General features: G+C 40.4%; 3 protein-coding genes across 13 annotated transcripts; 1 reads left to right on the forward strand and 2 right to left on the reverse strand.

Annotated features, from left to right (window-relative positions):
- Positions 1–1,968: 1,968 nt before the first annotated feature.
- On the reverse strand, positions 1,969–28,495 carry LOC119481362 (protein mono-ADP-ribosyltransferase PARP6). 6 transcript variants are annotated; one of them, XM_037758215.1, is made up of 24 exons: positions 28,364–28,495; positions 25,045–25,142; positions 23,354–23,511; positions 22,763–22,840; positions 19,068–19,162; positions 17,947–18,007; positions 17,648–17,738; positions 17,406–17,472; positions 16,993–17,142; positions 14,581–14,731; positions 14,061–14,192; positions 13,757–13,852; positions 13,365–13,457; positions 12,933–13,058; positions 12,491–12,556; positions 12,039–12,106; positions 10,835–10,883; positions 10,560–10,672; positions 9,077–9,149; positions 7,253–7,322; positions 6,268–6,347; positions 5,868–5,931; positions 5,202–5,286; positions 1,969–3,914 (listed from the first exon to the last, which is right to left on the reverse strand). In XM_037758215.1, the coding sequence occupies exons 3-24, from the start codon at positions 23,354–23,356 to the stop codon at positions 3,812–3,814; spliced, it is 1,914 nt and encodes a 637-aa protein (XP_037614143.1). In that variant the 5' UTR covers positions 23,357–23,511; positions 25,045–25,142; positions 28,364–28,495; the 3' UTR covers positions 1,969–3,811. The 6 variants fall into 6 exon arrangements, 5 of the variants coding, with proteins under 5 accessions (XP_037614143.1, XP_037614161.1, XP_037614169.1 ...); XM_037758233.1 differs by lacking the exon at positions 28,364–28,495 and having other exon boundaries at positions 17,648–17,663; positions 25,045–25,408; XM_037758241.1 differs by lacking the exon at positions 28,364–28,495 and having other exon boundaries at positions 14,061–14,114; positions 25,045–25,408.
- pkma (pyruvate kinase M1/2a) lies at positions 27,204–49,271 on the forward strand. 5 transcript variants are annotated; one of them, XM_037758276.1, is made up of 11 exons: positions 27,204–27,324; positions 37,693–37,877; positions 38,008–38,099; positions 42,454–42,585; positions 42,702–42,888; positions 43,002–43,272; positions 43,503–43,653; positions 43,900–44,052; positions 45,738–45,904; positions 47,650–47,831; positions 47,969–49,271. In XM_037758276.1, exons 1-11 carry the CDS (start codon positions 27,284–27,286, stop codon positions 48,073–48,075), a joined length of 1,668 nt encoding a protein of 555 aa, XP_037614204.1. In that variant the 5' UTR covers positions 27,204–27,283; the 3' UTR covers positions 48,076–49,271. The 5 variants fall into 5 exon arrangements, with proteins under 5 accessions (XP_037614204.1, XP_037614195.1, XP_037614212.1 ...); XM_037758267.1 differs by lacking the exon at positions 27,204–27,324 and adding an exon at positions 27,344–27,411; XM_037758284.1 differs by lacking the exon at positions 27,204–27,324 and adding an exon at positions 30,647–30,799.
- A 116-nt stretch (positions 49,272–49,387) lies between these two features.
- On the reverse strand, positions 49,388–53,646 carry dhdh.2 (dihydrodiol dehydrogenase, tandem duplicate 2). Of its 2 annotated transcripts, XM_037758304.1 has the most exons (8): positions 53,515–53,646; positions 52,462–52,573; positions 52,029–52,192; positions 51,247–51,499; positions 50,471–50,595; positions 50,047–50,197; positions 49,625–49,780; positions 49,388–49,499 (listed from the first exon to the last, which is right to left on the reverse strand). In XM_037758304.1, exons 1-7 carry the CDS (start codon positions 53,641–53,643, stop codon positions 49,671–49,673), a joined length of 1,044 nt encoding a protein of 347 aa, XP_037614232.1. In that variant the 5' UTR covers positions 53,644–53,646; the 3' UTR covers positions 49,388–49,499; positions 49,625–49,670. The 2 variants fall into 2 exon arrangements, with proteins under 2 accessions (XP_037614232.1, XP_037614224.1); XM_037758296.1 differs by having other exon boundaries at positions 49,388–49,780.
- Between the last annotated feature and the right edge of the window lie 294 nt (positions 53,647–53,940).

Here is a 53,940-nt window from a genome sequence, read left to right on the forward strand (position 1 = left end):
GATTAAACAACTCCCTGTAATTGCTCCTTTTGTGCCGAAATCAAACGGTCACACTTATTACGGAGGCAGGAGAGAGGGAGGCTGGGAGCAGCCGCTTCCGCCGAGGGCCAGACACCCTCCGTGACCTTCTGCCCTCCCGTCACTACTCCTTTATCTGACCAAACAACCACTGTGTAGCCTGTGTGTGTTTACCGGCATGTGTGTCCTAATGCCCAGTGTGTGCACCATGTGTGTTAAGTATGCAAAGAAAGCCGTTGAAACCAGGCAAAGTAGAATAACACCAGAGCTCCCCTCAGTGGCGGATGAGTGAACTACACGAGAAGGATCTAAGCGATGTGCAGTTGTGTGCCACCAGCCAGCTGGCTTTGGGTAATGGGGGACAAAGCCAAACCAGGGGACCGTGTCCAACATGAAGGCCGGGTTTCAGAGATCATAGCAACACGTGAACCATACACATCATCTGCTAGTCACACACACACACACACACATACACAGATATCGGTACACGAGCCCAGCCACAGGGCCCTGTCAAATGGGTCAGCTTACAAAGGGAGGGGCCCAATTACCGAAGCCACAAATACACACATAAAGTGCCTTTCAAGGGCCTGTGAGTGCTTCAGCTTCCCCATGATTATGCCCGCTCTCTACACACCCAGCACTTGTCGTACACATACAGGGCCTCCTTTGCCAAAACAGCCATCAGACTTGACTTTTTTTGCAGCGGAGTGGCGATGAGATGGTTTGAAAGAGGAGAGCTTTCTGTGGTCAGAGAGAGAGACAGAGAGAGGGGGGACAGAGTGAGCAATTGGCTGGTCAACAGCTATTAGTGATCTGCTCTCTCTGAGGTGAAAGCACACCCTGCCATATTTAACCAGGAGAGATTAGATTGGAGGAAATCAATGGAAACTTGAATGAATTTGTGACGCATGTGGTTTTAGCAAGCCTGTAGGTACTGCAGTATATAATGTCGGTGTATTGGTCTGGCCTGCTGCACTTCCTCCAGAACTAAATCGATGACTTTTAAAAAGAAAATCTGTTTGATTGGGGAAGTCATGCCTAAGGACTGTGGTGTTATGGTTCTTCCATTTACTTTTATTCTCTTTTTTAAGTTTAATGTGACATGTTGTATGAACAATATAGTTCAGTTATCACTATACCCCTCCTTAAAATTCCCATAGACATATTTTGTTTATTATTCTTTCAAATATTTCTATTAGGAAGAATGTGCATATCAGTAATACAGACTTTTGTGAAATGGATAGCCTCATTTCAGATATTTAACAACAAAAGACAAACAATACCAGGAAATAAAGGCAAAACGAGACAAAAAAAGAGAATAGCAAACACATGCAAAAATAATTAATAAAAATAAAAGAAATAAACCCACATACAATGCCCAGGTATACTTTATAAAATAAATTTAAAAAAAAAGCTTTTGGATGCTCCTAGTATAACCAAAATTGGATCTGGTCTTATTTGGACTTTAAAAATCTTCAAAAATAATCAAAAATTCCTGTATTTTAGGGCCATTTCGTTTATTATTCATCCCATTTCCTTTCTCCAGGGGTAGCATTGAGGTATAGCATTTCCACACGGGAATCACTATAGGAGCAATTTTCTTAAATGCAGGACATAATGGCTCTATGAATAGAAGTGCTGATTGCAGATAATTGATTTACGTCACCACATGAACTTGAGAAGAAAATTTGATTTAAATGGAAAAGGTCCAGAAACTCAGATTATACAGAACATCATACTTCACCTGTTATTGCGTCAAACTTTTCAATTAATTATAAGTGTGAAAGTGTGGTTTGAGTTTCAGACTAGACTCCAAATAGAATAGAGAAGTCAGGTGCTCTGCCAGTGGAGTAATGGTGCCCCCTTGTGCCCGAAACGCTTCAGCCAAGATAGACACATTTAATGGTTGCACTCATCTTCCACAGAGACATCAAAGAAAAGGAGACTGTATGTAAAACTGTGCAAAATCAGGCTTTATTCTTTTTTTTTTTCTCCTGCATCGTCGCCTTTCATCATCATAATCACCATCATTGTCGTCAACATTATCTTTGAAAACATTACTCACCAGAGACAGACAGCCGGAGAATAGATTCTCAAAGAGACTCGCTGCTCAAGTCTCTTTGGCAAAGAAAAAAAAAAACAGCCGTCAGCTATTAGCACAGTCCCCCGCAACACAATGAGTAAGCTGTACATGTCCACTTCTTTCAGGGCAATACATTTCAACGAGGTCTCCAATTGTCCTTATTTACAATTCGCTCTCTTTCGGTAACTCAAAGTCCATTCAGTAGTCCGAATTTTTAAGTTCCAGGAGACACTGAAAGCCCGTCTCAGTACAGACATGGTTAAGATGTTGGATATTATAGTCTTGCTGACTCCATAAATACTTTCTGCAGGTCCAAGGACAGTCCCATTTTCTCCAGTTTAGGCAAACGTTGAATAAGTGCAATGTCTAGTATAATGTCAAGAAAATACAAACCCACACGTACATACATACATACATACAGTACATGACTAACTGATAATCTTGATTAGCTATACAAGGTTGCCATTCTCCAAGGTGAAACCGTAGAGTTAATGCCGATCGATAGCATCCAGTGTCCATCAGGTAGGGGCTAGGAGGATGTGAGCTCACCCGGACTGGATACTGTCAGTAGATAAGTTTGGTAAAGTTGTCCATGATTTTTCTGTACAGTGGATTTTGTAAATTGTGACTCCAATGAGAAGTGTACTTCATACACAAAGAGATTCATTTTGAAATGAGATATCCACCACTGAAAGAAAAAGTGAACAATATAATGGCGCGCTACAGATTATGGTAGTTTTTTGAAAACATAGAACATAGGCGACAGATATAACATGTCCACAGATTAAATCCACTGTTTGTTTTTTTATATTATTTTATGACCCTTGTTGTCACTTCCATCCAGTCAGATATTTTTTTTCTTTTTTAAATTCCCGTTTGTTTGACATTTGGGGGGCTGTGAGGTTTTGGAAGTGCATCGTCGATGACATCTGTCTTGATTCTGCAGTGAAAAATCACTGTTCTGTTAATGGCTGGATTTGTACATTTGATGATGTTATCAAAAACAAAGTGCCTACAGTGTATGTAGCGTGAGTTCAAGCCACACCTCGCTTATTGGATTCTGGGAGCGAACAAGGACAAAATGACAGAGCAGTGCTCGCCCCTCAGATAACCATGTCACAGACCTTAATTCATGTCATTAGTCAAAGAATATTAAATAAACGGATCGGAGATAATGCCTTTGCAAACACAATAAGAGAACAAACTTCTATGTGCGTGTAAATCCATCACTTATTTGCCACAAAGGAATGTAATTATCGTTTGGAATGATTCTTTTTTTTCTTTTTTTTACTAGATATTCACAAAGAGAAATGATAAATAGAGATAATTAGTCCAAAAGATCAGTGAAAGTGCTGCAAGAAATAAGAAATCCCAGTCGACCCAGGGGTTTGAAAGTGTGTGCATGTGTGGAGAGCCATACCAGTGGCTACTTTCTTTTTTTTTTCTTTAGCGGTGTGTTAACTGAGACTGACTTTAACCAGGTCAAACCTGAACTGAAGGTTAAATGAACATGTAATGTGTAACCACTCGGAGAAGAGGAACAAAGAAGGGAGAGGAAAATGAGAGGACCAGAACAAAACGACTTTTAGAAATAATGTGCTCAAGAGCTCCCTCGGCCTTCAGTTATCAGGCCTGAGGTCGGCTCGCCCAAACATTCGCTGTCTGCCTGCCTGTGTGCCTCCGCCAGAGAGAACGTATGGAGAACCGCCATTAGCTGGAGTAGATCTGGGTCCCAATCACACGCATGATCTCCTTTTGCACCTTAGGCTCCTGGGTGTTGATGTTGGCGTCTCCTACTTGGCCATCCTCATACCTGCACATATACAGTAGATGATTTGACATGTGGTTTCAACTTTTCATCAATAGCTGCTTAAGGGTGCTTTCACAAGCCAACATTCAGTCTGTTTATAACAAACTCTGGTGCGGTTCGTTTGGGCAGTTGTGAACACAGTAATCGTTCTCTGGTGCAGACCAAAACAAACGGTACGAGACCACTTGGGAGAGGTGGTCTCGGACCGTTTCCAAGCAACTGGTCCGGATGGACGTATGGACGGACGGATAACCCGAAAACATAATGCCTCAGGCCACGGCTCTCACCAGCGCATAGGCATAAAAACTTTGACAGCAATATATCAAAGTCTGCGATTCCCAGCATAGAAGTGGCAGGTCACGAAACAAAAAAGATAAATTTGTCCCTCAGCAAATACATGTTTTTATTTGGTCCGCTTTAATTTGTGCACTGTGAAACCGAACCAGACTAAATAGAAAACAAACGAGACTAGACAAATGGACTAGGCTTGTGTAAGCCCTCTTGCTCACTCCCTCAATTTTTCTGCTACTTAGTGGTATAATGGCCCCGGTAAAGATAAACCGCTTTAGTTTATTGTAATCTCTTCAGCAAGACATAACACTGATGATAAAAAGGTAATATTTCCATAAACAAACAAGCCTCTGTGAGTTGCTGTTGTCTGGGAAAGCAAGCGAATCACAGCAATTTTAGAAGAGGCATTGTTAGGTCTGACACAACAGATCTTCCTGTTTTTATTCTAATCTCATCAACATTTCTTCAAGCTGAAAAAACACAACCATACGCCGAGCACAAGGTCAGAATTGAATTATATTTAGCTGTGATTTAAATTTGATTGCAGGCCATCTCAAATCTAATTTCCGACTCAGAAGACAGCAGTGGACACGATAATAGACTTTGCCATCTGGTGAATGCCCGTGTCCAAAGCCCTAACACCGGCAGCCAGCGTGGATGCCATGTGTTATTTGCTGAGCGACAAAACACAGTTTTAAACATCATATTGAAAGGCTATGATCTGAGAGGAACCCAGTTGAGTGGAGCGGTAACACCACTCAGCCATCACTTATTCACTGCTTATTTAAAATGATGATGAAGGAAAGCTGCAGCATATACCATATTCTTCATTAAATCACCTTCATCATGTGCGGTTTAGCAGGAAAAAAAACAAGCAACCGGGGTGATGAACTTTGCCTTTTAAGTGTGATGATTATTTTTAATATTTGCTACCTGGCTGCTATGCCTACTATTTTGGTAATTATGCATTAATTCGGTAAAAGTGTTAATAATACTTACACAAAAAAGAAGCGAGTACAGACGTGGTCGGATACTGGACACACCCAGATGTTACCATGTTTCTGCAGATCCTTAGATGTGATAACTGTTGAAGAGAGAGAGAAGCAGGTTTCACCACAAAATGAGTGCTTATTCTATCATTATTATTATTATTGGTTGTAGTACTGTAGTGGTGTTGCTGTTACACAAGATGCACAACAGATTAAGGGCTTTAACTCCGTTATTATCTGAACCGATGCACATTATTTCTTTTGTTTATCTTTAATTATTTTCTCCTATTATGATGATGATGATGATGATCATATTATGATAATTGCTATGACTTCTTTTTTTGAACGGCACATTAATACAGTAGTCACATTACCCGGTTTTATTTAGATTTTAATGATCTAACTTAATGGCATTCTCTTCCCGTTTTGCTTTTCTTCTGTAAATGGTTTACGAGTTTGATAAAGGATTCACTACAAAGTGTGCATTAGGTCATTACTGTAATAATAACTTAATTAATATAATAATATCATTCTTTATATTTTTGTTTTCTTATTTAAATGTGTATTCATTTAGAGACAGAAACACATCAAAGTGTATTAATCGAATATACTAATGTAACATATTCACACATTATCTCAGCTTTAACACATATGATACCTTTTGCTTTGTGATTACCTTCGCACAGAGCGATGCAGTTCAGATTTCGACTCTGAAGAAACCTTGATTGTATTGGACGGCTCTATTGAAAAAAGAGATGACAGTTAAGTCCCGCCAAGCTGCGACAGTAAACACCATGACCTCACTGAGCTGATGACGGTATCCATGGTAACACTGAGAATGACAAACACTGAAACTGCACAGAGTAATAGTGATGTAGTAAGTAGATGATAGTAATGTAATAGTCACAACTAAGGCACGGTGAATGCAGGAAACAATTGAACTCGGTATACAAAACATTCTAAAGTATGTTATTTTTATTTGCATACTTTGTGCAGGATTCACAGTGGCCAACTATCTTTTAAAAAAAAAGATAAAGAAGATAAATCATTATATGTAATATGTCCCGTTCCCTCACCTGTGGTATGGTGTTCATGCGGTTGTAACGCTGCACCAGTTCATCTTTGGTGGGCATGCGGTGCTGTCCTTTCCCCATTCCTGCAAGAAGCAGCACAAAGAGAGCAAACAACCCTGAGTCAGAACGACCTTACATCGAGTCACTCAAGCTGTGAAATCACCTTCCTCTAGTGGTCTTGAGCTGCTTGTACAGAGAAATTATTACCCACAGTGCTAACCTTCATATGAAGGTTGGTCCAAAATACTACTGAATATTATCGACACAACAAAGTGATACAGCAAGTACTGCCATTATCAAAACTGCATGCTTTAGATTTTACCATTAGTTCTGATAAGTATTTATTGGTTTTGATTGAGCAAGACTTACAGAGTAAGCCAAATGGATATAATGCCAGCAGCTATTTGTTTGCAGTTTTTAGCTTAGAATAATTAATTCCACACCCATCCATAAAACTGGAAAACCATTGCTTAGGGGCTTGTTAATAATCCAAACCGGTGGGCCCCTTCGGCAATCTGCTGACCTCTTGTCCACGTGATCAGCACCAAATCCACAGTGGAACCTCAAAACCAACCTATGAATATGTGTTTCAGTGAAAATACACAAGGGAAAGTAAGGTAAGGACTTAAATGCCTCTTCACCCCCACCCCATGAAAAGAAAATAATATAAAAAAAGCCAACAAAGTACAAAATATCACACACAGATCCACTGACAGCTCCATTTCACACAGCCACAACGTAATGTATGGTATGGTAGGCGGCACACAAGCTCAGAGAAAAAAAGGCCCAAGGCCCAGCACCCCAATACGGACACACAACACAGAGCAGCACAATAGGATAGCATGGAAAGCTCCCGCAATGTGAAAATGAAGTGTTCCAGGATGATAATCAGGCCATGTTACACACATAGAGCAGTCAACATGGTGGAATAAAAGGGAGAAAGGGGGGCCGGAGGAGGGCTGAGTGGGGAGGAATGAGCCGTTCCTACCTGAGTATCCAAAAGATATGCTGGAGATGGGGCTCAGATAGATGCCCTTTCCATACGCTGCCCCATGCAGCTTGGGTTTGAAAAGAGCAGGAAGGAAGGAAGGGTCACTGAGCAGTTGCACAGGACAACCTCACACCCACACAAATGTACTCACACATACAGTGCAATACATACTAGTCCTAGTGTAGTTAAATCAAAGGAAAGCACGTATAAGTCAGTGTATTATATGTTTCTGTGACAGTTTATCTGGCAAACAACACCAACCAAGCAGACTAAACACACACACACATGTGAAAATCCAAAGACAGCGGATCGCAAAGAGCCAAAGACAAAAAAAAGAGATAGTTTTATTATTCCAGTGATCTGAAACAACACCTAGAACCCACACAATCACACCTTTAAACTGCCAACGCATTTTTCTCCTCACAACATAACGTAGTCTGGAGAAGATCACGTGATGCTCTTGAGTTTTGTGAATGAAATCTGTGTGTGAAATATTCAGGTATTCAAGCAATGCTGACATGAGCAATGAGGCCATGTATGCTGGCTTGAAGGTAAAGATGGTATGAGGTATGAGGATGACTGATAATGATGTTGAGCCTCCACACAAGAATGTCCGGAATGAGGGAAACGGAAAGGACCGACAGGTGTAAGATGGACAAGTGTTCATACGCCACAGTGGAACCAGAGGAAGAACAAAGAGCAACTTGATAGTTTGGGAATGAAATGTGAGGGAGATGGAGGTCAGGACGTTGGAACGTCTGGAAGAAATCAAAAGGAACGATAGACGAGAGGTTTTGTGTGATGGTTGGAGCTGGAGGCAGACATACTCAGTCCTCCTGTGAAACACAGTGACAGAGGAAGGCGGGGTGTCAATGCTCAAGGTGAGACGGAGAGGAGAAAGAGGAGGCGGATGAGCACTGAGGCGAGATCAAAGATGTAAAGTTCAAAAAAGTTGGAGAACAAAAGAAGGCATAAATGAAACGCATCAGCATGATAGAGCAATCACGGCCGACGTGAACGTCTCAAAGATCCTTGAGATTTCACATTTAATTGTTTTTCATCTATTCTCAAGACGTGCCGGTGTATCTCCGAGCAGTCATTATCTGCCGTATTGTGCAAATTAGACAATCCTGCGTTCTCTAGTGCTCGCTTCTTGATCTTTTTTTCTTTTTTTTATTATTATACAACAAACTTGGCATAACAATATAAAGATCCAGATGGATGCAGACCTGAGTAAAAACCGGAATACACTTATGGAAGAAAAGTATGGTTTTGCCTTGAAACTTTATGGTCCTGATTTGGTCACTTGTACCCATTTGGTATCAACTAAGTTTAAATGAGGCTACTATTTGACCCATAATGAGTGGTGCCAGTTACTGACCTTTTATGGAAGCCCTCCTCATTCACCCACAGGAAGTCTATACTCACTACCATGGAGCTTGTCCTTCGTATCCTTCAGCTTCAGACCTAGTCTACTCTGTGCTCTATGTGGTTAACCCCAACAAGGCACACAGGCAGCCTCCTGACATCACAGCCGACACCACGGCCTCCTCCCTTTGTCCCACAAAGGGAAGAGACGTGCTGTCCGCTGCTGTCGGCGGCGGCAGCAGAAAAAGCCGCCGACATCGGCCGGGAGAATCTCCCAGTGTGCCCCGCTCGCTAAAATGCCAAATCGCAAAGCCAACGTAAGGGAAGCTGGCATCCATTAACTGCAAAAATGAATCAGCCGGACAGCGAGCCTGCTCTGTCAGAGAGCAGGTTCACTGTCCGAGAGGAGATGCATCGTAAATTCCAGCCAACTGCCAGGTTTACAGTACGTACCTGCAGTTTGGTATAAGAGGCATTGACTAGTCCATTTCTCAGAACAGAGTGCCAGTTCTCTATATGGGAACCACTAGAGCAAGTGTAGAGAGAGGGAGAGATGAGAAAGAAGAGATGACACAAAGTGCTGCGTGACTATAAACAGCGTGCGCAACCACTGATGTGTAGTGGGCCAGATCCATGCTGTTCAAAATAACACTGTGGCGCATTTTGTCTGAGGAAAGGATTATTTCATTTATTATTATATTACTTACTGTATTTGAAAATGTCATGACTTATTACTGTAAAGAAAATCAATGAAAGTTGTTACATTACCTTTACAGCTTTTTACTTTCTATTATTACATAAGTATTTTGTAAAACCTACAATTAGAAATCCATGAAGAGAGAAGATTGAAGCTCTCTCCTGCCCACCACAAAGAGCTTCTGTAGTCGTCTATTTATACAATTTGTGCAAGGACATTTAGGGACATTCTGTTACATCATCATAGTACTCCAAATTTATATAATTTAATCCTAAAAAAAAAAGTATTAACAGATGAAGATCAAAGATGACAACCCATCACTGCAGCACAGGATGGGTTTTTTGTCTCCCAGTGCAGGTATCTGGTCTGTCTTAAAATAAAATACAACAGGAACAGAGAGCGGTGTCATGGGTGCTGTTATTTTTAACTAGTGTTGAAGCAGTATCAAGTTCTTGTTCCAACAGTCCAATAAATATAACAGGGAAAAGTTATTTATTTCACGTATCAGCCGTTGAAGGATTCCCTCCTAAATCCTGCCGTTTGTCATTAAATTGACTCCGAACATGTATTTATATTTTCTATGTTTCTATTTATATCAATATAAAATGATGGCAGCCAAGCTCACATACAAATTTGGCATTTCCTGCTCAGAATGATCAAATCTGTAGTATTAACCAGCATAAAGAGAGACTGTTAGCACTGCTCATGTGCCCAGATGGGCCGTGTGTATCTAAAATATTCAGCAAAGCCCCATCTGCTACAGTACAAATCTCGATCTCACAGATAGTGCTTGGCTCCATGTGCTGGCTTAGCGAGGTGGTTTCTCCGTCCAAGAGAACGGTCGCCGCTCTGTGCTGTTGTTTGTTACGGTTCCATAAAAATCTGCTATAGAGTGGCTCCTCCATCCGCAACAAAATGACCAGGTGTTACACACGAGACGTGTTCATGTTTGACAGTGTGCCCTGCTGTAATGCTAAATTATGCATGCATTTTAGTGACTATGCTTGATTTGAGATCAATTATTTACAGCAAGTGATTTCTCACATTATATTTGCCCAACAGCCAGAAGCTTAACAGTATAATAACTACAAATTATTCTCTGATATTTTATAATGATTTTAACTCTGTAACTGTAGCTTTACAAGCTATAAGCTCCGAAGTAGTCATTCGATGAAAACATAAGGAGTTTCGACTGTATGAATGCTGTGTCAGCTAATGAAAGGAGCAAGGTGGACTCACTGGAAGGCGAAGGTGCTGCCATAAAGCTTCTTGGCAGTGCGAAAACGAGCCTCCTTGGCCGGGGGGCTGCTGAGCAGCAGGAACTGGTGGGAGGTGTGCATGAATTTCAGTTGCTATCACAATGAGATCATAAGGGACGAGTGAGAGCAAGAGAGAGAGAGAGACAAACAGACAGATAGAGAGTGAGTATGAACCATTTATATGACATAATGTAGCAGTAATAAGAAACTAATTTGATATAGGACACTTGAGGCAATGTCATTCTGCTTCCCTACCCTACTCAGAGGCAGCTTGACGATATGAGACCTGTTACTGGAAATAATCCTGCGAAATAGACAGAGAGAAGATCGAAACATGAATGAAATAAGGTGAGACAGAATTGAATGGAGACATATCATGCTCATTTCCAGGTTCATACTCGTATTTTAGGTTTCTACTAGAACATGTTGACATGCTTTAATGTTCAAAAACGCATTATTTTTCTCATACTGTCTGTCTGAATATACCTGTATTCACCCTCTGTCTGAAATATTTAGATGTTTTAGTGCCTGTCTCTTTAAGACCCTCTCCCGAAAAAGCCCAGTCTGCTCTGATTGGCTTGCGAGAAAAATAAGGTGCACCTTTACAAAGGTAGTTCTCAAGCCGTGGGCGTGTATTCTAATGAGCCTGCATGTGACATAGGAAGGGGAGTCAAATCTGAATAGCTTGTTGAATCACATGTTTTCTGATCTAGGCAGCCCACAAAAAAACTGACTGGGTGGTCTTATTTCACAGTTTGTGGGTTGGTTGACACTCCAGATACCTAAATGCATGAGCACAAGCACTGAAAAGCAAGCATTTTGACTTGTCAAAATAGGAAAAGCACTACTAATAACATTAAAAATGGCTCCAGTCTATTCAAGTGTCCCAGTAAGCCATGACAGTGTGACAATTAATTTAACCATCATTATTTACAGCTGTGCTTTTCCTGCTGTGAAATGTCAAAATGTCTTCCATGAAAAAGGCATATTGGCATAAGCCCATCAGCATTATTGTGTTGTCCATGATCATTTATCTAATATGGCAAGTTTATTTCTGTTGTCATGATACTTGTCATGATAGAAATTTCTAACTTTGATACAACACTAAAATATTGATATTTGATAGCATTGTCGATACAACAGGGAAAAATTGACAACATTGAGGGCATCAAATTTTCATTTTTTTTAAAAGACAAATAGCGTTGTTTGTGTTTACTCGTTGTCGGGGAGAAAAGAGAGCAGAAAGCACAGCTGATATCCATGTATCTATACTGTCGAAAATGAGTATTGAAACCTTTTCAAATCTTCAGTATCCATATGTATCGATACTTCGATATTTTTGACAACACTATTTGATACGCTCTCTACTGATACGTTGTGCTGGATATTATTTTCTGAAATGAAGTCAACATGCAAAGCAGAGTGAAAGACATTTTCCGAACAGATCCTCTCTACTCACCACTGTAGCAGGGGGTGGGCCAAAGGGTCAAGTTTGTCCATCTGTTTCTTGATCTCTAGATATGAGCCCTGAAAAAAATAAAACACACAAGCATGTGTTGTTTTCAGTTTTTTTTTTTTTTTTCCAAAGCCAAATGAGCCAGTGTTTGGATCTAGACGTATTATGTGTTTTATACATAGTACAGATGCCGCAGTGGGTAAACAAACAATAGAAACCAGAGCGATAGAGAAGATAAGCTAAGCAGTAACAACTGTCACTCTGATAAACAAAGACCCCACCCATGCTGCTCAAGGACTGTGCAAATGGACATTTTCAGTCATGGGGTGGACATAGAGTGATGATCTAATATAAACTAAAAAACCTTAGATTATATCTATGTCTATCTTAAACATTATACATCAAGACTAACTGTAGCCTAGATCCCTTCTTTCCCTCCCATCTCTTCCTTGTACCTGGGTCATTTCCCGAATGGACATGACGCTGTCCAATGCTTTCTGCAGTCTCTCATAATTCTTCTTCTGTGTTCATCGGTTGAGCCAAACATCCATTGTATGCAATGAGAGAGGGAACAACATACAGACATCTAAAATCACTTGTAGAGGTGAAAGTTGGCTATTCTAAATTCTTCCTATACATTTTATAAAAAAGAAAATTGCACTCATTGCACTATACAAAGATGCAACTAATAATATATAATAATAGAGCATCACAGTTACATAACATCATGCAATTATTTTGTGGATAACTACAATAATATTTTCTAGTTTTGTTCCGACAGCAGAAGTGGTTTTAATAGAGTAGGCGTTGTGTTTCACAAATGGATATGTCATCTCGGAATGAGATTTGTGTATTGATTTAGTTGGTAATCATGATTTTAGTAGTGAGGATGCTGACCTTTGGGTTGAAGGCCAGAGTCTTGGGGTCATTGGGGTCAACGACTGATGGGTAGGGCTCAAAGATGATGCTCTTACGGGGAGACTCGAGAGCAGCTCGACACATAGCCACAAGTAGGTCCACCACCTGTGGAGAGAGGGATTTTACATTTACATTTTCTTCCTTTGTGTGAAGCTGTTATCGACTGATTCTAATGCTTTATCGACTAGTGCGTTACAACAGAAAAACCTGCTTCAGTTCCAAAAACACATATAAACTACAACTAATCAGAAATCATTATTATAGTCAAACACGTGCCAGTGTTTTATGCTTGTGTTTTGTTTGTCTTACATATATGTTACGCTTTTATTCATTAATCTAAAATAAGAAATAAGGAAAACAAATACAAATAATCTGAATTATATCATATACTATCTGTTGTGTTGTTGTCACCTCTGCTCCGGTGGCCACTTCCTCTGCAGCTCCGGACATCACACCCAGAGTGTAGAAGGAGAACACACACAGCTCCCTGGTGCACACAGCCGGCTAGGTAAAAACACACACACACACACAGACAAAGAGGGATGAGAATACACTCGTTTCAATGTGCACTACATATCTACACAAAAACAAGTACACTCATGCACACACATACGGACACACACACTCTTGTTATCACTCTTTATCTTGCTCCCTCACTACTACAATTGTGGAAAATCCATTAACAGGATCACATTACTAATAGAGAGAGAAAACATCACGAACATGCCATTCATGACTTTTCTTTTTAACTGTTATGTATTTCTAAATCTATACTGTATGTTTCTCTTTCTCATCTCCGATACCTTCAGCATGGATCCATTCTGAAAGACGTGCTGCTCGTCGCACACCACGCAGTACTCGTTGAGCGTAGGGATCCTCTGCTCTGAGTACTTCATTATCTGTTTGGAGAGAAGTTTTGTTCCCAGTTATCACTCCCACCTGAAGGACTGCCATATAAAAGGCTAGTTTGGCAGCAGAAATGTCACCAAACTCAAGTTGTGGACTGCAGTTACTAGTTAGACTGGCTCATCCTGTTATGAGACACAACAATGTAATGTGGTCACTGCCAGCTACCAGCAGATAGCTCATATCTCTGTGAGGTCTAACCTGCACTAAGAAGCCATACTCCAAGGTAGGGATGTTCTTGCAGTGGCCGCCCGCCTGGGATGAGAAAAACAATTCAATCAGCTGCCTCGTGGTAATCTGCGCAGGGGCCCTGGCCGCCGGGACAGCCACAGTCTGATGAGTCAAGTGAAGACAAAGCATTATGGGAAACGGCGCAGCAGCCATGTTACGGTAGGGGTAAGGAAAGGCTCAGGTGGGAACAGTGCAGGTGGCGGGTGACTGAGAAGAGGGTCAGAGTGGATCATCACAGTGGATTAAAACAGAAATATACATTACAGTATCATTAGTTTATACATCAGCAGTGTTACAAATGTAAGGAGTGTAAAGTTTAGAGCCTCAGAGTTGTGCCAAAAACACTACGACCACAACTTGACATGTGAGTGAGACACGGTAAAGACAAATAAGTGGGAGGACAGTGGCATTTTGTTAATTCAAACTGAAAGGTATCGGACTCCGAACCTAAGAGATGCATTGGTGCTGATTCGTTCAGACTGGCACTAACCTGGCTGTTTGGCGGATAGCTGAAGAGCTCCCCTTTGGGGTTCTTCATGGTACATGAGATAGAGCGGTTCATCAGGCGGGTCACTCTCAGCTCCGGGACGCTCAGCTTCCCTTTTAAAACTGTGTCTTGGATCAGAGGAAAACTCGGAGACCTAGAAAAAAAAGCAAGAAGCAATTCATGCGCATCACTTCATGATGCATTTTTCTAGGATGAGAAAATGATAATGTCATTGTTTGTAGAAATTACATAATGGAGAGTTTGGCTTCAAAGGCCAAATCAGAAATTTCAGAATTTATTTTTGTAATGTTGCTTTGAGTAAAATCTTAAAGAGGACCTATTATGCTTTTGTGCTTTTTCTCTTTCCTTTAGTGTGTCATATAGTTTTTTGTGCATGTAAAAGGTCTGCAAAGTTACAAAGCTCAAAGTTACGCCAAAGGGAGTTACTCTCCCCCCACAGAAACACTGCTCCTGAACTGTCTGAAACGCCTCGCTTGATGTCCCGCCTTTTCTTCGGTAACGTGGTGATGTCACCGAGTAAAACATTTGCATAATACCTGCCTAGCAGATAGTTTGGCACGCCCTCAAACAAAGCTAGTTACAGGGTAGCTGGAGCGGAGTCCGAAGAGTTTGGTTCGGTTGACCAATCACAACAGAGTGGGCCAGCTGACCAATCAGAGCAGACTGGGGTTTTCGAGAGGGCGAGTGTTTCAGACAAAGGGTGAAAAGAGGTGTTGCAGCACAGCCAGTATGAGAAAAATAAAGCGCTTTTTGAACATTAAAGCCTGTAAACATGTTCTAGTAGAAACCCAAAATATAAGTATGAACCTGAAAAAGAGCATAACAGGTCCTCTTTAATTATCAATGACATCATTTGCAACATCTCCTCAGCTGTAATCTTGCATGGTAAGACTGCAATGTGTTAACATAGTCAGTACCTGGGTAATTTTATAGCGACACGTGTTAAAGAAACTTACACTACTACTTCTACTAGCTCTGACAACTGAAATCAGTTTGGGCAGTAGCTCAAGTCACTACCTGTTAATATACGAGAACCAGTGTTCACTTCCACCATCACTCTCGCTACATTATCCATGTACACTCTTGACATGAGAACTCCTGTCACGTTGTGAGGATGTCAAGACAGCCTAGTAGTTAGCGAGGCTGACCTCCATCGAGTGGGCCGAGACTCAATCCCTGTGCACCCATAACTGTCAAAACATCGCGGAATAAGACAAGAGGCCAAGAAGGGTACTTCCTTTTCCCTTGGGAAATCAAATTTTGAGTCGAAGTCAATCTGAAACATGCAGTGTCAGAGATTCCTTTTCCCTGCTTGTCTTCTTTTGCTACAGTTCATCTTTCACAGACAAAACCTTGTCAAAGTATTTCCATCACTATCCTCCAATAGAAATATCCAGTCTTGGGAAAATAGCTCACGTGTATGTAAGTAAGTAAATGTGTCTACCATGGGAAAAAAATGAAAGAACATACTGCACATGTTGTGCCAAAACAACACCAAAATAGCCTGATTGTTTTCTGTACTTGACGTTAATTCATCTGTGCTTTTTCTACTTGACTGATTGCACTTGAAAACAGTGAAAATAGGACAATCAGGATGATAACTAATGTGTTTTGTAAATATCAGCATCCCAACCAAGCATCACAATCACAGTATAACTGAGCTCCATTGCTGTATTATCACTGGCCAAAATCTTTGTTTAAAAATGATTTGATTTATTGGAGTGCCAGTAGAGTGCTGCAGGAATGAGCCATAAAACCTGGAAATGAGTTAACACATTAGCACTTCCAGTTCCCTCGTCTTGAAGTCAATGGGTTTTTTTGAATGGGCTTTTGGTTAGAAGCCTGAAATAAGGTCTGTGGTTAACAGAAGCTGAAGAGATTTTAACATTTTGTTCTACGTCATAAAATACGTCAGCTGAAGCTTCTAGGTGTCTTAAAAAAGGCGGTTGCTAACAAGTGGCTAAATGAGACTACTAAACGTCCTCACGCCGAACACCAGTCCGCCTTCAGCTTAGTGGTGGTGACGTGAAGTCGTGCGACCGTGATGTAGTTCGTTTATAGCCTAGTGTTAGCTTTTTACTTCTGGCGATTGCAGATACGCTTCAAAAATCATAACAGTGGTGTTCATTTGTGAAGATTATCTTGCTGAACAAAACGTGTAAGTATCATAAACGTTTGTTTGCCACAGAGCTTATTTTCTGCAGTAATCCATAACCCAATGGAACAATCCAATTGGCTGTTTGTTGAGGGAACCAGGGCGATGCTAATTTCCTGCTTGGCCCATAAAAACACATCATCCCACTCTCACTCTATCACAAGCCTAAAATGTGTAGCATGCTGTATGTTACACAAAGGCATGGTTGAGTAGATGCACAGTGAGAGAGAGAGACTTACTTGGGTATGGGGGAGAAGATGCTGAGCCCGGCGCGGAACTTCTTGATGGTTCCTCCGGCTTTGAACCAGCTGTGCCTCTTCTCCTGCTGGGCCTTGAGGAACTCATTACTGAGGTGCTTCCACTGCTGCGAGGTGAACGTGCTCAGGATCCTGCCATGTTACAAATAAGGAGAGTCAAACAGGAAGATATGTGAGTGAACCTGGCAGATGGTGAATTATGCTTTAAATCTTGCTGTTGGTGTGCATTATTATTTGGTGTGAGTGGATTAGGCAACCAAAAAGCGAAAGATATATAATCTATGATTTGTTTTTCTGATGTTGCACATTTGGTTATGCAAAATCTGAGGTTAAAATAATGAAATCTACTATGTACAATTCCACTATAAAAGATTATAGGTGCTCAATCAACTTACTTTTTGAGCTGTAGGCCCAAGCTGAAGCCTTCTTTATTGGAGGGCTGGAACACTTCTACTGACGGCTCTGAGTAAAGATGACTAATATTATTACACAGTGCACAGATACACACAGCCTCTTTTCTTTCACTCTCCCTCTCGTGTAGCACATATTGTACTCACCTCCTACGCTCAGTGAGTGGCACAAATACCTAAAGTCCCTCCCAGAAAACCAAAATCCACACTGACTGATCTTTACTCACCAGGTCCATCGAGGTACTGAGAAAGAGAAAAGCGCAGTCTCAGAATAATGGGCTCTGTTCTGATAACTTTCCAAGCTGTTGCAACCTCCTCCTGAGTCAGACACACACACACATACACACATACACACAAATATACAGAGTTAGCATCCTAATTAGGGCCATTTCTCATTACATGAATAAATTATGAGCACACGATGCATTATAAATGATGTGTTACTTTGCAAAATGTCAACGTTGGAATAGTAATGGGCAAGGGAGGAGGAGGAGGTGTGTGCGGAGAGAGAAGAATGCTGACTCACATCTAAGAAACCGATGTTAATATGAAGATCGATGTCCACGTCATCAATGGTTCCATACTCCCTGTTCGGAGACACAACAACAGACACAGGTCATTTATCATAAGTAATGGGATGCATTACACTCCAACCCTTTCAACTGATTATCCCTTGAGGGAGAAAATAGGGGTTATTTTTTCCTATTTTACCAGACAGTGCCTAGTTAAAGATTCCCTATACCATATTCAGAGCATTAATATTGCATCAACTATTAGCTATGTAAAGATATAGAGGAGTAATGTCTACCTGAGCAGAGAACGAAGTCGCTCTCCCTCTGTGTGTGTTGTAATCCGAGCTTTGCCTTGCTTTGTTGATGTAGCCGGCCCAGCCGTGTGCCTTTTTAGTGCATGTGAGCGTGCCCCACTGGCTAGTTCATGCTGGCCGCTTTGCACTGCACTCATACAGCTGATAATGCCATCCCAACCAACGGCACTATTGTGGAAGTGTAGCGCCCACCCTCCAGTTTCCCCCCCCTAGGTTAACATTGTTAGCTCTGTCAGCACTGTTGCTGTTGTTTGCACCGTTAGCGCTATTAGTACCGTTAGCTGCAAGCCATCTGCTCAGCTGTCGCCATGTTGAGAGCTGTGTGAACGCGCTAGATACATGCTCTGAAGTTTGTATTGAGCACCTTTAAAATGAATACATAATATCTTTGAATTGTGCCTGTGTACATTTTTTTTTTCAAAATATGTCTCTAAAGCTGTGTTCACACTGTGAGCGACGCCGCAACATTCTACAAGTCATTTTCAATGGAAGCACAGAAAGCTACAAACTGACGGCCGACACTTGTAGCTACGTGACGCACTACACATAAACTTGAGCTGGTCTCAACTTTTTTCAGCGCTCCAATGATGCAGTGAAGCATCAACCAATTTTTGTTTCACCATGTTACGTTCCATCTAAAAAAAACAAAATGCCGTTAGCCAGTTCCCAGTGCTATTTAACGACACAACTACCCCAACGAACACTTCAACGCTGACTCGCCGACAATGTAGCTGGCCACGCTGGTCGTTTTGTCGCTTTTGTTGCTCGTAGTGTGAACATAGCACAACAGTTGTGTGTGTTTCTGTGTATCTGTGTTGTACCTAACAGAGACAGCACTGTCAGTGTAGATGTCTTTTACTGCCTCAATATCTGCATCCAGTTGAGGGTGGCGGTACAGGTCAGCAGCGCAGCTCCCCTGTAACAAGCATAACACTGGTCACAATTACAGCACAAGACACGCTACAGTGGTTTTGTCTGACGTAACCCCACAGCCCTCTCAGATGAACTCAAGCACCCTTACAGTGACACCACCCGTCATGTTAACATCACTGTAAAACAACAACAATTAACACAACATGTACAATTTGAACCGGAGAATCAAAACATGGACAGCTGAACAGGATAAAAAATTTGAGGAGTAAAGCAAGCATCATGCAAAGTAGGAAATGTAAAATGCAGGCAACTAATACAAAACAATGTTAACATAATACCATATTACATTACTAAGACAGGTAAAACCAGAAGGGACATAATCTGACAAACACAGACAAAAAGCCAAGCAAATGTGAGCAGACAATGCAAGGTCCAGCTGCTTTTTCTTTTTTAATATTATATGCAAAGAGTCTCTATGCCGTATATTTAATAGAGGGATGTTCCAAAACTATAAACAACAACTAGGTCTCCCTCTTATTCTAGATCTGGTTAATCTCTCCACAACATGTTTCTGGAAGATGAATGTGGTAAATGGAGGAGGTGCTAATCCATTAAGAATTTTGAATATTGAATACGCATTGTGAAATGTAATAAGATTCCCCTAGCAAAGGAGACCATTTTCATATCATCACCACAGGAAGTACATGTACATTACAGTAATAATGACAGCTTTTAGGTTTATTGTCCACGATCTAGAGAGCTTGTTTATATACAGATTGTACAGGCTTTAGTATTGTATCAATGGTAAGAGAACAAGTGGTTATACAGTATGTATACAGTATATGTGAGAGAATAACAGAACGGAAATAAATCTTAGTCGCTTCAAATTTGAATTTTAAGGTGATTTCAAATGGGATGTTATTTAAGACGATTTATTATATAAAAGTATATATTGTTAGAATATTGTGTAATGAATGTTTCTATTCCAACCATTTATCCATTATAATTACCTAACTATTTGAACTGTTTATTCATTATTTTTAGCTATCTATTTCAACCATCTATCCATTGCTTTTAGCTTTCTATTCAGGCCTCTCTGCTCACTTACTAACTATTTTTTTTAACCCACTCTTAATCGCAACACATACTGTAGCTTTTTTTTCAAATCAGCTCAGCTACTCAGTCTGTCACTTCTTCAACCACACTCCAGACCAGAGTCTCATGGCATTTGCACATCATGAAATGATGACATGACATGTTCCATTTAGTCATCCTTTCCTAGCTCTGATCCAACATCAAGCACATCTTACATGTGCAATAAAATTGGAGAGTTACATAATGTGACATTTGATAAAGAGGAAGAAACAAAGAATTGTATTCAGGAAATAATTTGTACATTTCTTAAAACTGTACGCATGTATTTTTTGGCATTTCACATCCTGTGATTTAGTACGTTCTGTGATTACATCAGCACCTGGTTCCTCCATGACTAGCATTTTCAAATTTTAATAACTATAGTTTACCTAAGTCTGTCATACGTGTTCCTAGCGTCTAGACTTGAAGTCAGACTCTCGTCTCCTCAGCTCTGAGTGTGTAGAACAGATCCTACACTTTCATCCTTATCTTCACTACGCTGCTTTCATGTTCTCTGACTGCATAGCAATGAGCTTTAAGTCCCAGACTGGATTTACATTTCAATCACTAGGCTTGGAAGATAGCAGTAAAAAAAGGATGGCGAACAGATTAAGATCTTATATGGAAGTGAAGCACTGAACTTTACAAGATGAGATGATACATTAAATGAGGGCCACGGAAATGAATTTGACAGTGTTGCTTGGGATTGATACTTAAAGTGGCAGTCTCAAAGATTTTCATTTAAATTAATGTGTGTTAAGTCACTATCTATCGCTGAAGGAGGTAACACAATGGTGATTGAGCCTATGGCCTACTGATGAAAGTATTGCAATATTTATATATTGGCAGTATTACAAACTGGGTGACTGTGATGACATCCTTAAAGGAACAGTGTGTAACATTTCTGGAGATCTATTAGCAGAAATGGAATATAATATTCAGAACTATGTTTTCATTAGTGAATAATCACCTGAAACCAAGAATCGGTGTGTTTTCGTTAGCTTAGAATGAGCCCTTCATATCTACATAGGAAGCAGGTCCTCTTTTGCGTTTTTACGTCTCCTGAAGGCCACCGTAGTTCTCCGACACGCTTGTGAAACTGCGGTAGTGTGAGCCGCCAGCTGCCGTCGGACTTCCATGCTCCTAAAATATTGTTATTATGGTAAAGATAACGGCGTTACCACGGTTTTGCACCCGCCGGCTCACGTTACCGCAGTCGTGGAAAGGGTATGAGTGAGCAGAGGGGTACTCAGTTGGTTGCAATCTGCAACCACACCACTAGATGAAGCCAAATCCTGCACACAATACTATTTGAGTGAAAAACAATGGACTAGTGCTCAGAGTTTAGCAGTCTGGAGTCTCTTTGTTGATACATAAGCTTCAAGTTTTCAGAATTGTGTGCATAGTTAAATTTTTTGTGTGCATACAATGGAGAAAAACTGTAATACAGCATTTTTTTCACCGGGAATGTCAACACAGACACCCAGTTTGTAATACTGCAAATATATAAATATTGCAATACTTTCATCAGTAGGCCCTTGGCTCAATCACCACTGTGTTACCTCCTTTGGTAATAGTGACTTAAAAGACATTTATTTAAATGAAAATCTTCAAGATTGCCACTTTAAGGTTGCATAGGGTGATAGTGTTAAACCTGTATTGTACTTTGGTGGTAAATGTTATTAAACCTGTATTGTACTTTGGTGGTAAATGTCATTTGCTATTTTGCTATTACCAGTTGGCAAAAAGTCTTACTTGAGACCAAGCCCAGAACGCTGTCAAACATTGACATATTCTTACACTTTCATTCTAACTGAATATTCTGCTTCAGATTAATTAAAGTGTTTGCCCTGCCAGCAGTGAGACATTAAAATGGAAATGTCAGTCAGCCAGTCCATCTGTTCTGCACTACTAGAGCAAAATATCTGAACAACTATTCACTCAATGCCGTGACATTTGGTCAGAATATTCATAATCCCCCACATGATTTTGGTGACCCCTGACTTATTATCTGGTGCCAACATCAGGTCAGAAATCCCCTTTGACCAACACCTAGGTCTATGACAATATCTCAAAAACTAGCAGCTGGTTTTCTGTGAAACTTGCAGTGGTTATTCATGATTAAATGGTCCAATTATTGGTTTTTTTTTTTGCTGCTAACATATTACAGCAGAAGTAGCACTTACTACTACTACTACTATTACTATTACTACTACTACTACTACTACTACTACTACTACTACTACTACTACTACTACTACACTTACTACAAGTTGTTAGTCAGTAAAACACATCCTTTCAAAGCTCTTTTACAGTTTGTTGGGAGCTAAAATAATAGTATTTGTAAAAAAAATAATAATAAACTAGTTTGAGGTTATTGTAATGTCAAATTAAAACGATAATAACAATGCTGTCAAGCATAATTATTGAAAACAAAATGACATTGTCCTGACAAACACCAGATTAAACACAGAGATGTAATGTAGGAAGTGTAATACAGTAGCTGTACCTGAATGCCATACAGGAATTGTTCCGACTCGTTCTCCCCGTCCGACTCCTCATCTGTCCAACACTGGCCTTTGATGTCCTGTGGGCCCACACATTGTGAAAAGGCCATTATAGTGGAGCGGAAAGAAATTGCAACCTCTCTCTATCATCCTTTCATCTCACATCCGTTCTCACATCTCCCTATTTAGCCTAGCGTTCAAAACAACCGGCTTCAAAACACTGCTTTTTATAGCATCTCAAAGAGAGAGACGAAAAGGCGCGATTTATTTCCCAAAGACAAGATATTCTCTGAATTCAGCCTTCAAAAGAATACTCAGTTTACAATCAGAGTTTAGTTGATAAAATATATATATTTGTTTTCGTTAGAAAAATAACCATGTCTCATTTCCAGCAAAACAAACCTACAGTATTTAACTTGTTTAATATACTTAGATTAAGCTAATACAATATCTAAATGTCTATGGAAAGTCTGCACTTCTGTCCACAGGAATGTAGTTTTATTTAATTATAAATCTTAAACAAACCATGAATGGATGACAGGGCTTAATCGTATGCAGTGATTATTACGCCAATAGAATCCAAGCTGTCTTACCATTGGGTCTGCTGTTCATAGGGCTCACTCAGACAGGTTTAGGCCTTTGAATACTGCCAACCATTGCAGCATATTTCCAGGTGGAAGGAACAAGAACAGAAAACCGGAGGGCTCTGGCTGACCACCTCTCTTTCTCGCACTCTTCAGAACAGCAAAACCTGGGAGAAATAGAAATTCAAATTCAGTAATGGAAGAAAACATGAAACAAAGAGGCCATTTCCAGTGATGCCATGCTTTGTAAACGGTGCCCTCCTCCTCTTTTCTTTAAATGGTCTGCACTTCACCTTGCCATGTATCCTAGCAACAGCCATCTCTGCCTCCTTTCAGAGTGGCATTAATCACCGTGGAGAGAATGTGTGGGAGATATGTGCTGTACGTTCAGTACCCAGGATGTCTCCATTTCATTGTTTTGTTTTGCTTTTTTTCCCAGGAACTTCATCTATTAATACCAAAGCACCAAAGGTTCACACACCTTTTATAGACGCACACTGAATGATGTCAGTGCATTGTTAGACTGACGTCTTTGATTTGCTTAGCAAATAAATGGAAGGAAATCATTGAAACGCCATCTAATTTCCTGGGTTAGCATACAAGAGAGTACATTGTGGGCACATGGGCACAATTTGACATATTAAAATAATGGTTGCCTATAAATGAATAGTTACAGCGGTCATGATGAGGGAAAAAAAGATCTTTTTTAATTTCTATACGGTCCAGATTTAGAAATAAATTGTGACAAGATCAGATGAAAAACTGCTTGGGTAAACAACATTGCTGATATAACAGAGGCAGCTACAGCACACTGCATTTCATGGCGGCCCATCACATTTTGTGTCAGACATGTAAACAATGAGCATGGTGTTCTTTCAACGAGACTCAAAGCTGCGGGATGCAGAGATGCATATTTCACACGGCAGCGTCAGAATACAAATTTACAATTTGCATAGTCTGCTGCATGTCAAACCTAAATAATAAAGGATTTTCTAATAGCACTGAATCCTGAGATGTGTGCAAACAAAGACTGGATGGCAATGGCTTGGCTACAAAACCAACCAGCATGAAGGCATCTATGCTACATATAGGTCAATATAATTAAATGAACACCAATTATTCATTTCCTCTTTGTTTGCTGGACTGACATAGGACACTAAGCCCATCTCTACCCTTAGACTGGGCCATTATCTATACGTCTACACACAAAATGTGTTTTTCTCTTCCTGATTGTGGATATCTGTCATTTTTCCTGTTAAGGTTTGGCTCCTTTCTTGTCTCCATCACCCTTCCAGACATCAACTGCATCCTATTAAACAAGGCTCCATCTTCCACTTCAGCTCCTCTCCTTGCATCTATACGTCTGCTGCCCTGCCATGTCCTCAGCCCTGCTTGCATCTAAACCCCCCACTCCCATCGCCCCCCACTGCTCGCCATTCTCATAGCCTCTGTCGTCTCACATACCAATAGAGTCGCCAGCAAACTGACCCCCCCAGACACACGCACATCCACCGCCATTGTCCCCATTCTGCTTTCTGATCATATTTAACACAAACACAGATGCAGTCAGGCGGATTTTCCCATCCCCCCATGCTCTGCACCCCATCCCCATCCCCATCCCTATCCCCATTCCCATCCCCATCCCTATCCCCATCCCCATCCCTATCCCCATCCCCATCCCCATCCCCATCCACACTTACCTCCACAGAGGATGGAGACTCAGATGCTGTCCTTGCCTCAGCTGCTCCCCCTCTTAAAGGGCACACCTGCCTCTCCCTCTCTTGGTGGCTGTTTTCCACTGAAATGATAGATGACAAGAAGCCCATTAAAATAGGATTTTAGAGAAACCAGAGCCACGGTTCCCCAATTCTACGGTGTCTGTCTCTCTGTGCTTTGTGGTGTGTGTGTCTGCGAGCAGCAATCCAGCTGGTGTGTGTGTGTGTGTGTGTGTGTGGGTCTGTGTGTTTATCTATTGCAGATCTCTGCTGCTGCTACTGCTGTCTTATATTTTGCCTGACAACACTGAGGGGTCTGAGCATGCTCAGTGAGCCCAGGCAAGCCAGTCATGTGATCTGCAGCTGACTGCACTGCTGCTGAGAAGAGGAAAAATGGAGGAAAAATGGCTCTGCTTGTGTATATGCGTCTGCCTGTGTGTTTGTGTGCGTGTGTGTGATTGCATAAGTCAGTGTCTGTTACTTTGCAATCAAGCTTTGAAGGCAGCTTCTGGTTGATATTCAAGAGCTTTCATGTTTTGTCTAAATGTATCTAAAGAAAATAAAGAAAGGAAGCATTAATATGCTTAATGCTACATTTGTGCTTTACACTTCAGCTGCACTGCATGCTGTATAGATGCAGAAGGGCATAGGCTTAATTGATCTAATATTCAAATTGCAAGAGTGATTATATTTCAGTAACACTTTAAAAAAATCAATATAACATTACAAAAATATATCCTGTATCTATGATACACTGTGTCATTGTGTGCACGTGAGAGACAATGGCCATCAGGCTTTTGAGATAATCAGTCTTTACCCTCATTATCTCAAGGTGTTAGGCCAAGTGTCTCATCAGTGTGTGGCCGTAGTCAGGAGAGGAAGAGAAAACTAAGATCTCTCCAAACATTTATTTGGCTCACAATAAGGCAAGATAAAGGACACTGACCCTGGTGGCACAATATAAATATGGGGAATCAGTAGTTTGACATCATGCCATAGTTGCTTCGTCCACCACGGTTATACTGCCTGGTACTTCTTGTATATGAATAGGTGTTCCAGGTTAATAAAGAGTTAACTGTAGTAGTAGCCCCAGAACAATCCCCCATCTTCCACCTATAGTGCAACTGTCCCTCGCTGTACATCAGCAGTCAATGCTTATTATTTCTGGAAGGAGGTGAAAATGCTGATTGCAACTTAAAGGGGAACTACGCCCATTTTCAAAATTCATAAATGTTATTCCTATGGTGTAAGACAGTCCAAAAAATATTAGTAAAGATGAACAACTTTCTCCCAAATCCAAAAACTAGAGTGCTAAAACTCAAACTTGTGATTTCATAGGGTATAAAGTCTGGAACTGCTCCATTGACTATGCATGGAGAGAGATGTTATAGAGGATACTGAGAGCACGATGATCTGAGTTTATGGGTACATTTTCTGTTTCACAACTGACAACACTACACTAGAATAAAGCTCATTTGGGTATAGAAAAGAAAACAAACATTATGTGGGTCCACAAAATCAGCCTCCCATTCATCATCTATGGAGCTCCAGACTTCATACCCTATGACATGGCAAGTTTGAGTTTTACTTCTCTGGTTTCTGGCTTTGAGAGAAAGTAAATCATATTCACAAACAGTGATTGAACTTTACTAGGGCATGGAAATAACATGTTGGAATTAGTAATTTAGGTGGTGTTCTCCCTTTAAATGTTTCAGTTTACTTTTTAGCAGGACAATTTCTTTGTTCCATTTCAGCACATAGTGTAATTTCACATCCATTGTGTCTTTCTGTTTTTCTCTGTGGTATTATGATCAATGTAATCAATATGTAATTGAGCTATTTTAGGTTTTCTATGTGTGCCCTACTGGAGTTGTGTTTATTTCACTGTTTTTGTTTGATCGTTTTCCCCTTTTAGTTAAATTGATTTATTCCCAGGTAGCAGTTGCTGTACTCATGCAGTAGTAAGACACACCGAAGCATTAGGACGTCCTATCCGCTCATCTCTGAGATTTATCTGAGCATATTCCCACAGTGTCTTACTGTACCTCGTGGCCCAGGGGTTAGCAGCCATTAATACTGACTGACAGCCAGAGGCTTGGCCAGTGCACAGGGGGACTGAACGGCAGATCAGTCCGCCCACCTGGACAGGTGTGTCCATTGGCCTCAGAAAAGTGGAGTTGAGTGGATCCAGGCAGAGGCTGCCAGCAGCCAGTGAGACAGCAACATGGGCAGTGGAGGCAGCAGCGCTAACACAGCTGTGAACAGGTGAGAGCAAAATGGGACACAGTGGGAGGAGACCATGAAGAGGGCACCTTACAATAGGCCACAGGACTCAAGAAAAAAAAAAAGAAGGTCAGCAATAGTGTTTTCTGTATGTTAAGTAAATAGTGATGAGTGTCTTTGCCTGATTGCTTTATCTAAGCTCTGTTGCAAAGTTTGAATGTTAAAATTTGAACCTGTTCGAGATATAGTAGGCAGTTGTGTCTGTGTCAAGGATTTAGTTTATGTCTGCCATCTCCTTGGCAGAGCTGATTAACACAACATCAGAGTTAATCATCCTGGGTAACACATTTGTGGCATAGCTGTCTAGAGTCAGCACTGGACAAACAACCATTATATCTGTGGTTACTGTCAGCCATTAATATACCACAGATGATTAGCTGGTCACTGCAAGCTGAAGTTGTTTCAATTAAATAGCAAACACATGACCAACATGCTGCATTGTTAATGCACTGTTTAATGATGTAATGTATTTTGTCGTACCTATTGTTGCTGTTGTGATTCAATGTTGTCTTTATTTGTTGGATGCTGCTATTTGACCCTGTCTTGGCTAGGTCTCACTTGTAAAAGAGGTTTTAATCTCAATGTGACTTCCTAGTTAAATAAAGGTTATATATGTATTAGCAAAGGGACGGCATAACACACACATACAAAAATGTGGCTCACGTTAACAAAATGACTTAGATGAATCCTTCTAGAGATTTAATCTCCTTGTTTTTAGAGAACAATGCAGGTCTGAGCCTTCGAGTCAAGTTAACCAAGTAGTTTACAACGGGGAGACCTGGATTTTTCTCTAATTTATTATGCCTTTCAAGTCACTTTGGTAAATGGACTATTGCATGTTAGCACTGAGTCTAATGCCATTATAGCCCTCCTGTTTCATATGATAAAACATAATTATCTCATCATCTTAAAAACACAAACTGATGTCTGTGTCCAGATTGAGAATTCTAGTCAGTCCTGATTATTTTCACATCAAGTTTTTAAAATAATGCAAAAAAAACGCTTAAATGTGTTTCCACACCTGAGCTGTTTGACATCTCTTGCTTCTCCAGCTCCAGCTGTTTGCAGGTCTTCATCCAAAGGGCCATCTTGCTCAGGGCAGAGTCCCTCTCTTTAGAAAGACGAGCGGCATGATGTTGTTGATGTTATAGCTCCGACACCTGAAATGTGAGGACAGAAAGATTTAGTCATGTGGAAATAAAATAAAACAAGACATCATTCTCATTTATAAGTGTCTTGTATGTAGGGTCATTTCAATTTTGATATATGCTGAGTGGTTGGCAATTTGGACAGTCGACAAGTCCACACAACTCCAGCTTAAAAGGATGCCAGTGTATGTTATCATGTAGTTAATCATGTCGAGAAAAAAAAGTATAGCAATGTACTGTGTACCTCTAACAAAGTTTTTATGTAATGTGAAAATCAAGTAGGTCTAATTGTTATTATTTGGTATTGAAAAAAGTGAATAGGCTAGTATTGGTAGGCTATAATACTAGTGGTAGATTTATTTGCATTTTGTGTAATGGTGTATTAATACAGAAATATTGGTTGTGTAAAAAAAAAAAAGTGTTTAGTAAATGATGTAAAAACTATACCTACTATTTATGAAAAGGCCCACTTAATATGAAGTCCCTAAACCTATATTGAAAATACATTATTATATACTGTATATATGCAGGTATAGTTCTTACATCATACACTTTTTTTACACAACCAATATTGCTGTATTAATACACCATTACACAAAATGCATATAAATCTACCACTAGTATTATAGCCTACCAATACTAGCCTATTCACTTTTTTCAATACCAAATAATAACAATTAGACCTCACCTATTTGATTTTCAAATTACATAAACACGTTGTTGGATGTACACAGTACATTGCTATACTTTTTTTTCAACATGATTAACTACATGATAAACTACACTGGCATCCTTTTAAGCTGGAGTGGTGTGGCCTTGTCGACTGTCCAAATGTTGTGTAATGGTATGGTATTAATATAGCAATATTGGCTGTGTGGAAAAAGTGTATATAAAGTAAATGATGTAAGAACTACTATTTATGAAAAAACATGTTTTTTTATTATAGGCCCACTTAACCCTCCTGTTGTCTTCCCGTTGACCATGCAACTTTTATTTTCCCGGGTCAAAATTGACCCAGTCTGGTTTGACTGTTTTTAAAGCATACATTATAAATTATCACCCAATTCTGTATTACACCTTTTTGGCCAAGTTCATTCCAACTCATTACCACAAGTTTTACACTTTTTTGGGTGAATTCATGGTCAATAAACCTAATTTAAATGAAATTAAACCTAATTTTTTTAGGAAAAAAATGCAGAAATTATGAACAATTTGGACTTTACTCAAAATTGGACTGGTATATGTCAAAGTTTAGTCGGAATAAAATAAATATTAAAATATAAACACATTGCACCACCACAGGTGCTATAATTTTGAATAAAATACCCATAATGCAACAAAAGTAGTGGTAATTTTTTTTTTGCAAAGACCATATAAGGGAACCATCCATGTCATTTTGGGGCAATTATGTGAAAGACATCCATATTTATGACATAATGAAGTTTGAAAAATGGGACAGTAGGGTTAATATGAAGTCCCTAAACCTACATTGAAAAGACATTATTATTTTTCATCACCAGATGGAGGTGTTGCCTCAAACACTGCACAGTAGCATCTATAGCGCCACGAGGGTCCTTAAGTTCATCACTCAACCACGTCTACTGATGCAATAACCAGTACAGTATATTTGGGTCTAATTATTGCATCAGTTTTTAAGAAAATAAACAGAAGGGAGTGAACAATATTTTGGGTATCTTACTATACAGTTACAGTATTATTGCACCACGTTTAATGATGCTTAATTCCCATGAACCATTTCTGCAGCCGATGATCTGCACATCCTTAGGATAATAATGGATCCAAAAACATATATGACAAATTACTCATTTGAATCTCTGAAAATGGACATAGGAAAGACAGTGAATATAGGAACTAAACCACTGCGTTTTTCAGGAAACTACAGCAGCACGCCATCATCTCCAGTCACATGCTCTTCTGATGCATTCATTGGCTCCCTAACTTTACCGAAGCACCTCCTCCACGTATCTGCGTATCAGTCCGCGTCGTTTCTAGTTTAATACCATTTTTTACCATTTCCTTATATTTCCAAAAAGAGTAATGGTAAAATAAAAACACATGTTTGCGTAGACTGCAGTGAGTGCGGTAGGTAGGTAGGTAAACACGTGTTAAAACGGTGTATTATTTTGTCATTTATCTTTATTCTCTCGGATGGATATGACTCAGCATCCCTAGAAAGTAGTTCCACTGCTGAGTGAGAGGGACTAGAGAGAGAGATCACCTTGAAGCAGGCTTCAGTTCAGTGTAACGGCAATTACAACAAGACCAAGCAGGCTGTCCAGCTAGATAAGGTTAGTATCCTCAACACGGGCTTTCAACCTATCATATGAAGTGACCTGATAACTCGTGGGGACACTTGCGCTGTCACATAATTGTCTTTTATTATAATATCTGTAGCTACATCCTGCGAGCTGGTAAGTCAGAGCATGCATGTGTCTTTGTGGCGTTGTTTCCACTCTTTCACTTTATAGAAATCATGTTTTTTTTAATGCCAATACACCCTGGATGTGTGTGATAATCTTTTAGTCCTGCTAAGCTGGTTTTTGTATTTGTTAGACAACCTTGTGATTTTTAAAATGCATCTAATACATGGATAAACTGAGATAATTCATCCGTGCACTAAGTAGGTATTTCTGTAACTATCTTTTCTAACACGTTGTAGTCTTGTTTCATCGCTAAACACGGTTATTATTATGTAAAATGATGATATTAAGTATGATGCGTGTGTGGTGTTGGAGAGTCGCTTCCTGTTGCCTCCTGCTGTGGGTGTGGCGGAGCGTGTCTTCTCGGCCTCCCATTGGTCAGTCTCTCTGTGACGTCTCCAGACCAGGAAAATGTGACGCAGGATGAGAACGTGACCTTTTTATTAGCGCATCATCGTCTGCAGGGTATTTATTGATTTATGTAACAGTTATATTATAACAAAATACAATTAATGCACCAGAGCTAAAACTATGTGCATTAAAGTTATTATGTGTCAGTAGATGAATTCATCATACTACCAATTATGGGTATCCCTTTGCCACTGCAGACACACTTGACTGCACTGACAAAACACGTTGTACACTTTGTATTTGATATAAGGTGCTTGGGTTAAAAAATGTAGTCAGATGATGTAGCATGTGTATTTGAAATGCTTTGAATATGAACTGCATTCTGTACCATTTATTAACTTAAACCCATGAGGTAGTCCATCTAAATCTATATTCTGTCACAGTTATATTATAACAAAATGCACCAGAGCTAAAACTACTTGCATTAAAGTTATGATGTGTCAGTAGATGAATTCATCATTTCCTTCCTTTTTTTATACATCAATACTTCCTGTCATATTTTCCTCAGAAACACAAAATAGGAAATAACTACCCTATGGTAATGTAGTAAATCTGTATTTGGCTTAGCAGCTTCACTGCAGTAGCTTGCTGCAGTGGTGCCACACATAACAGGCCTTGTTGTCACTTGATACATGATGGGGTGGAAATGCAGGTCTAACCCTCTCTGTCCTGGTTGTAAGTAGTTTTCAATTCAATTCAAATAACTTTATTTGTCCCCGAGGGGCAATTGTAGAGGCTCGTAGAGAAGTACAATTAACAACAATATACAGGAACATTTTAAACATCTTGAAAGTTAAAAATAATGATACTAATACTAGAAAAAAATATTTAAAATAGTGCAGTATACACAGTATACGGTACATATGGATATAAAAAACTGAATGAAAAAGCAGTCCAGGGCCGAAGTTTTGGCTTTTAGCTCTCTGTCTGATAGCTTTGTCATCTTTGGTATGTGAATACTAAGTTGTTTTGCAGCCTGTTCCCAAAACAGCAGAAAGAAGATGATTTGACAAAATTAAGGCAGAGCTTTGTCTAAAAGTGCATTTTGAAATTATAATGTCATATCCTACATCTACGATAACATTGGTGTACAGTAGGATATGCAAAGGGCCTTTCAATATAGCCCCCTTGTGTGGTGTTATGTTGTGAGGAATAATTGTTCTGGAGAACATTCTGGAGACACTGTCATTGCTATGTCCTTCCTGTCCCCTGTTACAAAATGGAGTCTTTTTCCCAGGAGACCCAGTCAGGTTATTATGTCAAGTCACGAGGAATTCTGTTTAAGTGATGAGCTCGACGAAGGGAAGTGCTCAGTGTCTGCCTATCGCTTAAATATCAGTTTTGACCTTTTAATATTTGTCCATGTGGGCTTAATTCTCAGTTGTCATAAATATATTTCCGCAAAATCACTGTTACTTAACAAATTTCATTGCTCTAGTGAGTCTATAAACTTCATCTAGAAGTCCAGACTCTGGAACTTATTCATCCACAGACATGAACTGCTGTTGAAAAAAAACAACAACATGTAATAAGTATACACTGTCAAATTGTAATTTTAGCTCTGGCTGATTTATGTTTTTCTACTTTAAGAAGCACTTTGGCAGGTAACCGGCCATTTGCAAGGATGACTAAGAATTGTGGAGTCCACCAGCAACTGCAGTTAGTGGATGGCAAAACTGTTGTTTTCTGTTTTGGATGGAAGTGTCCTTGACCTGCTGTTGTGGTAAGGTAGTTCAGTTGCAGCTGAGCTGGTGGTCCAGTGCAGCAGACACAGCCTTTTGCAGCTGGCGCTGCTCCCATGCAGTCCCTCCCCACCATAGCCGCATGTTTGCTGACTGATGTAGACTGCCAATTACAGGTATCCCTTTGCTACTGCAGACACACTTGACTGCACTGACAAAACACGTTGCACTTAATTTGATATAAGGTGCTTGGGTTAAAAATGTAGCCAGATGATTTAGCATGTGTATTTGAAATGCTTTGAATATGCACAGCATTCTGTACCATTCATGAACTTAAACCCATGAAGTAGTCCATCTAAGGTTTGTTTTGGAGTTTACAGACCTAGTTTACAGGCTCTACATGGTGTAAATACCATCGTACATTCTGAGTATTAGATTTCTACATACAGACATACTCTGCATGCTGTGCGTTATTATTAGCCAAGGCTCCAGCCTGGGGTTTTGACCTAGGTTGGTAGGAACATTGGTGTGACACGGCTCTGGTGTGTCGTGGTAGAAGTCGCATGTACATCTACTGTGTGCGTTCATGGCGATTGCCCGGTCACAGCAGGCACTCTCCATATCCTGCTTTATCCTCGTTGAAGGGATTTACTCTTGAGCACCTGAATGCGTCGTGTGTACGCACGTGCGCTGCGGCGGTCAGTTCTGCTTGGACTGCTGCAGCAGGGAGTGGTTCGCGCATTGGCATTGGAAGCTCCAACACAGTGGGGTTGTTGTGGAGGTCATTGGTTGCAACGTGCCTGTTTGTCCCCAGGAGGAACAGGAAGATCTACTCGGGGTATGTAGTGCAATCTGCAAGTGGTGCCCTGGTTGAGTGAGTGTGACTGATATAAACCATCTACTGTCTCCGTGGGCCAACTTGGATTAGCCCAGTGTTATGTCACATCAATAGTAAATGACTAAATGTCATGCCACCCTGACAGCAATGCAACAATGGCTGCAGATTGCACAGGCATGTTTCACAGATAAGTGATAGGGGAATTGTTTAGAACGATAGGGGAAGATAGTGACTGAGAGCATGTTACAACAAAAGAGTATTCAAATGTTTCAATGGTAGAAGTGTTGGGACGGGATTGGAGGGGATTATTAGCAGCCAGCTCTAAAGTTAGCCTTGCATCTGTGTCAGGGTTACTATGGCTGCTGTTGGCTTGTGGCGGCTGTCCTGTGGTCAGACACACTATCCATGTCTGTCAGACAGCCATTCATTCAATTATGTAATTTTGTCTTTCCATAGCAACCAGTAGTTGGTAAGCTGCAAACCCAAGACATTACTGCACTTGGTGAAGGATAGTCACTATTACCGGATTTTCAAAAGTTATCTGAAGCACATGTTTATTTTGCCAGTCATATTTCCTCTGATAGCTCCAAAAATAGCACCTCAGCTGAGGATACAGGCAGTATTCAACTTGAATTGCCTGAGGAGGAAATTTCATTAAAGTGACTAAGATACAGACTATGACTTGTTCTCTAATGAAATTTGACCCCATGACAGTAATGCAAAGGCGTTTAAGCAAATTTTCCAGGTTAGGCTAGCCAGGTTGCTTTAAAAACACGTTTACACAGTTGTCACTGTTCTGTTGCAACGGCATTTGAAGCCAGCCATGTTCTGTTGTATTAGGAATAAGATTTTGATTTATTACTATTACTACTGTTGGCCATAGCTATTTTTTTTCATGCATCTGATTTGTATTCCACGTATGTGGAAAAGTAGTAAAATGGCTTGTACAATGATCTGCCTAAAACTTGGTCTCAACCTTTCCCACACAGACAAATGTACATCCCCTTTCAGTTTTGCAATTGCAACTGTCAGTGTTGCGCTGTCTGTAGTATTACATTAAACTGTGAAGTTGTGATATCTATATTGGCCATGCTCCAATTGCAGACCAGTTTAGTAAGATATTGGCCTCCATCAGCATCTCTAGATAAATCATTGTCTATTGTTATTCTTGAAATGAAACTGTTTAGTCAAATGTTCTTCTTAAGTTACTATAACCCAAAATGCAATCTGATTTTTGTAATGGATAAACAATTAATTGAATATTGTCATCATCAGGTTTTTTCCCCCATCAGCAGTGTGCTAGATCTGGGAATGGTCCACCTCTGGTATTGTGCTATTTATATGAACATTTTGTGAAGAAATGCCAATGTAGCATACATTTTCTTTATTAAATTCTATTTCTTAAAAAAAAAGAAAATCCTCTTAAATGTATAAATGATGAATGAATAAACCAGGAAATTATTTTTTTAAACACAGCACTCTACAGTGACTGCCACTATTTCAGACTCTTTTCCCCCCTCTGCAGTCTTTCACAGTGGTTCAGCCCACTCGGATGTCTGCCCCCAGCCTTTTCGTGGATCTGTGTGTTGCAGTAGTGGGATGTGACTGTGCTCACGTACATCACTGGTCTGCCTCATTGCCTGTTACATAATCAGCCAGCCGCTCCAGTTGAAGGAGCCAGTTGGTATAGTGGCTCTGCCTGGAATCCCCCACCATGGTGCATTTGTTATAAGGATGTGATGAGTAAGAGGAGGTCAGACCACTAGTGTGTTACTATCGAGTGCACCATGAACATGTCTTTAGTTGCAGTTGCACCACCCACACTTGCAGCCATTGAAAATGTGCCATCCTTTGTATATGTTACAAATTGTTCTTTATTTCAGTAATTCAGGACAGACCTTGAGTCTGTGTAGACGTGATCAGAAAAGGATGAGAGGGTTTTCCCCTTAAAGACATATCAGTTTGTTATCCTGTTGCTCTGCCAAAGAAGCAACCAGTGAGAGTGTTCTTTGTTGAAGAGCACTTTGATGTATTATTCAAACAGAGGAAACTTAATCTCTTCACTGGGTGGTTTGGATTGTGGCCTGAGTTTGGACCTTGCAGGGAGTCATTATATTTTAAAAGTGATTGAGAAAAATGTTTTTTTTTGTAAAACAGTTTCTATCCTTGTTTGGAAAAGTGCCCTATAAGTTCAAAATGTATGATCATATACAGTATTATGCACAGTTTCCTCACGTTGTATTGAATTGATGGGAAATATCAATTGTGAAAAGTACAAAAGGTGGACAGTGTGCACATCTAACCCCACTTGGGTACAGATACATCATCAGTTTATTGCAGTGGAAAAATATAGGTAGTCAGCACACTGAAGTATTTATTATTGAAGCAACATTTTGTTCAGCAAGGTTTTCATCTTAAGTCATTAAATGACCTTTGGTAATGCTGTATACCTGCTTGTTTTAGATCCCAGTTTCTGTAGAGAATTAAAATTCAGCCAATTTCTGACCACTTCATGAGGACTTAGTACTTAAATCTAACACATTTCTACTTCCTATCATATCACCAGATTGACTGCTCAACCAAACATTTCAGCCTTAGTCAGCTGGGCTGTAGTCATGTAACTACAACAACTAGAGCCGTAGTATAAGCAACATTCCTCATATTTATAGCTTAGCCATGCTACACCCTGCTCAAATACACCTACCTTGTTGGCTGTTTGTTGAAACATGCCTTGATGTTAATGTGTTCATACAGGGTCGATGGGAAAAAAAAGGAAGTATCTCAGGCAAAGCACACATCCGTGCGTCCATGACAGTATTAAGCCATTTCCAAGTGTACAGGATTTCACATAACCTCCCTTCTGTGCTACCATGTGCAGTGTACAGTATGTTTCACCCTTTTCTGGTTAGAAAGTAGTGATGAAAGCTTGGCAGTTCCAGCCCGGTAGATGTGCCTCGTGATGGTGTCGTTGCCATGGGTGACTCAGGGAGAAGTGGGTGGGAACAGAATGTACAATATGGCGTTGCAGCTGCATAAACTATACTACTCTACTCTCAGTGTGGAGTATGGCAGCATTGCAGAGGTACAAGTCTTAACATGTTACTGAGCATTGCAGACATTTCAGCTTTCATTTATCTGTGGTCAAATTGTAAACAATTGGAAGCTTACTGAAACGGTGGGAGTGTTTGTTTTTCTCTCAGTTGTCATAAGCATTCATTTATTCACTGAATAAGCTGTTGGTTGTGCAACCTGAAAGGAAACTAGTAACTCAAGAAAAGACAGTCTTGTGCAACGTAAATCACGAATCCTCTTTTATTTGAAAAGAATTGCAGTGGTGACATTTCATAAGCCTAATCTTAGTCTTTATTGTCCTTAGTCTTGGTGGCTGAGGTTAGTCGAAAATAGATGTGCTGGAAGTGAAAAACAACCATTATCAGTCCCTGCACTGCATCAGCAATCATGAAGAATTGACTCCCACTGGGACATCCTCCTTTCCTTTGATTTCACTATCACAAGCTTAGCTACACAGCAGGATTAGGTACAGTTTGTTACTAAGGACACTCAGCAGGTCAGATACAGTGCCATTGCTTGCTGGCCAGTGTGACCACAGTGGGAAATAAAGCCTTCACCCTAGATCTCTGTCCATTGAGTTATACACAAATACAACCACAGTGTGAAATTCCGAGAGCGTGAGATTCAGTGAGAGTGTGACGGATAACTTTTGAAAAGAGTTCAGGAATCCTGGACCAAGTGTGGTAAAGCAAAGAAAGCTGCCAGTTGCCATTGCTGTGTCCTCTTATTAACTTGTTTTCTCCTATTTCTTTCTGCAGGACTTCTACAGTTACACCAGGGATTACCATGCCTCAGTCAACGTATCCAGACATGGGTTCTGCCTTCATCCAGACACAGCAGCTCAACGCTGCAATGGCCGACACCTTCCTGGAACACATGTGCCTGCTGGACATCGACTCCGAGCCCACCACCGCACGCAACACTGGCATCATCTGCACCATTGGTTTGTCAACATTTTAGCTGCTGAGATAAACGGTTGCTACTAGGGCTGCACCGTGACGGTTAAATAGATAAATGTGACATTTTAAAAGCTACGCTGTGTCTCATGCTTTCCTTTCAATAACTGTCTGCAGGGCCAGCCTCCCGTTCTGTGGATATGCTGAAGGAGATGATCAAGTCTGGAATGAACATTGCTCGCTTGAACTTTTCCCATGGCACACACGAGGTGGGTCTTTGCACAAACTGTGTAAATGAGTTGGGTCAGGTACAGCTAACCAGTCACATTGTTAAAAGTCACGTTTAAACAATGCTGATAATTTACACCAAACATGGTGCTGTGCTTTATCACAGAATGGTTGGTATGTTGATCTTTGTGGAAGTCGTTTTCTTGTCTAGCTTTTTTCAAGCAGTGTTGGTAACTCTTTGCATTGAATAACTATGGTGAAAGTATAGGGTCAACAGTGCTTACAGTGAAAAACCACGTAGTTCATTATGAACTACAATCAGCCTGGCACATTGAGCAAGACTAGGCCAGCCAGCATGAATGGAAAAAATAGTATTGCTGCTAACTTACTTAAGATTAGAGTCTGGGCTCGCTAACCAAGTTCAATTCAAAGTGATGCAGCCTGATTAAGTCTTTGTGTCACACTAGGGCACATACTCTGTGAAGGAGGACAGTGGCATGATGTACATGTAGCTTATATTAGCTGCAGATCTCATCTGAAAGCACCCAGCAAAAGTCAAATCCAACAGGTTTCACAAGTAAAACTTCTTCCTATTGACTATACCTACTTGATCTTAAAAACAAACAAACAAGATAATTGGCTAATGAATCTTGTTATCTGTTAGTACAAGTTCTCATCTAAAAAGCCTGATAAGTTATATAATGTCACTTTTTAATTGCTTGTCTTGTCTAATGAAAAAGTCAGATCTATGAATGAGTTCATTGATCAGGCAAACTTAAGAAAGCATGGTCAGGTGAGTTGCTTTTATGCCTCAACCCCAAGCAGCTCCAACAACCTAATCAAACAAACCCAAGAGGTGGAAGCCAGGAGAGAGAGAGACTGGCTGACAACCTGACTTTGTCCTCCTGGCTCCTGCAGGGAGAATTTAGAGAATGCTGTCTAGATGGTCATCATGTTTATCTACAGATTATCCACATGTGATGAGCGGGGCTTTTTGAATTAATTTAACTATTCGATTGTTTCAATTTAATTGGTTGTCATTTGTCATTATGACAATTTTCTATATGATGACCTTGTAGATTAAGAGTGTGCTCTTAATCTACATGATGCTCATAGAATTCTTTTTTTAGCTTTTACGACCTCCGCTCCACCATGTAATCTAAAAAGCGGACAGGCTACACAAACACACAAGAACCAATCTCAAGCATATCATTCACACAGATAGGAGACAAACATACAAAGCGAGAGACAATATTATCCTTGTTACATTCATGCCATAAAGCATATTGAATTGTAATTGAGAGTGACAAGAGGAGAGGCTGAATCTCTGTGAGGACAGAAATGTGGAATGAGGCACCGACAGCCAGGAGAGGCACAGAAAGGTCCAGCACAGAGAAGCCTGAACTGAAAGAGAGTGAAGAGAGTAAAAGAAAAGAGAGAGAGAGAGAGAGAGAGGCACACAGCAGTGCTTGTGGGACACAAACAACAGAGGGTTATTGAGAAGCAGTGGTTTAAAGTTACTATTATTCTCGTCGAAAGGACTACTAGGCGTAGGTAATACATTGAAACTGAGACCAACCTGCCAGCCAGATAATAAAAGAATAAGTAACTAATTGAAAGTTGAGGCAAAAAGATGAGGTTTGAGCTTAGATTTAAAGGCCCCAACAGAATCAGACTGCCTAATGTCCATAGGGAGGTTATTCCAGAGGAAGGGGGCCTGATAGGGAAAGGTCCCTAGTGTAGATAAATAAAAATAAATAAATAAAAATGGATTCATTCACAAATATTTAACTGTCTAAGAATAAAAAAAAGTAAAGTGAAAAGTATCTATGGTTTGTGTGGGTCTAGTTGTTTCAACAAGATCGAAGGTTAGACTAGATTCGGAGAACAGCTACAGAAATCAGAGCTTTGTTGACCCGGGGTACTATAAATATGTCATCTATAGCTTCCTGCCGTGCCCTGCTCTTTATCTCCTCAGCAGGCAGCACACCTAGACTCTGTAATTGTGTGTGTACACAAACCAACAGCAAGGTCAGTCCTCTATAAACTAAAATGGGAAGTGGAAAGTATATTAGAAGTACCAGTAGTACCAGAAAGTCACATTTCATAAAACCAGTATTGAAACCAGACAAAATGAGATCTAGCTGGGCTTCAACTGGAGTTTTACTTTACATTGTGTAGAAAAGGAATTACTAATGTATGGACCCTGACCTATAGAGTACACATACATATATATAGTTAACAGTCACCTTCTCTAAATTCAGTGTGCAACATTGATCATAAAACATCCCACTGTCTGTCTCATTAAAATGCTGCAGCACACTAGAGATTAACAGCAGCCGGGACATCATCCATAGATTTATTTTTAGCTTGACGTCATTTCAACTTTCTGAGGCGAACTTCTCAAAAGATTGCATTTCAAACTCCGTAGCCCCAGTGCCTGACTATGGCATACTTAATCTTAATTGAGTAGGTTGTAAGTGTTTTGGCAACTTGTTTAAGAGTCTATCTTGGATTAGTTTTTTTTTTTTTTTTACAGTTGGTGGAGAGACCATCCAGGTTTTCTTTTTAGTCACAGTGCAGTGAGTGTAGTGTTAGCTCAATGTGTTTCTAGTACGAAAGGCAGCCAATGTGATTACCTGCCACTTAAGTTATTACTGAAAGCTCTGGCTACCCAGGTGGGCTGTTTAAGCCTTGTGCAGCACAGAGCTGTCTTCAAAGCCACAAACACTGTGCTACATGTTCATTAGTCTGCATGAATGGGCCAAGAGGGCTGCAACAGTAATGTGACAGTACTTAATTTCTCTGACGCTCTCTTCCGAAGCATTTTAGGGTCAAGGTCGGCCACCAGATTCTGTTGATGGTGTGAACAATATCAGACCACGTGTGTAATGATTTAATACAAGTCTGTTTACATTTCTAATTGTGATAGGATTTAGATTGCTGGGATTTATTGTGTCTATTGTTCTGCACCAACGTCACTGAGGAATTTCTTCCTGAGAAACACTGCACTTCCTCAGCTGACATACTCATAATACACTTGTGAGGCAAATGACATTGCAATCCTCAAGGACACCTCAGATGACCTTATTTATCGGTATAATGCTACTTTTTTTCCACAAAAAAAATGTATTGATTTTTTTGCAGACATGGCAAAGGTCATCTTATCAAATGTATAACATACTGTAACTCAGTGTCCGTGACATGAAATAAAATATAACTAAATCAATAAAAATAATAATAATAATAATAATAATAATAATAATAATAGTAATAAAATCAAATAATTAAAAAAAGTAAATAAATAGAAAAAAAAAGAAAATAATAAAAGAGAAAAAAATTCTATGAAATCAAAAAAATGGATTTAGCTTTAAAAAAAAAAAAGGAAATAAAGAGGGCTGTAGGAAAGAAGTAGTGAAGATCCCTCTCTCCCTTATGTGTTGGAGGGGAGGCATGTTTCCATTTAAGAAGGATGTATCATCTGGCTAAGAGGGTTATAAAAGCAATGACGTGTTGCATCGTAGTGGGCAAATTCTGAGATGAGGGGAGGCTAAATAAAGCAGTCAGGGTGTTGGGCTCTATATTTATGTTGTAGGCAAAGTGCTCAATGTTTTAAATACCTTGAACCAAAAGTGACCAAAAAATGGTCGGCAGGGGAATACTTACATCTATTACAGGCGTCGCTTCTGTCAGGGTATATTTTTGCCAATTTAGCGTTGGTATAATGGGCTTTATGGAGCACCGTACACTGCATCAGGTGCACTAGACCAATAATGTCACTCCACTGACTGTCGGATATGTCAGTCCCCAGATCGTGCTCCCAGGAGTCTTTAAGGGGTGTGGTGGGGGCCGGCTTCAGGGAATCAATTTTGCTGCATAATGCTACTTTAAGTGATAATGTATGATATGTAATCTCTTAGGTCTCATTTAATTACATTATTTAATGACATTATTTACTGCCGCTTAATTTGCAAGGCATTTTATCTTAAAGGCTCTTGGTTATTGTTCTCAGTGCACCCAGATTCCTCAGTGACAGTTAACATGTCAGTTAGGGTTGTATGAAGAACTGTATGACCCCGTAGTGATTCTGCCAGTATGACTCATGTTTATGACTGGATGAGTTGTCAGACACACCTTATCTATCAGTTGTCCTGACCTAATTTGTATCTCTGCTGAATAAAACCTATGTCTTGCATATCAAATCAAATATCAGTGCCTCCGCCAAATTGGGTTTTCTTTTCATTCCAATGTGTGCGATACGATCAGAAGATGGGTTAGAAAGATAGGTTAGAGGTCACAGGTGTGATCAGAATCAATAACTGTGCAGGTCAGTATCTTGCTTAGTGTTTTCTCCTGAGGTATTTCAACGTGTTGTACTTCTCTTCCTTTCTGTAGTATCATTCACAGACCATCAAGAATATCCGTGAGGCATGCGAGAGCTTCGAGCCCGGCAGTATCCAATACAGGCCTGTCGGCATCGCCCTGGACACAAAGGGCCCAGAGATCAGGACTGGCCTCATCGCGGGAGTGAGTTTAGCATCGCCTAGTAGTCTTTAAAAAGGCTTTATGTTGTCAATCAAGAACATTTTGCATGAAAACAAACATAACAGAAAGTGAAATGATGTCTGTTAATGATTTGACAGAGCGGCGAAGCTGAGGTGGAGCTGAAGAAGGGCAACATGATCAAGCTAACCTTGGACGATAGTTATCAAGAGAAATGCAGCGAGGATACCCTCTGGCTCGACTACAAGAACATCACCAATGTGGTGGAAATTGGCAGCAAGATCTACATTGACGACGGACTCGTATCCCTGCAGGTCAAGGAGATTGGTGAGTGGAGGACATAAATAAAAATCTCTTGTGATCCATTTGAATGTTTAGAAAACCCTGCTATGTATTAATACCCAATAAAAGGCCTCAGCCCATTCATTTATTGTCTCCAGGTTCTGATTTCCTCAACTGCGAGATTGAGAACGGTGGCACCCTGGGCAGCAAAAAGGGAGTGAACCTCCCCGGTGCTGCTGTGGACCTGCCTGCTGTTTCAGACAAGGACATCAAGGACCTGCAGTTCGGTGTGGATCACGGAGTCGACATGGTGTTTGCCTCCTTCATCCGCAAAGCAGCAGACGTACACGCCGTCAGAGCAGTGCTGGGAGAGAAAGGCAAAGAAATTAAGATCATCAGCAAGCTCGAGAACCACGAGGGTGTACGCAGGTGTGTGTGTGTGTGTGTTTGGACTGTGGATAAAGTGTTTTCATCTTTTTTTATGTTAGGGGTCCAGAGCGGTGATTATAGTTTGTTTATCATACTTTATTTATTCTTTGGTAAGCTGTGTTTTATGAACCCACCCCTTTCACATGACCTTGAAACTTTTAACATCCTATGATAATTTACTTTGTGATTTAAATTGTTTTTTTTTTTTTAATTTTCCTTCTCCTGTGCAGATTCGATGAGATCATGGAGGCCAGCGATGGCATCATGGTTGCCCGTGGCGACCTGGGAATTGAGATCCCCACAGAAAAGGTCTTCCTCGCCCAGAAGATGATGATCGGTCGCTGCAACAGAGCTGGCAAGCCCATCACATGTGCCACTCAGGTTAGATAAAAGCTAAGGACGTACTGTATTTTGTTTCAGCTATATTACCTCCAGGAGCTGAGGTTTATTTATTAAAGACTGGCTGCTCTGGGCATCTTATTTGTGTCAACATCTGCAGGAGGGCAGTCTCAGTTTAATCTTCGTAAAACATAATGTTAGCATTCATTTTGTTCGTACCACTCAAAAGGCTGCCGTTTTGAGATCTGTGCATGTTACCTTCTAACACCTCACACAAACACCTTTCAGATGTTGGAGAGCATGATCAAGAAACCCAGACCCACCCGCGCTGAGGGCAGCGACGTAGCCAACGCCGTGTTGGACGGTGCCGACTGCATCATGCTGAGCGGAGAGACCGCCAAGGGAGATTACCCTCTGGAGGCAGTACGCACACAGCACATGGTGAGTTACTGTATTTTCAATATAAATATTTGAAGAGTTTATTCAAAAAAATCTTAATAAGTACGGATTGGAGAAATTGTTTATGGGATCTTGCATGATTTGTCATTTCTAACATAAGCATGTTCTAAGGCTGGGAGACTGCTCTTTCTTGTTTCCTATTTTTTTGTGTTCTTCTGAACACACCAATGACTTCGCAGCATCTCTCTTTTTCCACTTGGCTTAACAGTTGCTAAAGAAGGTGTCAGCAGGATTGTTAAGCCAACTGGAAATTCCTCTCCTTTATTCATTTTTCCATTCACGTATTTCCTGTTTAGACGTTAACTGCCTTTTAATTATGCTAATGATTAATCAATGAATGATGAATCATCATTAAAAAATTGGATCAGTTAAAGATAATGGTATGATAACAAATTCACTGTGCTGCTCTTCTTCACCGTGTCTTAATGTGCCATGGTATCCCCAAACCGATCCAACAAGGATTTACAGTGCACATATGAGTCACATTCTTAAATATCAATAAGTCTGGTGAAGAGAGAGCAGGAACAGAGCTTTGAGTGAAATTTAAAAAAGAAAAATCTGCATATAAGGGCTTCAAATTGCATTTATTGAGGAATTTGTATCTGTAATACCTACATTTGTGTTTTTGTTGTTTCAGTCAGGGACAGACACAAGTAAAAAGAAAAAATTGGAAGACTTAGAGCCAATACAGTTAATAATTAGGTCTTAATGAATTTTAACATTAAAATCAAAATTGGTATCAATTGCATGGATGGATAATGCACTTAATGCTGTCTCGCCTGTCTTTGGTTGAGGCCTTTCTTGGCTAACCTTCACTGTTCTCGGCTACACACGGTTTTTGCACTGCTATGCAGATGCAGGAGTGACTCAGCAGTACTGCCGTTCCGTGCCTTTGAGCTTGCTGCCCTTATGCTGAAGTTGCATGTGGTTCTTCACAATCCAAATAAACGACAACTTCCACTGACCTTAAAGACTTACTTTTATTAAGAAGACTTGTTTTCTTGTAACATCTCTGCTTCTAAGTCACTTTTGTTATCGGCCACTGACTTCTTGTCATTTACTTCAATCTTTCTAATACTTTTCTTATTCATTCCTTCTAACTGTTTTTAACCTTTTCTTCACATTTGTGTGCAGTGCGTGGCATTTTAACTCCCATCTCTCTTTTTCAAATCCCAGTTGATTTATATTTTATTTTTTCAATAGTTTTATTTATATTTCATTTATTTTGTAATTTATTTTTTTTCTAAGCTCGGCTCTGTCATTTTGAATTTTCATCTCTTTTTTTAATCTTAAGGGTAAATAGTGCTTATTTAAAAGGTGATTCCAACAGTACAGTTGCCTTAACTCCAGATTAGAGTGGGTACTGTTTTTTTTATTCTAATACCCCATGTAAATAGTTGTGGTAAAGTTTTGCCTCTTGGATATGTTTTAATGTTGATGTTTCCCCCCACTAACTGCACACCAAACTCTTCTATTCACTGCCCCTCCTGTCTTCTCTTTCTATCCCTTCTATTTTGTTTACTTTTGCACTTGTGTGTCTCTAACATTGTCCTTCCCTGTTTCCCTTGTCCTTTCTCCTTTTTTCCACCCATTTCCTCATTTGACATCTGTGTGTGCCTGGTGTGGGAATGCCTTTGCTTGATGCATCTTGCCCTCACTTGTGCCAGATTGCTCGTGAAGCCGAGGCAGCCATGTTCCACCGGCAGGTGTTTGAGGACCTGCGTCGTTCCACGCCATACTGCAAAGACCCCGCTGAAGCTATTGCGATCGGCGCTGTTGAGGCCTCTTTTAAGAGCTTAGCCTCTGCGATGATTGTGCTCACTGGCTCTGGAAGGTAGGCAGGTTATCTGGTCCTTGCAGGTCGAGGAGGACAATAAAATTGGTATTTGAGGAGTCTGAGAGAGGTAGTGTAGGGCCAGACAGGGACTGACTGAGGAAGTGACTGGGAGAGTCTGGCAAACGCCTCAAGTAGACTCATGGTTGATTGTTACCCATGTGGACAAATTTAAACACGTTTTAAAGCCCTGCAGTAAAAAGGCAGAAATGTACACATTAACCCAAAAGTTTGATGTCTTTTGGCCTCTTTAAATTTGATTCAGTGTTTAAAGCACCAATTAGCCCACCATTAAACCAACAACTAACCTTGTTTAACCAGTAGTCTAGCTACGCATTTGCCGGTCACTCCCAGTGGTGTGACGTGCAGTAGTGGTAGTGTGGGTGATTGAGATTAATTCCCCCCACCCCACCCTCCCTCGTGGTCCCTCTGAGCTCAGATAGCACGAGAGGCCGAGGCGGCCACCTTCCACAGACAGCTGTTTGACGAGCTGAGGAGACACTCCCAACTGACCAGAGACCCCTCCGAGGTTGTAGCTGTCGGTGCCGTCGAGTCGGCCTTCAAATGCTGCGCTAGTGCCATAATTGTTCTCACCAAAACTGGGAGGTAAGAAAGACACAGGGAGAGGCGAAATTATCCTGGTCCTGAAGGTAAGGTGTTGCCAACACAGCTCCTGATTCTCCCTCCAACACTTAATGAGCTCTTACATGTCCCCTCACCTTTGATTTTGTGTGTATGCGTGTGTCTGAAGTGTGCTGCTACAGAGGGTGGGTGGAGATAGCAACAGAGATAGCAACAGATTGCAAGAGTGGGGGTTGCCAGTAGCCCAATCCCAATGTCCATCCTTCACATACTTTATTAAATATCCCATGAGATTTAATCAAGTTGAGTGCTACTATATAGCTTCATATGAACTCTTGTCGAATAGGAAAGATTATTGGAAACCATTAGTTGTATATGCTGTGCTGCTATATTCAGTAACATACATGTAAACTTGTTCTTGCCAGCTGTTGTCCTCCACTGTGACATACATTGTGGGTTGTGTAATTTTCTTCAGCCCTGAGTCCTCACTGGTTGTGTGTGAGAGTATACATTTTAATTGGGCCACTGACAGTGACCTTAAGCCTCTTCAAACCCAAGATACACCAGAAGTGTCAGTTATTTTGATTGATTAGACCTCTCAGGACCGTGTGGCGGTTTTACTCTGCTCAGCTTTCCTGACTATCCTGTTAGTTGTGTTGCACCTGTTTTGGAAGGACAAACTCAATATCTTTGTGGTTATGGAATTTGTTGAGCTCAGCAAACATCTAGCATACAGCAGTTCTGCTGCAGTTTAAATCAGCCCAAATATCTGACAACACCTGCTGTATGTGGGGTGAATGCTGAATTGCTTCCTCCAAGAATCCATCTGCATGGAGTTAATTTACAAAGAAAGTATTCAGGTTAATGGCTTATACAGTACCTACATGTGTTATTCAGCGTAAGGTTTTATACGATATTTATATCCAAATTCTGATTTTGAATGTATATCTGAATAATCTATACTCATTATGTAAACAACAACATACTGCCATGGTAACTGAGCCTCTTACTAACTTTTAAAACCAAAGAGTAAAGACCTTTTTAGCATTGAACTTGCTCAGCTGTTTCCCTCCCTAACATCATATTTAGTCATACTGTTGCAATAGTGTAAGGTAAAACAATCAAAATGAGGTGAGGTAAACCGTGTGTGTGTTTGTGTGCAGGTCCGCCCACCTGATCTCCAGGTACAGGCCCCGTGCCCCCATCCTCGCCGTGACCCGTAACGCCCAGACGGCTCGCCAAGCTCACCTGTACCGCGGCATCTTCCCCGTCCTCTACACCAGTGCCGCCCACGATGTGTGGGCAGAGGACGTCGACATGCGCGTCAACTTTGCCATGGATGTTGGTAAGTATCTACTAGTATGCCACATTCAGTATAATAAAGTTAAATTCCCTACCATTTTGGAGGGTCCACTAGGAAAAATCCTTGGACAATGTAAGAAGTCAAATGTTTTTTTTTAAAGTTTTATGTTTAATTTCCAGGCAAGGCCAGAGGCTTCTTCAAAGTGGGAGATGTTGTCATCGTCTTGACCGGCTGGCGCCCAGGCTCCGGTTTCACCAACACCATGCGCGTGGTTCCGGTGGCCTGAACAGCCAACAGGGCTGCTCTGCTTTCTCCCTCCACCTTCATCTATCTTTCATAGCTCTCCACGCCACTCCAGCTCACAGCCCTTCTTATCCAACACCCGGGCTCACAGACTCAACCCCTGAACAATTAATCATTTAGGCATTTAATAATGCAAAGCAATTAGAAAATAAATCGAGTATAGCCTTCATGGCCAAAGAGCTGTTTTTTGGGTGGGAGTGGAGGCTTGATTCGTACAATTCCACTTTATGTCTCCATTCCTTTCACATCGATTCTCTCAATCAAACCAGTCTGCAGGGCCTCAGATTAATACACCACGACCAGAAACTGCTGTATTTATTCACTCAAAACACTTATATTATTATTAAAGGTGAACCAGTCTGAGAGTGAATGCACCCTGGTCTGTCTGCATGCGCATACTGGCTCCTGTTTAGGTGGAGTTGGCAGGTGGAGCAGGCTAATCTCAACAGAGCACCTTGAGCACTGTAACAGTTTACTGATCACACTCCTCTGCCGATATAACGAACAAACATGTGGCATCCTAAATCAAAGGGCTCCTCCCTCAGAGCAGCCTCGGCTCCACCACTCCACCCAAACAGGTCCTTCCGTAGTGCTGTCTGTATGAAGTGTCCTCTCTTAAAGCCAGCTATCACTGTATTTAAGTGTTTCTGTAGTTGTTGCACTCCTAATCTCCTCAAAACAATGTTACATTCGATATTATACTTGACTTTTGTGAATGGTAAAGTTTTGTTTTTGGACATCCAATACTACTTATATTTTGTCTGACTATAGAGAAATGTTAGTTTTGGATGTCCACCTCAGAGGTGTTTGAGCTAGTTACTGTATTTGTGTTGTTAGATGTGACATAAAGCCTTTTACCTTTATTTGGATCATATCTAAGTTGGCACTTATGAATCGTATATGGTTCACTAAAGTTAACCGATATGAATGAGCACTTTTAGGGGTTATTTTTCATAGGGGACCCGATGATGGGATGACACCCTGTCCCTCCCTTGTCCTTCTCCTTTTATGTTGGTGACCTGCTGTAGCTGTCTTCATGTGTCTAACATGCTTTTGATTGTAATGCTAGAGTGTAAGAACTAACTAAATGTAAAGGGGTATTGTAATGTTTAGCAGGTGTACTGAGCTGTCCCAAAAGACTGGATTTCCATCAATAAAAGAGAAGAGCACCTACCATAACTCTGTCTTTAAAGTGTTTTCTTTGACAATTAATAATCATGGATTTAAGTTCACGGGTGGTACTACAGTAGATTTATATGAAGTGAATGATGATTCAGGTGAAACACTCAAGGAAGTCATTGAAAATGTTTTATAAATGATCAAAGGTTTTACAGTTCTTCAATGTATGATTTGACCTAAAGTATTGAGTGAGTAGATTTATCATGTAATTTAAGAGCTTACAAATACCGACATACATTAACATACCAAAATACATCAACCATTCGTCCTCACAAAAGAGTAATATGTTCCTCACTGATAGTGTAATACTGTAAAGCCCTGTCAAAACATAAAGAACCATTTATTCCCCAAACTTGTTCTATTCAATAAGGGGAAAATATCCAGCTTCATGTTTAACATTTACTGGCAGTCCTGGCTGTACACCACCCCCACCTGCTTGCGAATCTCGTCCTCCACCTCAGCCAGCAGAAGAGAGTCCGCATGGGACATAACGGTACTCTCCTTCAGCCCTACATGGGAAAAATCACACTGTAAGAACAAGTACAGTACGCTTCAGTCTGCACGTAGAGACATAGTAAATGGTCATTAAGACTTCAGTGTTTCTGATGCCATCTTGTGTTGAAAGTGTGTATAACAAGTCTAATAACAGAACATTCAGAAATCAATGTTGATTAATCGCCTACTGGTTATGATTGTTTTAGTTATTTTGTTGATACATTAATTAATTCTTGTAGTGATATAGATACAGACTAAAATATGCTGAATGTCACAGTACCTTTGAGCAAACACTGTCGAACCTCCTCTGCTTCGTAACGCATCCCTGTACTGTTGAGGAAGTTGAGAGGCAGACAGGGTTCTGGCACTGGGTACTGGGTCTCCTTCCCTTTCACCACTAATGATGTGGGGCACCACATATGCTCAGGGATCTAAAAAGCATGCAACAGGATATTTTCACAACATTAACAGCAGACCTACAATTCCGATATTATATACAGCATGTGCAGTGAAAATATGTCTGTCTTACACAACACTCATTTAACTTACAAATTTCCCTTCTACAGTGCTTCACATTTGACCTTGGTTCATTTACTAGCCTTTGATTTTATATTCAACATGCAAATGCATAGTGCAAACTGGTTCTGCATTTCAGACTATCTGAACTTTATTTGATTATGCGGCCCTGCTGTGAGATGACCTACCCCGATGGTGCCCTTTGTGCCCACAATAATGGCGTCATTAGGCAGCAGTAATCCCGCCGAGCAAGTAAACACTGCCATTCTGTTTTTGGAAAACTTCATAGTGACAACTACAGTCTCCTCCACTCCTGTAACAACATACAGATACATGATTCAAATTTGATAAAGTGATTTAAAAAAAAAAGCAAAGTCTGTGAATTTAGTGACATGGTTTAAAAAAGTGCAACATAAATGAACGTTGCAGTGTCTCCCATGCGTCCTCTGCAAACAAAGTTTTGAGTCAGTTAATTCCACTGTGCTTTATATTGAAGAAGAATGCTAAATAGAAGAATGCAGGTCAACACTAAGTATCTGGACTATTAAACCTTAACTTTTATTGTGCCAGTTTACGCAGAAGAGGTGAAGTCTTATCAGACAGGAACACTCCCTTGGTTAAAAATTCTCAATTCACATATAGTAGGAATCATACTGGCAAAAATTTTACAAGCTCCACTTATATTATCATGAGGCAATGCAAATGAATGTATACAACTGAGGTCAATGGGTTACAATCTTGCTAGTGTTAACCTGTGTGGCCTGAGTGTGATGCGTTTAAAGTACAGAGAAATCAGGAGTGAGGAGGATGACTTGGCCATTACAACAAACTTCTTAATGACTTACATCACTCATGTCATGTGAACAAAGGATTGTTGTTTTTTTTAGGCAAATGTTTAGGCTATTTTTGTACTTCCCCACATGTTAAGCTTCAGAAATCACACCTGTGAGCTCTTTTTCATTACCTGTCTCTAGGCAGACCCCCGTGGCCTGGATGCACTCTGGCTTCTCTCCATTATACACCATGCATATGAACTGCAGGCAGTAGACGCCGATATCCAGCATTGCTCCTCCGCCCAGCTCCTTCTGCGCCGATCTTGGCACGTCCATCACCGGCACGCCAAACTCAGATCTCACCATCTTCACCTCTCCCACCTCCCCCTGGGCCAGCAGCCGTCTGATCTCCACAGAGGCCGGGAAGAATCGGGTCCAGACAGCCTAAAGCAAAGGGCAGGAGGTAGGTCATACGGTAACATCTAAGGTGCTTGGTGTTGTGTTATGCAGGTGTTGACTCACACTAGAGCTCAAACATTACAGGTCAAGATAAGTTGAAATTATTAACAAGGGTTTGCACACTGATTTGGTTATCACATCAAGTCATGTTCAAGGTCTTGTTTCTGTGCCTCATTTTTGACTTGTGATCTTGCACACTGACAAAATCATGATGAAACCACTTGTTTTAAACTTTGATTTTAAAAAAAAGTTATGAAATGAGTACTATTTTAAAAATTGCAGTATACACATTTTGCACAGATGCAACATATGATAAACCCTTCATTAGTAGTGTGAGAAAAACCTGTTTCTCACAAAAACAAAAATTACATTAAAAGAAGTATCACATAATGCTGCAATCACTTTTGCTGTCTCTTTGTACTCTCTCTCAGTGACTAATAAAGAATGCTGCAGATTAACTTCTAACTCCGACATCAGAATGATTTTGCAGGTGAAAAGTGGAGACAATCTGTACCTCCATGAGGAAGACGTCGTTCCTCTTGGCAGAGGCCAGGATCTCCTTCACCTCCTTGGTGTTCATGGCCAGCGGCTTCTCACACAGCACGTTCTTCTTGGCGTTCGTAAAGAGCAGGCAAGTGCTCAGATGGTAGGGGTGGATAACTCCAATATACACCACATCTGCACACACATAAACACACAAACCAGGGAGCATGCTGTCGGAAGAGAGATTGTTATGTCTGTCGAAATTCATGCAACAGTACATTTTCCACAGGACATGAAAACAATTAGTGGAGATTCAACAGATGGTTGAGGTTTGCTGTATTGTAAAGTTTCAGCTCACACTGAAACAACAAATCCCTTACATCTGGTTCTCAAAGTAAATTCAAATAACAAATGCAAAGAAGCGTCAGTCAATGTAATTTGACCCAGGTCTGACAGAAACCAACCTATGTCTGGATCTCTGGCCAACTCCTCATAGCCGCCGTATGCTCGGGAGATGCTGTGCTTTTTGGCAAACTCCTGTGCATCCTCTAACTTGCGAGCTGCCACAGCCACAACCTGTTAACACAGTTTCAGAATATTATTTATTGCAACACAGTGCTTCTGTTCCACCATAATGAAAGGCCCCAAGTTACAATCTAACTCGTTGCAGTCTGTATGGAATACGGACGAAGTATTACCATATTACATTTTCTGCATTACTAAATTACTTAATGTATCTCATGCTAGTATAGAACTGCGATTTGACTGTGAGGAATGCTCACAGTGACCCTGATGAAGACCTATGTTGGTCATTTTAAACAATTATTGCCATGTAAAATAAAGGCATTTTAATTTTGTTCAAACACTACAGTGTGCCTTGGATTATTTTTGAGGGAGACTTGCATTTTGTACTTTTTTTCCACCCATGCAATGAGCCCTTCACAAGACTGAATGAGATTTTCTCAGTGTTTGGTGGATGGATATAGACCAGAATTGCAAAAATAATTTCATTGGCACTTTCTTACATTCTCTCCCACTTATATTCAGTTTGGAGAGTCAATAAATATCTTGCCTTAAATGCAGCTCTTCTTAACATTAGATAAAATTGTATCATCTGAAGCTGCTTTTGAATCTGTTTTGCCTCAATGTAATTATCAATGGAAAACCGTAATTCTTTATTATAGAGTGCAAAAGGTTATAGAGTGCAAAAAAATGTAGATGCCCATTTAGTGCGTATTATACGGTAAAAAATAAAGCGTGCCAAAGTGATCGAAATGCTGCAAACTGCAGCTTGCATTGTATTTAAACTCACTGTTGTCTATTGTAGTGGAATTAAAGCTCGTTAAAGCTGCAGGTTATAAATCTACAACATTTCATTAAGACCTTGTTTAACAGTGAACTTCAGATCGTCAGAAACAGCAGATAAGCTGCAGTCAGTCTGCAAAGAGCGTCTGAATGCGTCTTGCATTTGCAAAGCAGAACTGTATTTGTGTCTAAGCATCTGCTCATACTGATACCTGATGGTCTCCAGGAGGAAGAGTTTTCAAGGCCACAGTGAAGTCATGACTGATCTTCCCAGCGCTACAGATTCCCCACCGGGTTGCCATATTGGACAGGAAGAGACTGACAGATTGTCTTTCTATCATCAGTGGCTCTTCTCTGCCACCAGGTGGAGGCACAGTTTTAGTTTTAAGTGAGTGACGTTGCACAAAAATTGCATGACTATCTTTTATTTATGGTTATTATTTTGAATCTGTTTTTTTTTTTTTTTTTTAAATCTACTATTTGACTATATATCTGTGACCTTATTTTATTTTTATGTGAAATGTTCTGTATAAAAACAAAACAAAACAAAAACTCTGGTAAGAGCTGACATGTACAGGGACATTTTGTTAGCTATTGCTTGCTGTCTTTTTTTCAACATACTATACTATGACTTTTTT

The sequence above is a fragment of the Sebastes umbrosus genome, chromosome 2 (assembly GCF_015220745.1).
Source record: "Sebastes umbrosus isolate fSebUmb1 chromosome 2, fSebUmb1.pri, whole genome shotgun sequence".
NCBI classification, from domain to species: domain Eukaryota; kingdom Metazoa; phylum Chordata; class Actinopteri; order Perciformes; family Sebastidae; genus Sebastes; species Sebastes umbrosus.

Coding starts and splice junctions, on each gene's coding strand:
- pkma (XM_037758258.1), top strand. CDS start 33,588: ATGTACATCTACTGTGTGCGTTCATGGCGATTGCCCGGTCACAGCAGG. Junction 37,878..38,007: donor TGGCATCATCTGCACCATTG/GTTTGTCAACAT, acceptor AACTGTCTGCAG/GGCCAGCCTCCCGTTCTGTG. Junction 44,053..45,737: donor CAGTACGCACACAGCACATG/GTGAGTTACTGT, acceptor CACTTGTGCCAG/ATTGCTCGTGAAGCCGAGGC.
- LOC119481362 (XM_037758205.1), bottom strand. CDS start 22,870: ATGGCCTTTTCACAATGTGTGGGCCCACAGGACATCAAAGGCCAGTGT. Junction 9,150..10,559: donor GGCAGCACCTTCGCCTTCCA/GTGAGTCCACCT, acceptor CACTTGCTCTAG/TGGTTCCCATATAGAGAACT. Junction 5,287..5,867: donor CTGCATCGCTCTGTGCGAAG/GTAATCACAAAG, acceptor TCTCTTCAACAG/TTATCACATCTAAGGATCTG.
- dhdh.2 (XM_037758304.1), bottom strand. CDS start 53,643: ATGATAGAAAGACAATCTGTCAGTCTCTTCCTGTCCAATATGGCAACC. Junction 52,193..52,461: donor GGCCAGAGATCCAGACATAG/GTTGGTTTCTGT, acceptor ATGTGTGTGCAG/ATGTGGTGTATATTGGAGTT. Junction 51,500..52,028: donor ACGACGTCTTCCTCATGGAG/GTACAGATTGTC, acceptor CCTTTGCTTTAG/GCTGTCTGGACCCGATTCTT.